The 60,948-nt window shown below is 37.0% G+C and overlaps 3 protein-coding genes and 1 non-coding gene across 7 annotated transcripts; 1 reads left to right on the forward strand and 3 right to left on the reverse strand.

The window, feature by feature from the left end:
- Nucleotides 1–141: 141 nt before the first annotated feature.
- On the forward strand, nucleotides 142–3,194 carry LOC113296001 (protein ECERIFERUM 1-like). 4 transcript variants are annotated; one of them, XM_026544326.1, is made up of 8 exons: nucleotides 142–350; nucleotides 436–958; nucleotides 1,092–1,314; nucleotides 1,414–1,792; nucleotides 1,867–1,974; nucleotides 2,125–2,481; nucleotides 2,564–2,752; nucleotides 2,829–3,194. In XM_026544326.1, the coding sequence occupies exons 1-8, from the start codon at nucleotides 288–290 to the stop codon at nucleotides 3,015–3,017; spliced, it is 2,031 nt and encodes a 676-aa protein (XP_026400111.1). In that variant the 5' UTR covers nucleotides 142–287; the 3' UTR covers nucleotides 3,018–3,194. The 4 variants fall into 4 exon arrangements, with proteins under 4 accessions (XP_026400111.1, XP_026400112.1, XP_026400113.1 ...); XM_026544327.1 differs by having other exon boundaries at nucleotides 2,850–3,194; XM_026544328.1 differs by having other exon boundaries at nucleotides 213–350; nucleotides 468–958.
- Nucleotides 3,195–44,003: 40,809 nt separating this feature from the next.
- LOC113294178 (F-box protein At3g07870-like) lies at nucleotides 44,004–44,687 on the reverse strand. The gene has a single exon (XM_026542592.1). It carries the CDS (start codon nucleotides 44,685–44,687, stop codon nucleotides 44,004–44,006), a length of 684 nt encoding a protein of 227 aa, XP_026398377.1.
- Nucleotides 44,688–45,389: 702 nt separating this feature from the next.
- Nucleotides 45,390–45,462, reverse strand: TRNAF-GAA. The gene has a single exon. It is a non-coding gene; the product is annotated as a tRNA-Phe (tRNA).
- A 2,550-nt stretch (nucleotides 45,463–48,012) lies between these two features.
- LOC113296009 (lysine-specific demethylase JMJ25-like) lies at nucleotides 48,013–54,670 on the reverse strand. The gene is made up of 13 exons (XM_026544338.1): nucleotides 53,875–54,670; nucleotides 53,660–53,778; nucleotides 52,929–53,028; nucleotides 52,691–52,826; nucleotides 52,051–52,114; nucleotides 51,162–51,966; nucleotides 50,730–51,059; nucleotides 49,773–50,105; nucleotides 49,460–49,532; nucleotides 49,274–49,359; nucleotides 48,915–49,034; nucleotides 48,703–48,767; nucleotides 48,013–48,503 (listed from the first exon to the last, which is right to left on the reverse strand). Exons 1-13 carry the CDS (start codon nucleotides 54,358–54,360, stop codon nucleotides 48,290–48,292), a joined length of 2,931 nt encoding a protein of 976 aa, XP_026400123.1. The 5' UTR covers nucleotides 54,361–54,670; the 3' UTR covers nucleotides 48,013–48,289.
- Nucleotides 54,671–60,948: the final 6,278 nt, after the last annotated feature.

Raw genomic sequence — 60,948 nt, forward strand, 5'->3', positions numbered from 1 at the left:
ATAAGTAGGAGTATATTTTTGTAGTAGACTGGTAGTTAATATGACCTGCATCCTTGACGAGCATATGACCTAATATCTGCACGTACCCAAGTATAAAAAAGCACCTACAGGGAGAATAATGGCACTACACGATATAAAGTAAGTAACCCCATTGTCTACTGGTTACTTTTATTCGTCATTTTGAGGCCTGATTTGATCAAATCAAAACGTCCCTAATCCCTTATACACGTACACGCCAAAGACACCGGAACATAAGAAATCTGGTTGCAGTACGCTCGCAGCAGCAAATGGCTAGTAAACCAGGCATCCTCACTGACTGGCCATGGAAACATCTTGGAAATAGGCTCAAGGTACTTTACATATTGATGCCTTTCTGTTAACTCAATTTCCTATAACATATCTGTTCATAAAATTTTTGTTTGATGATTATGAAAGTACTTAGTTTTGGCACCGTGGGTGGTGGATAGCATGTATACTGCGTTGAAAATGATGATCAAATCAATATTTACAAAAGCAGAGGGATTAAGAGGCAGCAACAACAACAGCAGGGATTATGGCACTAGGATATACTGGAACGTATTCCCGTTTCTGTTGTGGAGGATAATTCATGCCCAGATTTGGATAAGCTATTCTCGTTTTAGAACTACCAAAGCCAAGAACAGGATAGTCGACAAGCCCATTGAATTTGAACAAGTTGACAGAGAAAGTAACTGGGATGACAATATCATATTCACTGCAGTTATATTCTACTCGACTTATAAATGGCTACTAGCTGCATCTAAGGTGAATTCACCAATTCCATTTTGGAAAGCAGATGGTGTAGTTATGACAATTCTACTTCACATGGGTCCAGTTGAATTCCTATACTATTGGTTTCACCGAGCTTTACATCATCATTTTCTTTACTCTCACTACCATTCTCACCATCACTCTTCCATTGTCACTGAGCCCGTCACATGTAAGCTCACTAATCTCTCTATCAATAGCTCTTTTATATGGGAAAGGGGCCGTTTGCTCATGAGTTGATAATAAGCACTTGGTTTTCTAATTGATAATTTCGAAGTTTGTACTTTTTTTGATTTGTGATGCAGCTGTTACGCATCCATTTGCGGAGCATGTCATTTATTTCATACTCTTTGGAATACCAATTATAACAGTGATTTTAACCGGAACAGTATCTATAGTAGCTGTTGGTGGTTACATCACTTATATTGATTTCATGAACTACTTGGGTCACTGTAACTTTGAATTGGTCACAGTATCATATGTCTACAGCATCTTTCCCCTCCTCAAGTACCTCTTCTACACTCCATCGTAAGTGTCATTTTGCAGTAATTCGTCGACAGATGATTATTATCATGGCGCTGAATTTTTTCAGTATGATTTGTCAGTAAATATTTGCTCAACATGCAGGTTTCATTCCCTTCATCACACTCAGTTCCGTACAAATTACTCATTATTCATGCCAATCTATGATCTCATATATGGAACCATGGACACGTCTAGCGGTGAATTGTATAAAACCTCACTGAGCAGGACTGATGAGCAACCAGACATTGTTCATCTTACACATCTAACAACACTCGACTCAATCTATCAGCTACAGCCAGGACTCGGCTCCTTAGCATCGAAACCATATAATCCTAATACCAAATGGTATTTGATTTTTGCATGGCCATTGACATATTTGTGCTCATTCTTGTTTGGTTACATCAGTTCTTTTGTTGCTGAGAGGAACACTTTCAATGGACTAAACCTCCAGACATGGGTTGTACCAAAATATGCTTACCAAGTAAGTAACAAAAACAAGAATTTGATAAACTGCTCTGAAGCATCAATGTTGAGAATTATTTGGTGTTGTTTCAGTATAAGTTAACCTCTCAAAGGAAGAAGATCAATTTCTTGCTTGAGAAAGCCATACTAGAAGCTGAAAAGGCTGGTGTCAATGTCATCAGCTTAGGTCTCTTAAACCAGGCAAGTTACTCTCTTAAATTATATACTCTTAGTCCAAGCTTGGCCCTCATAATATGGCTCCTTAAAACCCAATGTGCCAAGTGCCAACATATAGTCCAGCCTCACAAATTTCAGCCATTCACCATATGTTAATGTTAATGTTGCATTCAGGATGAAGAACTGAACAAGAATGTTGAGGTGTATTTAGAAAAACACCCTCAGTTGAAGATTAGAGTTGTGGATGGAAGTAGCTTAACTGTTGCTCTGGTGATCAACAACATCACCAACATTATCCCCGATGGAGCCAGACAAGTGACAATGAGAGGGAAACTCACAAAAGTAGCATATACAGTTGCCTGCATTTTATGTCAAAAAGGTTACCAAGTAATTGTCACAAGTATGGATGAATTTGAAAATCTCAACTTGAAGTTGAAGACCATGATGATGATGGATACGACAATGTCATTAACTTCGGACATTAGCAGTAATTTAATCCTTTCCACAACTACAATTGATGCTCATAATCAGGTACAAGTATGAAGCCACCAATTTGGCCGGTCCAAAACTCATAGTTTCGATTAAGTTGTCAAATAATGTATGTTCGTTGCAGATGTGGTTGGTTGGTGACGAATTTAATGACGACGATCAGAGAAATGCACCAACAGGGACGTTCTTCATCCCATTTTCGCAAATTCCACCATGGATTATGAGCTTTAAGAATATGCGTAAAGATTGTGTCTACTTTAATACGCCGGCAATGACAGTTCCACCCGCATTAGAAAACATTCATTCTTGCGAGGTAATTAAAGAAAACTTCTGTACGTATTTTACTCGAAGTTTGTAACGAATTGTGACATCGTCCAAATTAACAACAGTATGGAATGCATGTGTCACGGGACTGGTTGCCAAGAAGGGTCATGAGCACATCGCGCGTAGCAGGAATAGTTCACGCACTGGAAAATTGGGACGCGCACGAATGTGATAGAAACTCGATAATAACACTGGAGGACGTCGAGAAAGTATGGGTTGCTAGTTTGCGACATGGATTCCGCTGCCCTCCTTGATCGATCAAGATATATCTCATGTATATATGAGCATTAGAAGTAATTAATAATGTATATATCTCGATTACGAGATAAGTGAGTAAGATCATCTTTCTCCATGGTCTGGTACTCCCTAGAGTAAATGTGTAATATTCATATTCATCTATATATTTCATGATACAAATCACCTTATGTTCATCGTTCAGCTTGTCGTGTGCAAATCGAAATCCATGGATATACGGGAGACAATGATCACCTACCTGGGGTTACAAACTTGAAGTCAGAAATAAACCCAATTGCCATTAAATCGACTTTTACTAGAGTCCCAATAACAAGCTAAACCCCAATAACTCTGTTTTTGATTAATAAGGGAGATAAAGTGTAGGTATTATTATGTTATTTCTCTAAATAGTACAATCTCTTCTTCTCGTAAGAATCTTTAATGTAAATACGAGAATTGGCTTCTTTTGGGATTCAATAAAGTGATATTTGTTGAATTGTTTATCCATTGATTAAGTTAAACCATAACCTAGATAAACAACTGAATCTGATCAAAGATTTAACAGGGAGTCTGTGGAGAATCTATAGAAGTATGTCATAATGAATATCGCAAACAAGACGCCCCAACGTAGAAATACATGTGCGGGACGACCGTTCGATATCTTTCAACGAGGGATTTGTCGATTCCTCCCTCGCTTTCTACTTTCCACGGAGTTACAACTTGCTGTTAAAGAAGAAGAGAAAATAGTACTCCTAAGTAACAGAACATTAGGAATCCAAGAATAATCCTAACAGAGAAGAACAACCAAAGAAACTAACCACGTACAGCTAAATAACATCAGCTCACAAGAAACTTACCCGTGTTTGACGTTTCAACAGCTAGCATGGATATTCCCGTTTTCACATCTTTTTAACGTTTGGTGAGGTTATCAATCATTGTACGAAACTCATTATTCGTCTTTGTACAAAACGTGTTTAATAATTTGTTCTTCAACTGTTTTTGTTGCCATTGTAAGAAAACTTCCGCTAAACCTTTTAACCTGCTGTTGTGATGCTAAAATCCTGCAAGAAAAAGGACTTAAAAAAGTGTAAACTGGAAGAAAAGGGACTTAAAAAAGTGTAAACTAACCAGAATCGGTTTTAAAATCGAACTGAAAAGCTAGGGTTTTAATTATAAAACAAAATCAAATTTGAAAAAGAGAAGTAAAGAAATTAATAGTACCGATTATTGGTTCATATAAGTGAACCGTTATGGAAAGAGAGCAGAAATGAGGTGGTGGATAATGGTGATGGTGAGTGGTGATGGTGGTATGTGCTGAGAGTCAAGGAACAAGAAATTAAGACTGCCAGTTTTATTAGGGTATTATAATATGGGATGGATCGAGAGCTTAGGGTAGCCGGTTTCTTCCTGTTCAGCCGGTTTTCAAAACCAACTCAGCCAGGTGATCAAAACAAAAAAACCAACCCAGCCAATTTATCGACACTGTGAAAGTGATGTAATGCCAAATTATGGAGCATGCGACATGCCCATTCACCAAGGCGTAGTAGTATCCTTTTTTGTTCTGAGGCTTTACTGCCTAGTCCGTCATCTTCGAAGACTTAACACGTTTAACACTCTCACTCTGGCCCATCAACTCCCTCTCGGCTGACCTTTTGGCCCATTCACTTAAGTTGTGTTTGATTGGAATTAATTCCATGGAATTATTTATTTTTTCATGGAAACAACGTGTATTCTCGGTCGGTTGATCAAAAATTATTGAGATATATGTTTCAAAAATATTAATTAATTTCCAAATGTTATTCTCACAATTAAATGGTTTTAATGTGACCATTATTCCTTAAAGAATGAATTTATTTTGTTTTAATGCCAAAAACCGTTTTCAAATTGAGTGGGTTAATGAAGCTAATTAACATCTTAATAATGTCCTTCATTTACTCATATTTATTTCCTTGACTATTAAAATAAAATCAGAATTTTTTTTATGAAAAGTGTTAGAGGAGTTGTAGAACATTTTCTTATGAGAGAGTTTTTTCATTTACGTTTCGGTGTTCAAAAGAACTTGAAGAGTTCTTGAAACATTTTTTAGTGAGAGAGTTTTCTTTTATGTCCCTTGGGTTTTCAAAGAAAAATGAATTGTTTGTGAGAAAGAAAAAAACAAGTGTGTGATCATCCTTGAGATTTTCTAAAGAGTTCTGAGCAAGAATGAAGTGTAGAAGTTTCACATCCTCTCACCATGCAAGAGTGATTGTGTAAGAGATTGATCTTGGTTGTTTTATCCGGGAGACGACGCGCCATTAAAGAACTGCTTGCACAATCTTGGGCAGAGCCGCGAAACGTCTTAAAGAAAGTGACCTAGTTCGCGACTCAGCCATAACGTTATTTGTTTCGTGTTTGATTTAATTTGTTGTGCAGGAATAATTCGGCAATCATTCCAACAATTTTAACATGTTTATTCTAACGTGGAAATCAAAATAAAAACGATTGCTAAAACGCGATAAGTATTATTGTTTTGTTTTGTTTTGTTTTGTTTTATAGAATTATAACTGGTGTAATTTTAATTTAGCGATTGAACATGATGCTTGAGATTTTAGGTAACCCGGTACCTAAAGTTAATTTTATATCTAATTTTGATGGATTAGGATTATATTATGGATGATATTTTTCATCATGAAAACCTAACATAGAAAAATGTTATTGATGATAAACATATATTTTTGAACATGTTTTTGAGTTTTATTTTTATATCCTACATTAAATTGAATGGGGTCTAGAAATATTTACTAGATATACTAGACATCATGAGGATAATCCACGCCGAAATTCAGAATTTTTGAAGCACTAAAAGTATTTTAGAATACTAAACATCGTATCTGAAAAATTCTGCCGGGCAGAAATTTATTGCTAAATGAATTCGTTTTTGTTAATCTTTGTGTAGATATTTTGAAATAGCGTAACATGAAGCTCATAGATCAGGAATTAATCTTCAAAATCCAATTTGAAGTTTTTCATTTGAATTTTTAAATTGAGAGATGTGGTAATTTGAAAATCGTTGTGTATGTCTATCTAAAATAGGGGACATGATACTTGAGATTGGAGAAATGTAATAAATTACATTGAAAATATGTTTGGATTTTTATTTATTTATGCTCTTGTTTTGGTAATGAAAAACAAGATTATTGTTAGAAATCAAACTAATGCACCATATGTGTTTGATAATATGCATAGTAGAAAGTTATAAGTATATGTATGATGTTATGACTATATAACTTTAAATCTTTGTTTGAAATTTAAGAGAAACTTGAAGTGATATGTTTCATTTGATTTTTAAGTAATTATGTGAGTGAATACCTTACTTATTTTTTGGTTTCAAATGCTCACATGTACATGATTGTGACAGGTGAAAGTTCACTTATTTGAGCAAGTTTTTATTTTCCAGTGAAATAAAAATTGTGGGAGATTAATCGATGTGAGGATCAATGAGGTTGATGATTTCTTTATTGGTGCGCAAAGAATGGAAAATGGTTTATAACCAATTGAGCTTTAAAAGCAATTGAGGTATGTTTGATGAACTATTTGTAGTAATTGTAGTGATCAAATAATGGCATTCTAAATTGAATAAATTGATTATTCAATCTTAGAATAAATTTTAGGGAAACAAGATATTGAGAATTATTATGTATGACAATAAACATGTGACTCATATAAGTTTGGAACTTATGAGATGGAATTCTATACGAACCCAAAACCGAAATATTTTGAAACCTAGTCAAAACCAATGAGAATATCAACTCTCACCAAGAAATGAACATAATATTGATTATGAAATTATTTTCTATTGTTGCACGGTATTGCAAGGATATCAAATGTTATTAACAACGCTTTTCAAGCTAAGTTAATGCGAATTGTGGATACGGTGAGAGGTTGGTATATATTGGTGTTTTACACCATGTTTGTTTTGATAGGTTATGGTTCAAAATTTGAACCAAATTGTTTGAAAGAAAGCGGTGTTGAGATATACTCACATCACTAGGATTTTCGGTATTGGTATGGTTTCAATGTTTACTTCGGGTAGAACAATTTTATTAAAATGTTCATACTTCATAAATGAGAAACAATCTTCTTTCCTCCTAGATTGAGATTATAAATTTGTTGAATTTGATCATTGCAATACTACAAATGATATGTTGTAGATAAAATGTTTGAGCATAATAGTGCAATTTTATCATAACATAAATTGAATTTTCAATATTTGAAATATGAGATTTTGTCATGCTTTTTAAGAAATCAATGAGTTAGTGATGAATATGAGCATATTATATTTTCTTATAAACTTGGTGAATTATTTAAGTAACATGTATGTAATGTTACCTAACTCATAAAAGCACGTACACATTCAAATCTTTCGCAACTTGCAATTGGATGAAATAAAATATTTGAGAATTTTATAAAACATGTTTGCTGCTTCGAATATCTTGTGGTGATATGAAATATAATTGTTTGAGTAGTGAATTAGGAAATGTTGTCTTCAAGAGAATTATTTGAATTTTTATCCTTTATATTGTGTAAAACGTTTTGGATTTAGATCATACGTTCATTAGCTTTCATAATTTTTTGAACTTTGGATATTGTTTTGAAACTCTTGTTTGAGTCAAAAAATAGTGGGGGTTCCATACCTTGTGTTTTATAAAATTTGGTTTGAATTAGAGAACCTAGAAAAATGAAGGTGACAAGGAATTCATTAAGAATGAACCTAGAAAAGCATATTTATAGTGAGACTAAAATTTATTCATGAATATTATGTTGCTTATAATTAGAAAGATAACTTCTAATAGAAATTAACTTTGTTCTTCAAAAATTTATTCTTTAGATAAATAAATTCGTGAGCCTATTGTTTGTAGACAGGCATACAGAAATTGTTTTTTTTTTTGGTATCCGACTCGAAAAACAAAAGAAACTAATTATTGTCTACATCCCAGAGGCTGACAATTTTAGCAGGTAAGATAGAACTTGTCCACATATGCTGGACGTTGTGGGTAAGTGCATAGGTCGCCAAAGATTGAGCATCTGAATTAGCTATCTTTGGTACATGATTGTAAGAACTTGCACTGTTGAGAGAGTTCATTTTGTGAGTAATATCATCCTTCAATCTCCAGATTATCCAAGGAATGTTCCGTAACTCTCCCTTTAAGTTTTTCACCACCACCTGGTTATCACCTTCAATAATGATATCATTCATTTGTAGCCAAATTGCAAGGTATGCAGCTAAGCGAAAACCATCTGCTTTTGCGTAAACCACCGAGTCTGATCTTCCTAGACGAGTTCCGGCTCCGCAGCATATGCCTTCACTGTTTCTTGCCACTGCTGCACAAGCATAACGACCATCTTTCCAGGCAGCATCTACGTTTATCTTGATGAGAGGGTGATTGGGAGCAGTCCAGGTGTTTTGAGTAGAGGAATCTGCGTGACTGTTCAAACCTATTGTATGAGATTCATCATCTTCAGCAAAGTTGAAATAGAGATTATACCAGTACAATGATATTGTCAGGATTCCTTGCACATTGACAGTCTTTTTCTCGAACACTTTGTCATTTCGGGCTTTCTAATTTCCCAGCATATGGACATTCCCATGACCAGAGAAGCTTCATTGTCATTCCTATTGAGTGAGAGTTTAATTAAGCTGGAAGTGGGAATCTCATCACCTTGCAGTCTTAAGCCTAATGGAGAGGCAAACCAGACAGCTCGAGCCAGTTCACAGTGGACCAAGATATGGTCTACAGATTCTTCTTCCCTAGTGCAGATACTACACATTGTTGAAACTCCAGCAATATATTTTCCTACCCTTTTAGAGACAGCAAGGCCATTATGTAATGCTCTCCACATGAACATTTTTATTTTTGGGGCAACTCGTTTCACTGCCCATAACTTCTTCCAAGGAAAAATGTTCTCACAAATGATAGAGGACTCACCTTGTTGATCTTGGTACATCTTCTGAAAGGATTGGGGGGTGAAGTTTCCGTGAGTGGTGAACTTCCAAATGAGTCTATCAACTGCAGCAGTATTTGGTGCAATATGTAGGATTTGGCTGGAGATATAAGGGTCTTCAAAATGTTGGATTGCCTGAACATTCCATTGCACTGTAGTATTATCAATTAATTCACTTACTTTTGTAAACTCCATACTACCATCTTCCGATCTGAGCGTTGTTCCTCCTTGGATTGTGGGAATCCATGGGTCTATGAAGATATTAACTTTTTGTCCATTACCTACAAGCCATAGGCATCCCTTCTTCAGTTCGATTCTGCTATCGAGCATTGCTGACCAAGTGCTTGAACAATGTTGAATCTTCTTGGCTTCCCAGAAATAGGTCTCTCTCAAGTATTTGGCTCTCAGGATTTGGACCCAGAGAGAGTTATGTTCTTGTAAGAATCTCCAAGACAGCTTAGCAACAAGGGCTAAGTTCAGATCATGGAGAGATCTTAACCCTAATCCTCCTTTGTCTTTGGCCAGATTGAACCAGTCCCAGTTCAAGAAGTGCATCTTCCTTGTGTCTCTTGAGTCCCCCCACCAAAAATTTCTTATGATTTTTGTCAACTTATTAACTGACTTTGGGATCATATTGGTTGCCATGAAATAGACAGGAATGAGTGCTAGTACACATTGAATGAGCATTTTTCTACCTACATGGTGTTTGTACCATGTATAAAATACATGGAAGCCCCATTAATCAATCCCCCTAATCAAGCACGTAAAGAATTATTCTAGAAGTTTCCAGAAGTCTTGTTGCCAAAGTTGCTTGCATATCAAGTTTACATCAAAATTAGGGTTACATAACACTATAAATATATCTATTCTAAACCTTAAGAGATATGGAATATTAGGTTAGCTAACCCAGGGAAAATTATTATATCCTACAATCAATAAACTACTTCTATGTTCTTCGTGGATGTAGGCAACACTTGCCGAACCACGTTAAATTCTTGTGTCTCTTTATGTTTCTTCGATTTGTTTCATAACCCTAATTTATTTAATCATCATCAAATCAATCGTGTTTTGTGCATAGAATTTAATTTTGGGTACAAACATTGGCGCCGACTAAGGGGATTCGAGTGAAAGAATCGTGTTTTATCATTGAGATAGGTGCAGAAGAAATCTGCACGAAATTCCATGAAAAAATCAGCAGCACAAAAAAGAAAAAAAAAATATATTAGATTTCACAGCGAAACTGTTGCAAACTTGAAGAAAGCGTTGCGCACCAGTTACATAAACTGTTGCGAAAACCGTTGCAGAAGAGTTGCGAATCATAGATACTGTAACAGATATAGGTGTGGCAGAAAGCGTTACAAAGGCATCTATCCTGTACAGCCACATAGATCCAGCCTCAGATACGCCTCTTCATCTAGAAGATCCAATCCGTCAGATCTATCGAATCTGGACCATAAGATCTGTCCAGCCACGGTTCAGCTTCAGATTCACCACAGTTCGGTTCAGACCGAACCAGTTCAGTAACGGTTCAACAAGAACCATACCGATTTGGTCCAACCAGTTGAATGAACTCGCCACATCAGCATAACAGTCAACTCACCACGTCAGCGAAAAGTGCCACATCATCTGTCCACGTCAGCATTATTCACAACTTGTTTGCATGTCAGCAACTTAGGCCGGTCAGCAAGAGCCATGTCAGCATTCTACGTCCAGTCATCAATTCCACGTCATATCTTATCAGACATGTCAGCAAACTGTGCACGGTCAGTACTTCCACCTATGCAACAACACGCGCGCTTCATTCAAGTCTTGTTTCGTCAATAACTTCTTCGTTTTAAGTCCGAATTGAGTGATTTTGGCTCGTTGGAACGCCTTTAAATTCACTACAACATGGAAGCAAAACATCCAGTATTCAAGAAACTTTTATGTGCACTTAGAGCAACAACATGATCGAGTTCGAGGTTCGTGGATAGCGACATGATCCAGTTTGAGGTTCGCGGTGAGTGCGAGATGAGGATTGCTTAGACCCTTCAAAATTTAGCCTTGCATCACATCTCAAGCACCTAAAGACTCACCTTGCACGTGAGAACATAAGTCTTGCTTTTATCGCACGCATAAAATATCGCCTTGCACGCGAGTACAAAGACTTTCACCTTGGCAAGCACAAAGTCTCGTCTCGAACAAGATCCCAACGCCTAATGCTGGTAAAAAGTGTCGTAGAACCACGATCCCAATGCCCGATATTGGTACAAAGACTCGTACTCAACACAAGAAACAGCCAGCCTTCCCGAGCAGCGAGCGCTTCATCCTTGTTACGTTGCGAGCAAAAAGCCTTGCCCCATAAAGCCCAACGAGGACAAATATGGACTTGGAAAGCTGTGTATTTAGGAAGGAAAATCCAGGTATGTTTCGCGTTTTTTAAGAATGGTAAACTAACATGAGCATATTTTTCAGGGAAAACCATGTCGTATATGTACAACAGTGTTCCATGATTCATTTGTGCAGTTATGTACATGCGTCCGTCGTATGCATCCTTAATCTTCTAAACTTAAGACTCAAGCACGCACATTACATTTTACACAAGACTCGACTAGCTCTCGAGCATCATAATTCCACCACGTAGCAAAAAGTCTCTCTTAGCACGTGAGAAATTTTTTTGCAGGTGATTACAGTTGGGGGGGGTCTTTGTAATATCTCTACTCACGCTTGGAGGAGAGTTACGTCATCAATGGTCGACGCAGAAGGATAAATGAATTTCTTAACCCCCAACAAGTTGGAGGTTAAGAGGGGGTGATGTTTGTACCGTGTATAAAATACACGGAAGCCCCATTAATCAAGTCCGTTAATCAAGCCCGTAAAGAATTATTATAGAAGTTTCCAGAAGTCTTGTTGCCCAAGTTGCTTGCATATCAAGTTTACATCAAAATTAGGGTTACATAACACTATAAATATATCTATTCTAAACCCTAGGAGATATGGAATATTAGGTTAGCTAACCCAGGGAAAATTATTGTATCCTACAATCAATAAACTATTTCTATGTTCTCCATGGATGTAGGCAACACTTGCCAAACCATGTTAAATTCTTGTATCTCTTTATTTTTCTTCGATTTGTTTCATAACCCTAATTTATTTAATCATCATCAAATCAATCGTGTTTTGTGCGTAGAATTTAATTTTGGGTACAAACACATGGGGTTAGAGTATTCTTCTTTCTGCCTGACAAAGCTGCATCAAACTTCTCAATGAGATAGTTGAAGTTAGATACTCTTTTACCTTGTTGTAAAATCTTAACTCCTACATACTTCTCATCATTAGCCATTTTTTTAACTCCCAACTCCTGAATGATTTCTTCAGCATATGCGTCTGGAACATTTTTACTGAAGTAAATGGAAGATTTTGCATACTTAACATGCTGACCTGACAAAGTATAGTACTGTTGCAGCACTAAGGTAATAGAGTTTATGGTTCTGGTATTTGTGTTTCCATACAACATGATGTCATCTGCAAACATGGTGTGAGAAATGCTGGGAGCCCATATGTTGAGTTGATACCCACTATAAGATCCTTCCAGTTCCATTTTATTGATGATGCCTGAAAGATATTGAGCGCGGATGATAAACAGATATGGAAATAGGGGGAAGCCCTGTCTAATGCCTCTTTCCCCTCTGAAGAATCCTTCAGGTTAGCCATTAATGAGAATGGTGAAGGAAGGAGTTTTCACACAACTCATAATGAGATCATGAGCACTATCCATAATACCAATGTTCAAGAGAGCTTGACTCAAAAAATCCAAATCCACCCTGTCATATGCGTTGCTCATGTCAAGTTTCAGAGAAAATGAACCTTGAGTTGTGTTTTAATACTTCATGGAGTGAAATAACTCTTTAGCAATTACAATGTTGTCCAGTATCGGTCTTCCCAGTACAAATGCTGACTTGGTTCTTCTCTATGAGGTTGTCCAAGAAAGGACTGAGTCTGTTGGTGAGGATCTTGGTGAAAACTTTATGCAACACATTGCAGAGAGCAATCGGCCTTTAATCAACTGCAGCTTATGCGTTTTTCTTCTTTGGTATAAGGGCAAGGTAGGTATGGTTCATTCCAGGTGGAATTGTTGAATATCTGAAGCAGTCCTGTATCAGATGCACAACTTCTTGTCCTACTACCTCCCAACATTTTGTTGATAAACCAAAAATTGTTGGTAGGTATGGTTCATTCCAGGTAGCATACAGAAATTGTTGACACTTGCATTGATGTCACTAAATTAACTTACATGTTTGTTTTGTTGATGTTGGTTCTGCGATGTATGATTTGTTATAGTCATAATTAGAAATATATACTTTTGTGTAAGTTAAAAATGAGAATCTATGTAAACCAAGCATGGAAAACTGTGTAGTTTCTACAATAAAAGAAATCACATAAGTTAGATAAGTTATCATTTATATTCTGAAAAAAAACTTTAAAATAATTTATAAAATAAAAATTGTTTACTTGATTCATCTGAATGATTTCAGAATTAATGAAAGTGAAATGGACAATACTCTTTTTTTTGTATGCATAAGTGATTTGTTGAATTTGTGTTCTATGTTAAAGGATGAAAATGAAATTGAGAACATGCTTAGTTTAATATTTCACATGAAAGACTTGAGTGAGGATGCATATGTTTTTGAAATGAATTTTTCTTTCTTTGAAAACATTTCATTTCAATGGAAATATAGTTTTAAAAGAGATAGAAATATATATAGTTTGACTGTAAACTAGTTTTCACTCATTTAGTTTAGTTCTAATGCTTTTGGATTGTGTGTGATTGCACTAGACATGAGTAAGGTAGATGAGTATGTTTCTTTGCTACGTGATTGACTATATCTATATAAGTATTTTTTGTAGTGGGGGTTTATTATATTACCTTCGTGGTGCGGATTTTATATTCAGATTTACCAATCCTAGTATGGAAAATTGATAAAATTTTGAGAAGGTTATGAGGTGTTTCAAACACACCTTACACCTAGAAATACACTATCTAAATGGTTACTGCAATCATTTAAGGATGTTGTGAAGCTGATTGGACATCTTTTCAGTTCAATCCTTCAAGGGATGGGCTGATTCGATCCTCTATAATGGATAGAGGAAAAGACATATTAATCCAATGTGATGGTATCGCGGATATTGCAAGAATTAAGAACGTTATGATAACTACAAGAGATGATGTTATGAGAATGGATTATATAGTGTCTGGAAAGAGCTTTCATTAGTCCTTTGACGAAAGGATAAGAATATGTGAATGCATATTAGGGATGAGGTTGATGCCCATTGAGATTGAGTCATCTATGATGGATACCCAACCTAGAAATAGGTTCAAAGGGACTGTACGAAGTCATAAATGATATGGAGATGCGAGAATCATGCTTTTGAAGAATTCATCCCACAACATGACATCCTGAAGCGAGTAAAAGGTGGAGTTTCATTTTAATTTTAAAATTTTAAACTCTTGATGATGTTTATATCTCTATTTAGTGTGGGGTACTTTCAGAGTACTCTTGATAAACTCACCTATGTGAATGTGAAAGTGTGGCCGCTTTATATGAGAATATGGGCAGTTCTCTAGATCATTCATTAAACTGGGATACAAGCACGTGGCCATAATGTGCTGGCTTTAGACTTTACACTACTATAGTCGTGTGTGTTAAGTAATCTTTTATCTCCTAGAGTTCAAGACTTATGTTCACTCTATGGTCAGATTTAAGAGAGCCTATTAACACTATGTAAAGCTTCAAGTCGCGAGACACCTTTGCTTATGCACAATTGTATAATTTCTTTCTCAATGTTTTGAAAAATATAAGTGGAGGATTGTTGAAATATATGTTTTAAAAACATTAATTATTTCCAAATGTTATTCTCACAATTAAATGGTTTTAATGTGACCATTATTCCTTAAAGAATGAATTTATTTTGTTTTAATGCCAAAAGTCATTTTCAAATTGAGTGGGTTAATGAAGCTAATTAACATTTTAATAATGTCCTTCATTTACTCATATTTATTTCCTTGGCTATTAAAATAAAATCAGAATTCTTTTTATGAAAAGTGTTAGAGGAGTTGGAGAACATTTTCTTATGAGAGAGTTTTTTCATTTACGTTTCGGTGTTAAAAAGAACTTGAAGAGTTCTTGAAATATTTTTTAGTGAGAGAGTTTTCTTTTATGTCTCTTGGGTTTTCAAAGAAAAATGAATTGTTTGTAAGAAAAAAAAAACAAGTGTGTGATCATCCTTGGTTTTTTCTAAAGAGTTCTGAGCAAGAATGAAGAGTAGAAGTTTCACATCCTCTCACCATGCAAGAGTGATTGTGTAAGAGATTGATCTCGGTTGTTTTATCTTGGGGACGATGCGCCATTGAAGAACTGCTTGCACAATCTTGGGCAGAGCCGCGAAACGTCTTAAAGAAAGCGACCTAGTCCGCGACTCAGCGATAACGTTATTTGTTTCGTGTTTGCTTTTATTTGTTGTGTAGGCATAATTAGGCAATTATTCCAACAAAAATCTATTTCCACGGAATTATAATTGTAGGAAAAGGGAAGTCTAAAGCATATTCTAAACTTAATTATATGAAATTACTCGGAAAATCTTTCTTTGTCTTCCTAGAAAACTGATTCAAAGTATACACTTTCTTTTCTCTGAACATCCTTAAGATTTATGGGTAGGGTTTCTACACCGCAAGGGGCACTATTGGAGATACCCCATAAACATGTACATCTTCTTTGTGAAACACTAATAGTCATGAGTCGTCTATAACTCTATGTAGCTTGGTTATATGTTGTAATCGCTTAGCACCACCTTGGTTGAAATCATCGTGAAGTTTATTTTTACAATGATTATTTATGATTGATAAATTAATCTCGTGATTATTTTAAACGCATTATTTTACCAGGGAATTTATCAAAGATTTCACGAATAAGGTTGAATTTGGTTCAAATATTATAGAAGTGCAAACTTGGTGGAACTTAACCTGTTGCTATTTTAAAATTGGAACAACCATATTTCAAATAGAAATTTCAAACAAATGACTGTCGTACTTTTGGCCAGTAAGGGATCCATCATAGGAAATTACATATCTAGTATTATTAATTTATTTAAACCCTCTAACCTGCTGGATGATTATTTTGGTGCAGATATATCTTCCCGAACAGAAGATGAGGCTTTGATATTCTTTGATTCCTGTATTATATCGTCAAACGCCCGGATAAAAATTTCGTTCACAGTTTTATCAATCCTTCTTAGCGCGTAATCCCTGTTCTGATACAGAAATGTGAAACTGACTTCTTTTCCTTGCAAGAAGTTAGTTAACTGTATCTTATAAAGAAATGGCGGAGAAAGGACTAGAGGCGTTGGGAAGTAGATATAGTTTAGGCAACGGACCGAAAATTTAGGAAAATTTTTCTTTGATTCCATGATCTCAATCTGATAATATCTTCTTTGATTCTGTGACTTCAATCTGTTTTCATGCTCCCTATTATGTGTTTTCTGAATTACATCTTATAAAATCTAAAGATATTGTGGAATTATCTTTAGATTATCTTTCCCTCCTTTTAATTTTTCTTTTACTCAGTTTTTAAATTTTACTCACTTTATGGATGTGTGATTCTTTGTAGGTCTCAAGATAATCATTCAATGGGGATCCATTGGTGGAACTCAGTCTGCATCATGGTGCAGTTGAACGAATAGCAGCGGTGTTTTTAGCAGTGGTGCAAACCGTCTTCTTTTTGATGATGTTTCATATTAGTAGATCTATAGTCCTTCAAAATGTGGCAAATTACAACAAGGAAGAAACACAAATGGCTACCCGAATATACCAGCAGGCCTGTCAGCATCAAAGATCATTCAGGATTTTACAAGATGATGTTCTTCATCTGGAAGAAAGTCAACAACAAAATTTGAAAAAAAAAATTGGCTCTTGATCTCAAGTCAATCAGTCTGCGTATTCAATGCAGGAAATTAAGTTACATGCAAAGTTTTTGAAAAAGCGGGGTCTAACAACACCACCGAATATTTCGCTTAGCAATCTGTATGGACAAACTCGAAACAAGTTTGTCAACTCCAGCAGAATTTCTCGGGATGAGAAGTTCAGTAGTTCGCGGACTAAGTTCGCAGACTTGGAAACAAGCCATTCTTCCGGTTTCTCTTGATCAACAAAGTTCGCAAACTTTGGCTCAAGGGATAGGATGCACATATGTGTTTCCACAACAATACTTATGTCCATCATTTGTTATGTAATCTAAACTCTCATTCCAACCATTGAAACATTCTTGGAGGACGTTATATGGTTGTTACATGATAGACGCATTTATGTGTCTATTTTGTTCTCAATGTTCTGTATTGTTAGACTCGATTAAATATTTATTGTGTTATTTTATATTTTTGTAGATGTTTTTGGAAAAATAAGCTCTTGCGGCGAAATTGGCTCGAAAAATGGTGTCTTACACCCTAGGATAGAGTACTAAAAACACCCCAGAAATGCACCGGAGGAACCCAGAGAAAGTGTTGGAAACACCCCAGAAAAATTACTAAAGGCACCCCAAGGGACATGTGTTATTCGGACTCCGGAACTGGATAAGGGGGCGACCACTGGATAAGGGGTGACCTTCTTCACAAATTCAAAAAAATATTTTGACGGGAAAATATTTGCTCTTCACTGGCAGATTTTCTCGATTGCATTTGGACGTGATTTTGTGCGATTCAATCACTGAAGCTTTGTGGAAAGATGTAATATATCATAACAAAGCTGGTATGGGTGATTGTTTAGACTGAATTTGGCTGGATAATCACGTGGAAGAAATCAGGGCAACACGGGTTTGAAAATGATATTCACGGATTTTCAGCAAGTTTGATGTGTGTTGCTCGTGTTTGGATGACACTTAGTCATTGAAGATGCGTGTAGAAAAATAAGGGAGTATCAGAAGTTGTTTACGCGTGGAGAATTATTTCAGGGAATAAAATATTCGGAAAATATTTTTTTTTAACACCGAGTAATGGAGGATCATGGAGAGTTAATGAGCGTGATTTCTTGTCGATGTTGGGTATAAATGGGTTCCCTGGGTGTCCTAGAAGGGGTGTCGAGAGTTTGGGGTCGATAGGAGAGCTCAGGAGTGAGAAATCAAGAGTTGATGAAACTCTGTTTCTGCTCCTGCTGATGATGAAGAACACCAAGAACACGAAGAAAACACTCGCAGGGACAGTCGTTTATCAACAGTGAAACAGACTCAGAGGCGTGGGTCGTAGGGGTGGGTCTTAGAACCACAGCGACAATAGCACTTCTCTTTTATCGTTCTTTTGGGACGCTTCATGTGGGTCGCACATTAGTTGTTTACACCATTTTCTCTTCTTCTCTTCATTGTAAACACCATTTGAGCAATAAATAAATATTTTGAGCGTGTTTTTATCACGATGAGCTAAACCCAACACTGGGACGACGGAGGAGGGTGAATTTCACACACTGGTAAATTTATTTTATTCTTTTTTATGGCTTTTGCATTAATTTAAAATTGAAATATGATTTGAATTAATTGGTTGTTATTTAATTTGATGATGTATGCTTAGCTTAGGTTTTTTGATACATCATGCTTAGGACTTACAATCGATGTTTTGAGAATCTAACTTGGCAAAATCAGAGTCCATGTTAATTTTATTGAGTTTTAAATTGTCAAAGAATATATGAATGAACCCTGTGTAGTGAATTCGGCCAAATCCTTAGTCCCAGTACCTCTCGCCCATTGTTAATTTTTTTTGTATATATATTTTTTTTATTAAATCTAAAAATTTCATTTCCTTAACAAGTCTGAAACGAATCCTATTTACTACAACCCATCAAAAATCTTAATCATTTTGGCGCCGCCGACGCGGATTTGTGCTTAGGTAGAATTTTTAGGTTTTTTTTATTTCATTTGTTCTTTTTACGTTTCTTTGGGTGTGTCGTTGTATTACAGGTTTGAAGTTGGATACTAAAGACTTGGAATCAAAGCTTAAATCTAAAAGAGAAGGAAAAAGACAAAGCAAAAAAAAGAGCGAAAGAAAAAAATTAAAAAGAAAAAAGAGAGAGAGAGAATTTATTTATTTATTTATTTTTTATTTTTTTAGAGACCTTCTATTTTTTGTAATTATTATTTTTTTTTATTTTTTATTTTTTTCTTTTCTTTTGCACTTTATTTGGACTTTGGACTTGGACTTGGACAATTATTTTATTTTTTTAAACCCTAAGGAAGGGTACACTAAATATAAAATTGTTTGCAGGGAAGGACGACGATTACAATATCGTCTCGGCCCCTCGGGTTCGCACATGACATAGGAGTCGTGGCCCGAGTCGACTTCAGCGGTTCTGTGCCCGTCTGGTACGGGAGGTAAGCTTTCGAAACACCCGTGAATCTCCTGTCAGCGGGTTTATTGTATGCCTTAAGGTGAATATATGCTGAGGATTTGAATACGGTTGTTTTAATTTCCTAGTAAAGGGCAAGGCCTGGCCAAATTAAGATAAGGACTCGGATTTCATCACCGTTTCCTTCTTGCCCGCTTTAGGAAAACGAAACCAAACGCGAAACTAAGCTTAAAATTTTGACTAGAACGAGACCTATAGGGTAACGAGCTTAGTAGGAAAGTCGTTCGAAAAATATTGGTTACTCTTTTAGCATACTTCGAAGTTCATGATGGTTTCTGTGAGTTGAATGCGTGATTGCGCCGCCTTGTGATAGCGGTGAGGCCTTGGGTATCAAAGCTCCACTGAGCTTCCCTCGCCTCAATTCAACTTACTTTGACTCGGATTGATTCCAGAGGGGTGCTTAAATTGTAACGAATTCCCTTTCGAAGGATTAGAAGCTGGTCTAGAAACAATCTAAGTGGAGCCATCATGCTTGTTGTTTGCTAGATTTATAGGTTTGATTTGGTCGAGTCAGCCTTGTTTGTGATTGTGTAGAATTCCCTTGCAATTAAGAATGTCGAACTGGTATGATAGAAGCCAATACAATGATTATCGACCTGAATTTGAATATGGACATCATCCTTTCTATGACCATGTTGGGAATAGTGGTTGGGAACGCCATCCTTTTCAAGGTTATGGTTCATACCATAGTGAGCCCAATTACTATCCACACGCGAATTGGTCTTACGAGCAAGAAAATCAGGAACATTATAGTACTAGTTACGCGTTTTTGGAAAATTACTTAAAAACTAGTCCTGATTATGATATTTCTGAACCTGTTCCTTCTCTAGAAGAGACCCAACAACGGATTAAAAGGACGTATAAACGTTTAGTTGCAATGAATAGTTTAAAAAGAGTGTACACGGTATTCTGAGATGATAAACGAGAGTAGTGAACGTATAAGTGTTATGCTCAGTGAAATTCAGGCACGTCTAGAGGCAGAAAATGAACAGTTAGCTAATGCTGCTCGAAATGATCTAAATTTCCAAAATAGTGTTTCTAATTCTACCCTTGATATCAATAGTGAATATTTGCCTAATTTAGAGGACGAGGTTAGAATAAAAGACACTACTTATTTAGATAAGGTTCAATCATCTTCGTACTATTATGATGAGGATAGTAGTAATGAAGAATCTGAAATGTGTAGGCATAGTGATCAGGAATCTATTAATCCAATTGAGCTTTATAATGATTCTAGTTCAAATCCAAATAATTTTTATGATTATTCACCTATTCAAAAGGACGAGGATTTGATTAGGGATACCACCGTTTTAGACGATGTAGTTTTTCCTTTTGATTACGAAGCCGATAATGCTTTAGAGGAACGGGTTTATTCCGAAAATGTTTTTTAGAGTCTAGCGACTTAGAAACAATAGTCTTAGACGAAGAAAATGAACTCGTAGAGCTATTAAATATGAGTAAGGATGCGTCGCTTGAGTATAACCTCGAAGGAGCAATTGACTATTTTCAGGATTCCAATGATCTAGAAATTAAGGAAATTGTAGCTAGTCTATCTAGAGATACCCAAAAATCTAAGTTTGGGGGTGATTATCATTCTCCTTGTGCCATACCTTTAGCTCTTACAAAGATCCCTCATTTTGGACTTGATATCTCTGCCTCGACCATTTTACAAGATTACCTTCATACTCGTTTTCCCGAACCTAATGATGTCCAGGAAGAAGTTCAGTCATTAGAAACCCATCCTCTGGTTGATGTGGTTTGCCCAGGAAATAATACCAAGATTGAATTTGTTTTCCCACCAAATAGTTTGCTTCCAATTGTGGGAACGTATAAATTTCAAATGTGTCACTTATTAAGTTCTGAGACTAAGCCTAAGTACTTTAGGTTGATAGAATCGACACATTTTCTTAAGAATGACCACTACTCTCATTGTGGTCAGTTATGTAAGTCAAACCTGATTGACTTAGAGGATCCTCAATTATTTAGGTTATTGTTTTGTGCTTCTAAGTTCTTATTTGAGTTTTTCCAGACTCTAGGACCTAATGATTCGGATCCCACCTATGAAGAAACGCAACCAATGAAAATATTTTATTTAGACCCTTTCATAGAACCTGAACCTGAACCACAATTAGATATAAATATTTAATCAGGAAACTAGATAAGGGCATGCTATCCTTGTTCACTTTCTTGGGTTATTGTAGTTTCCTTTGGTCAGCTCTTTTTGGTTTTGAAGACCCACAATTATTTCGACTGTTACTTTTTGATTCTATGAGATGACTAATTCCTTCCGATGTTGGCTGAAGACTTTAAACTTAGCGCTTCTTGGGAGGTAACCCAATCTCATGCAACACGGTAATATCTTTCCTTAACTCTTTTGCTTCAAATAGTAACAATTTCTCTCCTTGTTCATGCTTTTAATTTTATCTTTAGAACATTGAGGACAATGTTAGATTTAAGTTTGGGGGTATGGGAGAAACTTTTCAGTTGCAGAATAAATAAATAAACTCCAGAGCCTAGAAATTTATGCTTATTAAGGTTGGCACTAACCAATCTAAGTGGATGGGAACATCTTGGTTATAGGAGTTGAGGAACCAATCTGATTAGATGGAAACATCGAAAGAGTCTATTCATAAAAGCACAGAGCTCAGGTGTTAGTAATAACATGATAGTTTCACCATATCTCGTTGAGTCCTTTTCACTTCTATTCTTATTTTGTTTTTTTTTAAACTATGTTTCTCTAAGAGAGTAGGTGGGGCCCACGATTCAAGTTGTTACCACTGCTAGGGTGGAATAGAGTGATTGAGATAAAAAAAAAACCATACCAATTAGACCAATCGGAATAAACATTAACACTTGGATAGCAATATGTGTGTGTTCTCCCTGTCTCCGTCGCCTAAGCAAGCGTGGAATGCAGGACCCGTGGGAACTATCATGTAATCTGCTGACAAGAAGCATGCGCTTGGATCCAAAAGATCTATTCATGCCGTTAATCAAAAAAAAAAATTTTCTATGTAGTCAATCACTGGTTCCCTTGTATATGCCAGTGTGTTGATATTAGTCAGACCGGTATCTCAGTCCATTAGGATAGGTTCATCCTAGTAGTGGCCTTCAGACAGATATGGGAAACACCGTTCACCTAGTAAACATCAAAAATCTATGTTTTTTATATCCATCTCATTATCTATCTATGTGATTAGTTTTGACTCCGGTTATGATGTCCATAGTGAAACTATCTGAGTAGAGCTCTGTCACTTATATATGAATTTTGGAATTTCGCATCAGGGTACTTCCTCCTATAGTCAATGTTTGTATGCCAACCAAGGATTCTTTAGTGCCTTCCAAGGTTCTGCGTAGATAGCTAGGTTTTGGAGTAAATGGTTTTTTGTGGGTACACCTCTGATAAACCCACCCGAGATTAACTCGGTCACTTTTCAAAAATAAATTTTGCTCGAGGACTAGCAAATAATAAGTTTGGGGGTATTTGATAGACGCATTTATGTGTCTATTTTGTTCTCAATGTTCTGTATTGTTAGACTCGATTAAATACTTATTGTGTTATTTTATATTTTTGTAGATGTTTTTGGAAAAATAAGCTCTTGCGGCGAAATTGGCTCGAAAAGTGGTGTTTTACACCCTAGGATAGAGTACTAAAACACCCCAGAAATGCACCGGAGGAACCCAGAAAAAGTGTTGGAAACACCCCAGAAAAATTACTAAAGGCACCCCAAGGGACATGTGTTATTCGGACTCCAGCAACGGATAAGGGGGCGACCACTGGATAAGGGGTGACCTTCTTCACAAATTCAAAAAAAATTTTGGCGGGAAAATATTTGCTCTTCACTGGCAATTTTCTCGATTGCATTTGGACGTGATTTTGTGCGATTCAATCGCTGAAACTTTGTGGAAAGATGTAATATATCATAACAGAGCTGGTATGGGTGATTGTTTCGACTGAATTTGGCTGGATAATCACGTGGAAGAAATCAGGGAACACGGGTTTGAAAATGATATTCACGGATTTTCAGCAAGTTTGATGTGTGCTGCTCGTGTTTGGATGACACTTAGTCATTGAAGATGCGTGTAGAAGCTAAATAAGGGAGTATCAGAAGCTGTTTACGCGTGGAGAATCATTTCAGGGAAGAAAATATTCGGAAAATATTTTCTTTTAACACCGAGTAATGGAGGATCATGGAGAGTTAATGAGCGTGATTTCTTGTCGCTGTTGGGTATAAATAGGTTCCCTGGGTGTCCTAGAAGGGGTGTCGAGAGTTTGGGGTCGATAGGAGAGCTCAGGAGCGAGAAATCAAGAGTTGATCAAACTCTGTTTCTGCTCCTGCTGATGATGAAGAACACCAAGAACACGAAGAAAAGACTCGCAGGGACAGTCGTTTATCAACAGTGAAACAGACTCACAGGCGTGGGTCGTAGGTGTGGGTCTTAGAACCACAGCGACAATAGCACTTCTCTTTTATCGTTCTTTTGTGACGCTTCCTGTGGGTCGCACATTAGTTGTTTACACCATTTTCTCTTCTTCTCTTCATTGTAAACACCATTTGAGCAATAAATAAATATTTTGAGCGTGTTTTTATCATGATGAGCTAAACCCAACACTGGGACGACGGAGGAGGGTGAATTTCATACACGGGTAAATTTATTTTATTCTTTTTTATGACTTTTGCATTAATTTAAAATTGAAATATGATTTGAATTAATTGGTTGTTATTTAATTTGATGATGTATGCTTAGCTTAGTTGTTTTGATACATCATGCTTAGGACTTACAATCGATGTTTTGAGAATCTATCTTGGCAAAATCAGAGTCCATGTTAATTTTATTGAGTTTTAAATTGTCAAAGAATATATGAATGAACCCTGTGTAGTGAATTCGGCCAAATCCTTAGTCCCAGTACCTCTCGCCCATTGTTAATTTTTTTTGTATATATATTTTTTTTATTAAATCTAAAAATTCCATTTCCTTCACAAGTCTGAAACGAATCCTATTTACTACAACCCCATCAAAAATCTTAATCATTACACCATTTCTCGTCAAAGCTATTTTCAAAGTGATCGAAACATATCATGAATTTCGTCACTAGGTAAAGATAAAGATGATCGAAGCGAAACGCTTACCAACACATATTTCGAGATATAGATAGGTGAGGTATACTCGGATCGAAATACCAAATGTATATAATGTAAGTCTATATATAGCATACTACTTTTTGTCTCAAGAAGTAGGAGATAGAGTAGATAAAATTTTGAGTTACAGATAAATTCAAGTCTTCACATGACTTTTTGTCGAGATGTTCCACCGGTTCCTTGAGTATTTCTTCTTCATGTATGATAAATCTCCATAAAAAAGTCCTTGATCTCAACTACACTTTCTATCCTAGTCCGAGACTTAGATATAGTAGACTAGAAATCAAGACTTATAGTTTTGATCACTAACATTGACAAACATGCTTGAGATAGCAACGCATGTGAGTTCGAACGAGCAATGCTCTAACAATCTCCCCCATTGTAAATTTTAGTGAAAAACTATCAATGCATATGGAATAAAAAAAAGATAGAGAAACTTTAGTACATCCTATTCCACATGTCTAATCTTCAACATTCCTCGAAATCTTCGTCACTTCCAAGTACTCCAATGATCCCAAAGGTTGTAAGTTTAGCATCACCGTTGTTGAAGATCTGTAGCTATAACAATGAGAAAGCATTGGTCTTGATCATTGTTATACAGTGTCATAGTATTATTACACAGTGTCAAAGTCCAATTGTATCACAACTTCAACAATAATACTATGATGATATGTATCACTTCCCCTTAGTCAATACTCCATCTCACATGGAAACCACTCCCCCTTACACAATGATCCGAAAACCATATGTATTTGTAGTGTGAACTACATATTAATTCTCCCCCTTTTTGTCAATAAAATTAGTAAAGGTACAAGAACGGGATCATAATGAAATTTCCGTAAGAGACATTTCATGACTAAAAGAAAAAATACATACCATCTAATTTAGATGCAATCATATAGCCGAAGCTAATAGCATTCATCAAGGAGTTTAAAGATACAAGATAACTCCTTTAAAATTCCACAGTCGTACATCCCTCAAGATATGACCATTAAGCACAAGTTCAAAAGAACTCTCCCCCATTAGATGTCATTCCCAAGGGAACAACAAGAGCGATATTAATTTCAAAAGAAAAAAAGGATTTTGATTGGACACCAAAAACCATGAGAATGATTTTCTATATCCAAAAACTCGATCAAAATAATCACAAGTAAACCAATGATTAATTTAATCGGAATACGCAATCAAATTAACACAAAAGTGATCAACTTAATTGATTATGCTCGACATAAGAGAACTTACGGAGCATACGACTAACATAACCATTAGAAAATGAATAGGATAGTCGTTCATATACTCAACATAAGAAGAATCTTACGAAGTATGAAAATACTCAACTAGATTAATTACAAGAGAACCCATAATTAATCTAATTGGAATACACAACCAAACTAATTACAAAAGTAACCAATTTAATTGTCATTTGTTTTGCTCGACATAAAAAAACTTATGGAGCAATAACTAAATAACCAAACAAGATGATTAATTTAGTTCAAGAATGCTAAACATAAAGTATCTTACGGAACAACCAACAAATCTAATCAAAAATTAATAAACTTGGTTGTATCGTGCTCAACATAAGATACATTACGGAGCTTTACAGTATTACATAAAATATGGATCAGTGAAGATCAATACTGTGGAATACACAAGGATTCATTCTATCTTCCATCATTATTTGCATAATGATATTTAATAGACATAATCCTTGAACACAAAAGATTTTAACCTATCTTCCATCAAAGAATTGACAATATAGGCTTAACTTTTGTATATGTCAAAAGTCTATTCATCCTTAACTCAATACATGAATACCGATCATGAACGACGTTACTTTTGACAAAATATGGGAAAACATAGTTCACAGACGTAACCACCAATATATCATAACAAATTGCAATATAACAAATCATAAAGATTAAATACTGCAAACCATCATCCTCCAAATATTTTTAGAATTTAAACCAATAAACCTAAAAAAAGAACAAGAAGATGAAAAATAATAGCTATGTGTAGTCACAATCATTGCTATTCAAGCACTAGTTATTCTTCCAATTAAACAAAAAAGAAGACATACTAGGCAAAAAATAAAACAAGCTAAAGGAAAACAGACTCCAATGCTATTCTGAACACGAACTAAGATCATATGGACGGTTCAGAATCCTCATGAGACAACTGGTCTTTGAGCTTGTGATAGACAACATCCATTGCATCATTGGAGAGGTGATTCTCTTTACGAAAATCATTGATGTGAGATTTTATGAGACCAAGGTCAAGGGTAACCTTTTCCAACTCAGTTTTCAGAGCATCAACACTTTTCAGAGTAGCAATGAGCTGTTGTTTTGCTTCCCCAGAGTACTTAAGAAAGTCATGAACAACTTCAGCAGAAATCATATCATCCTTTTCAGCATCCTCATGAACATAGGAAAAATAGCATGAAGCATTAGGATGATCTTCATCTACAAAGTTCTTTCTTCTTGGACTCAACAACACCTTTATCAAGGAATCCTCTTGAAAAACCACCATAGCAAGATGAAGAAGAAGACATTATTGACAACCCAGAAACCAACCTAGAATACGTAACTTTTGCAACTCAATAGGTTGAAATTTAAGGGTCTCTTAGGGAAGGGATTCTAGGGTTTTCTTAAACAGTTGACTCGTCTCAGAACATGGATATCCGTTCGAGTACAACCTGACCCCCAAAAATAAAGCCCAACAGGGATTTTTGCAACAAAAGCCTCGAAAAATTCCATCACTCAGGAAAGAAATATTGAGCAAAGTTGTAGCAAAAAAAAAATCAAAAAATCAAAAGACGACTTCCTAACGAAAATAAGAAGACACTTTAGACACAAACAATACTTTAAGCATAGTAAGTTCGCAATTAAAAAGCTTAGATATGGACGATAAGAAGATAGCTCAACTTAACAGATGCAAATGCCAAAAGTATACCTGAAAATTAACACATCTTACTCAACAGGGTTTTTATGAGTAAGCTCTTCAACCCTTGTGATTAATTAGCACAAGTATGAGCCACAATCTCATCAAGAGATTTGTGTTTATGGTCAAGCTTCTTTTTCCTCCTGAATCTAGAGAGGGACTCATTTTTATGTGAGAAATTATCATAAAACTTACTGTCATCAAAATACGAGACATAGTTTGAGTTCTTACCAGAAGATTTTTGGTTTGAGGAGGAAGACAACTTGTTGACAAATTTTTTATACCCTTCAATTATCTTTTTCAGATTATCTCTCATTTCATCAATTTTTGTTCTTTCTTCTGAACTTCCTTTCTCAGCAGGAGCGGGTTGTTTCCAGAGACCAGGACAAGATCTTCTTTTAGACGATGTTTATTAAGACGTCTGTTTTGTTCTTGAGTGTTCGAGGAACTCATCGAACTGACTTTCCTGGTAACATACATAGGGTAGGAACGAAAACCGATTGGTTTAGTCATACGAATGTCAGTTACACCTTTAAGAATTAAGTCTAAGGTGTGTTGAAGTTGAACCAAAGATTTTTTCTTCAACCTAGATGTTCCTTTTCGTTTAACAGTCTTTGTCTCACAGACAAGACATACTTTCTGATCATCAGAATGATTAGATGGTACAGTCTTAATATCATCGTTAGAAGATTCCTTCCCTCCATTTGATGTGCAACATCCTTGAGTGATGGTGACTTCAGACACATCCGTTTTACTAGAAGGGACTTTCGATTTTACTTCTGAGCATGAACCATCTTTAGTTGTGTCAGAAGTACTTGGAATATTAGATTTCTTTGAGCATCCTTGAATGGAGAGCTTACTCAGGCTATGTTAAATTTCCAAGGCATCTCTTCTAAGGCTAGCTTCAAGAGACGTACTGAAGAATGGACTTCAGTATTACCTTTGGACTTACAATCTCTTATTACACCAAGTAGAACATTGACATGGTGCTTCAACCGATTGAATCTATCAGCTTGGATTCTAACAAGATTTAGAATCAATTCACTCTCTTCATCCAAATTCCGTTCATTAATAGAGAGGCTCACATTTGAAGGGTAATCAAAAGTACATATGTCAGTGTTAGTCTGTCTCGTTAGTACAGAAGTTTCATCTATATTCGAGATCGTAGACCCTTCTCTTTAGTAGAGTTAGACGAGATAGAACTTTTATTTCTGGTAAAGCGTTTATCAGAGATAATACTCTTGTCCATAGAGTCAGATCGCTACAAACACAGACTTTTGAGGTCTTGAACGTGTTTTCCTGCTCTGATACCAATTGAAAAAGAAGGGGTCTAACAACACCACCTAAGATTTCGCTTAGAAATATGTATGGACAAACTCGAATATACTTTTAAGAGAATCAACAAGATTCAATCAATTAAAAGTACATCAACGAGTTTATATCTCTCTCTCTTGATTTTATTTCCTCAAACAAAAACTGCGAGTACTAATCAAATACAAGGAATAACTTGGATGGTACCAAAGACCAATATCCAAGGATCAATAAATGACAATCAACAACCAAAGGTTGGATTACTCTAATTGATGATCTAACGTACAACCTGTATTATATTAATTATAAAGATAAAACAATATAATGTGGAAACTGAAATAACACAGACACCATAAATTTTGTTAACGAGGAAACCGCAATTGCAGAAAAACCTCGGGACCTAGTCCATATTGAACACACACTGTATTAAGTCGCTATAGACACTAGCCTACTCCAAGCTAACTTCGGACTGGACTGTAGTTGAACCCCAATCATTCTCCCACTGATCCAAGGTACAGTTGTACTCCCTACGCCTCTGATCCCAGCAGGATACTGCGCACTTGATTCCCTTAGATGATTTCATTCACAACTAAGAGTTGCTACGACCCAAAATCGCAGGCTTTGACAATAAACAAATATGTCTCACACAGACAAGTCTATCAAAGGATCAATATGTCTCCCACAAAAACACCTTAAAGTTTTTGTTCCGTCTTTTGATAATAATCAAGGTGAACAAGAACCAATTGATAATTCGGTCTTATATTCCCGAAGAACAGCCTAGATAAATCAATCACCTCACAACGATCTTAATCGTATGGTAGCGAAACAAGATGTTACGGAATCACAAACAATGAGACAAAGATGTTTGTGACTACTTTTTATATATTGACTATCGGAGATATTAATCTCAAACTAATCAATCTGATTGTACTCGTACGATAGAAGATGCAAGATCAGATCACACAACTACGATAAAAGTAGTATCGGTCTGGCTTTACAATCCCAATGAAGTCTTTAAGTCGTTAACCTGGTTTTAGAAGAAGAAAACCAAAGGTTAAAGGAGAAACGACTCTAGCACGCAAACTAGTATCACACGTAAAGTGTGGGGATTAGTTTTGCACAATACTAGATGTCTCCTTTATATAGTCCTTCAAATAAGGGTTTCTCCTTGGGCACAAAGCAAACAATATCCACCGTTAGATGAAAACCTGATTTAGATTCAAGGTAATATTTCTCAACAGTTAGATTGAAAAGTTAGCTTCTTATACAAAAATGAAATGCACGCTTCTAGGTTTGTTAACCGTACCTAAACGTGTACATTTGTTGGTTCAACAATAGTTAACCAAAAGGTTATCCATATGAGGATTTCATACCAACCATATTTTTCTTCACCATAACTAGTTCAAATGACTTCAAATGAACTAGTTAGAGATTTGTTCAATTGCAAGGAAATATTATATAATACACAAGACACAATTGAAGAAAAGATGATTTGATTCACTTGAATCGGTTCATGAACTTTTATAGACACGGTTTGCAAACTACATTCCTTAGTATTTATAAGTTTAAGTTCAGAAATCATCTTCAGATATATAACCTTGTTAAGTTCGCACACTAGGTTCGCGGACTTAAGCAACCGGGCAGAGTTTACAAACTCCAGCATAAAATCTCGGCAAAGACTTTCCGCCGGTTCGCAAACTGGGTTCGCAGACTGGTACTCATGCAACAAGTTTGTCAACTCCATCATGATTTCTCGGAATGAGAAGTTCCGAAGTTCGCGGACTGAGTTCGCGGACTTGGCAACAAACCATTCTTCCGTTTTCTCTTGATCAACAAAGTTCTCAAACTTTGGTTCAAGGGATAGGACTTATGCACATATGTGTTTACACAACAATACTTATGTCCGTCATTAATTGTGTATTCTAAACTCTCATTCCAACCATTGAAATATTCCTAAGGGACGTTATATAGTTGTTACACCATTTCTCCTCAAAGCAATTTTCAAAGTGATTGAAATATATCATGACTTCGTCACTAGGTAAAGATAAGCATGATCGAAGCGAAACGCTTACCAGCACATATTTCGAGATATAGATAGGAGAGGTATACTCGGCTCGAAATACCAAATGTGTATAATCTAAGTCTATATATAGCATACGACTTTTTGTCTCAAGAAGTAGGAGATAGAGTAGATAGACTTTTGAGTGACAGATAAGTTCAAGTCTTCACATACCTTTTTGTCGAGAAGTTTCACCGGTTCTTTGAGTAGTTCTTCTTCTTGTATGATGAATTGCCATAAAAAAGTCCTTGAGCTCAACTGCACTTTTTATCCTAGTTGGAGACTTAGATATAGTATACTAGAAATCAAGACTTATAGTTTTGATCACTAAAATTGAAAAACATGCTTGAGATAGCAACGTATGCGAGTTCGAGCGAGCACCGATCTAACAATTATTGAATCCGTAGATTATGTAAGTGGAAGGAACCAGGTCTGAGTCGCGGTATCCCATGGTTCTAAACGCATGATAAAACAGTATATCGACGGAACTTCCAGTATCTACTGAAATATTGTTGATCGTCCAAGGATGCACTTTCTCTTCTGTATTTTCTTTCCACTTGGAATGTGGTTGCATAGTCATGGTGACTACCATAGGGTCTGAATGTGTTCCCGCCTCTGCTGGTACATCTTCCATCGTGAAAGAGATTGGTTGTTTCTGCCATTCTTCGAGTGCGCGACTTCGTGTCACCAGATGTATTTCCTCACCATTGTAATCTCTTTTATAAACTCTTCTCAAAATGTTATCACGGAAGTTATTATATTTTTGTTGCATGAATGATTGAGTTTATTTTCCTCGAGTTCTGTCCGAGCTCAATGCGGTGAATAACAGCTGGTTGAGGTCGTGGTTGATCCCTTGGTATTTCGCCTTCTTCAAGATATCGGTTCAACTTTCCTTGCTCAATCAACTCTAGTAGGTACTTTCGCACATTTCTACAATTCGCAGTGTTGTGACCATGAAACCGATGGTATATACAGAATTCGCCAGCTCTTGCTCCTTGTGGGGTTTCATGTCCTATGTTGAAAGGCGTTGGAATTTCTTGAGTTAGTATGACCTCCCCACATATCCTTTCTATTGGGTCGTTCATCCTGCGCAATTTTATATCCTCAAAGGGTGGGTAGTTTGGCCTTCGCTCAAACCTTGGATGGTGATTGTACCGAGCTCTTCGGTCATTGTTGAACCGCCCCCTTGATTTCCGTGCCTTCTCGCTGGGTAGTTGTATGAATGATTTCTATCTTCATACTCTCTTCGAAACCATTCTTCGTCTTTACCTGACAGAGCCACTTCTTTCGTAGTCTTTCCTGCGACTTGCTTCTCTTGTCCAACTCTAGGGGTATTCTCGACATTATTTAGTATTCTTGGTACGAGCGTCGCGCTTCCTCCCTTCGCATTTGTGATAGATGTCAAGCTGGTGTTCATTTCTCTTTTTTTAGATTCTAGCGTTATGAACTCTTCTTGGTAGTCTCTTAGCTCTTGCATTTATATGTCGTGTTTGATTCGGAATATTTCCACATATAGGAGATCAGTGCGATACAATGCGGTGACGAATGCAAGGATTAAATGTCGCTCGGATACTTCCTCGGCTGACTCGCTTTACATGGTTCTACATCGCGTAACTAAGCTTCAGAAACTTTCTCCATGCGCCTTTTTCAAGGTAAACGTGTTTTCGATCCTTGCCTTTGTATGACTACTTGTTATGTAATTCCCTAAGAATAATATTTGCAACTGTGCGAATGAAGTCATAGATCCTTCTTTCAAATTATCGAACCACAATGAAGCTTCTCCTGTTAGGATAGCAGGGAAATATTTACACAGCACCGCTTGATATTGGCCCATGGCATCAGTGTTAGGTTTTAGGCCTTCATATGCTGAGCTGTATTCCCGGTCCCATAAAAGATGCTGGAAAATGTTGGTAAGACGCATTTCGCGGGAATGGGGCCTTGCAAAATGTCACGCCAGAAAGGGGATCGTTCTGCCTCCTCAATTGCTTCATCAATTTCATTCTTCCTCCTCCTCGCCTACTATTATTTTTCATGGACACTTTGAGCTCTTCAAGATGCTGTAATATAGCTTGATTAACGTTTATGTGTTCTCGCTCTCTCTGCGCGACTGTTTGTAATGCCCTTTGTTCTGTCGCGCTTCTCTTTATGGCTATTCTAGTTTCCCTTTCCAAACTAGTTTCTCTTCTGTATCTTTGGGTTTCGCGCTCCGAGTTATTTCCTCTTTCCCCAATGTATGTCCGTATTCCCTATTCCAAGTTCTCTCTTCTCTCTTGGTTTCTTATTATTTTTCTTTCATTCCTGAGACCTTCTTTCCAGATCTCGTACGTTTTCTCTTTCGCGTTCTCTTTCACGCACCTCTCTTTCATTCAGCACAGTCGTTCCGTAATTCTCTTTCTCTACTGCGATGTCTCCTCCTTCTCCTTGGTGAGCTTCTGCTCGTTTGAATTTATGTTTCTCTAGTATGAGTTCGCGTCTGTATGTTCTCATTCAGTCTGCGATTTTCTTCCATCAACAGGGAGTTTTTTCTTGCCAAATTTTCCCGTTCTTCCGCCAACTCTGCATCTCTTGCTCTGCTTCTTTCGATCCCTTGAATTAATTCTCTCTCAACTCGCCTGTCTCGTTCAAGGCGTTCTCTCAATTGTCGGATGGTTAGCTGGTCCTCGTTGTTGGGATCCTCATCTTCTCCTCTTGTTACTCGTTCTTCTCCTCCATAGTATCAAGATCAGTCGTGTGTACATTTCCTTCTTCATATATAATTCTCTCTGAGTCGTTATTTTGTTGTGTTGGGTTTCAAGAGATAGTATCGTTGTTTTGATGTCCGGTTTCTACGATGGAACGCAGACTGCGATTTCGAGTCTGCTGCTCCATTCCTCGCATTTCTCTTTCAGCTGAAGTCTCAGCCTCGCCTCTGGCTCTTCTGCGGTTCGCTACTCTGTTGCTTCTTCGAATTGCGATATTGTGTGTTTCTCTTGATGCCATTCTTACCATCTTGTCAATCAGAGATGCTGGTGGTCAGGATTTCCGATGATCAGAGAAAATATGATGGTGTTTTGATTGCTGTTTCAACAGTCTTAAGAGGAGTAACTTGGCGGGACTTTCTTTTCAAGGTTCTGAGAAGCGAGTGATTCTTAATCAGCATCTTTTGAATCAATTGGTCGGTTTTCACCAGGACTTCATAATGATGAAAATTCACTAGGACTTCATAATGATGAAAATATTTCAAAGGTAGGGTTTTTTTGAGAAAGTAATCGACTTTTTTCAGAAATGGTAGTTTCTAGCTACTAGCTAGTAGGTGAGGATAATCCTCCCTGTTCCTAGCGCCAAAATGTAGTTGCGGAAAATCCCACAACTACACCCAATGGAGTGATAAGAACACTAAGTCTAAGTCGTGAAGATAAACTCAAACATTAATGATATTATACAACCCTTGACACTAGATATGATATTTACACAAGCTTTGTATGGATAATGTAATGTTCTTATTAATATCACAAAGGTTCATACATATAAGAAGAATGATGATAAGTAAAGCTAATTCTACTAGTTTCTTCTTCTTTCTCTCTTCTAATGGTGGTTTTAAACTCTTGTTATTGACCGAATTCCTTTCAACCTGCCTCTCTCTTCATTATTTGAATCCTTATATATCCAATTGTCATGGTATAAGACAACTAAGTTCACGTGCAAATCTCTGTTAGCTGATCTCTGCCTCTTTTGTCTTATTCGCCAGGCTTTGGGAAGACGTCGCTATCTCTCGCGTTGCTGCTTCATACTCTTATTGATGTGCTCATCGCGTGGGCGTTCTTCTGTTTGTCCCTTTTGTCGCGTTGTGTTTCTTCGTCTAATTTCTCTTTTCGTTTGTGCTAGTAGTTGTCTTAGTGAGGGCGAGACTATGGGTTAACTCCGTGCGATATTTCGCCCCTACAAACACATTATTTTCATCGAAAGAATTAGGAGAAGAAGACATAAGTAATGGAGTAGGCTAAAATTGAAGACATAGAAAGCCGTGATCGGACAAGAAAGCATCTAGCAAGATAATATCCCTGGATCCAGTTATTAACTGTTAATCTTTACTTCGCTTTTGAAGTAGTATTGTAAATCTTCTTATGGGTTTCAACTTGAGATTTTATAAAACTTTTGCATTATCACAGTGAGTATTATGTATAGCTCATTGCGTTTTCATGTCTTCAATCTCAACTTGACGCCATCCTTTTTTTACTTAGTTAACCTGTACTGCTTTGTCGATTTGCGATTTGTTGCTTACTCGATATAAATGTGATTGAATACTGTGATGCATGCTTTAGCAACATGTTTCGTGTGATTGTTAGATGATTTGGGAATCCAAAGTTGCACCTTCGCATGTTATGTTCAAGTAAAATCACATTCGTAAAATAAAATTGGAAGGCCAAATGGGAAACAACAATAGAGTCCTTCATCATTCATAGATAGTTGTTTGTCTTGAAATAATGTTGTGTTCCCATTTCCATTGGAAAGCTCATTTCTGGCGAAGTACCGGGATGCAGGAACTTTGGGCTGAAAAGATTTGCCATTCTTACGAACGGATGAGTTTTCTTATTGTAGTTATCCGCACATGTCATTCCTACTTCTGTACCTGTATCAGTTAGTTGGCATTGTTTCACCCTAAAGTTCAGTTTGATCCCAACTTGCATCACTTTTTGGCTTGAGAGCTGGTGGGATGTCATTGAGTTCGAAAGAAATGGCCTCACAGTAATTTTTCTTTGTTTTCCCCTTAAGAGGGTATCATTCAATATCTAATCTGTAATAGTTGGCACTAGGTTGTAGTTGTTTCGTCTGAAAGGACAAGAAATCAGATAGCAAGATCATGCACATGTATGTTTGACTGTATGTAAGGTTGGGAGTGTGTAATGATTTTCACAACCTAGTGTCCATTGCATTTTCTTTTCATGCAAAATATTGCTCAAAACTTAAAAAGTGTTGTCTGAGAACACTTGCAAAACTTATTGTCGGAGAAAATAAGTTTATTGTTTTGATTTTATGGTCTTAGTGAGAATGGAACTTAGAACCTTTGGGTCTCTAAGAACACTTACTCATTTTCTTATGAGTGAATGAAATAGAACCTTTAGTCCCACATGGGGTATAACTAAAGAGGAGTTCCACTATATAGCTATTCCTTTGTGGATAGTTAGTAAAACAATGTCGATGGAGGGGCGGGATATTTTTGACTTCACTAAGGCTTGAGCTTAGTGCTCAGGCTCGTGCTTCCACCATGGACAGGTCAACCAAGACTTATCTTTTTTGGACAAAATACTTTGATTTTGTTACCTAAACAATTTTGAAATTAAAATAAATTTTGTCATAATGTTGTGCATGTTTTGGGGGCCTCTGACCCGTGCAACATTATTTTGTTTCCAACTTTAAATTATGATGACATTGATTTCTTTCCAAAAATCAAAATATATTGACATAATTTCGAATTAATGTCATAGTTGCTTTATGTCCGTTTTATTCTTTATTGCCTTGCATGGCGCAAGGAATTGATTCTCCATCAACTGCATTTATCGCACCTCTCCCTTTTCTGCCATAAAAGATACTCGAAACTTTCATTTCAATTTGTGTCCAAAAGAACTACTATCCTCTTCTTTTCGTCTCCGTCCCTCTATGTGGTCTTTTATTTTCTTTTGTGCAATTGATGTTGAGTTCATAAGAGTGGGCAAGTATTGTAGTGCTAACAGTGTTTGTATCGGGCAGTTTTATCATGGATACGACTTGACCACTGGGTATAGGCATCACTCATTCTTGAGGTGTACCAGTCAACTATCGTGTTAAAGACAGCGTGTTTAACACGCGACTCTGTCCTCTGTTTTCTATCAATTGAGTGTTTATTTACCTTTCAGAAATTTATTTCTAACATCTTCACATCTTCTTTTAGTGTTTTATTGTTACAGTTGCAACAATCTTAACACAATAGTTTTTTCTGTCTGTAACAATGGGTAAGAACGATGTTGAAAGGCCTGCAAAATTTTCTGGGAAAGACTTAAAGAGGTGGCAGTCAAAAATGTTTTTTTTTCTGAGTTACCATGAGATGGATTCTTATGTACTGAAACCTTTTGATGAATCCTTGAATGATGTTGGTCGTGAGTCTGTTTTAGAAGAATGGAAGAGGAATAACTACATGGCTAAAAATCATGTTCTGAATTTTTTAGAAGATGCTTTGTATGAATTTTACAATGCGAAGGAGAACTTTTCTGCTTTTGATTTATGGGCTGCTTTGGAGGCAAAATACCAAGCTGATACTACTGGAAGTAAGAAATTCTTGGTAGCTAGGTTCATGGAATATAAAATGTCGAATGACAAATCTGTGGTTGGTCAATTCCTTGAATTCCAGCAAATTATCAATGAAATTCTTATGGAAGGTATGGTGATTGATGAAACTTTTCAAGTGTCTGCTGTCATTGAGAAATTGCCTTCTTCCTGGTCTGAGTACAAGAAGAAACCGAGGCATGAAACTGGTGAAGTCACTATGGTTGATTTGGGTAAGAAGCTTCAAGTAGAAGAATTGTTGTGCTCCAAGGACAGAAATGTTTCTTCTGCAAGGGACATGTCTAACAAAGCTCATGTGACTGAACACAAAGGTTCCAATGCTGAAAAAGGTGATAAGAAGCGAAACAACTCCAAGAAACCTCCGGGAAAGAAAGGTATGTTTCAGAAAATTAAATCTAGCATTAATAAAATTAAGGATAATTGCTATGCTTGTGGAGTTCCTGCCCATATGGAGGTTCATTGTAGAAACCGTAAGGACCTTAAAAATAAAAATAAAGCTAATTGGTTGAAAAAATAAAGATGAATTTTCTGGTATGGTGTCTGAAGTAAATTTGGTAACCAATGTGAGAGACTGGTGGGTAGACTCTGGGGCTACCAAACATGTATGTGGAAACAGAGATATGTTCACCTCCTATAATAAAGTAGGGGAAGGCAAGAAACTCTATATGGGTAACTCATCTGCAGCTTCGGTTGTAGGAAAAGGCAAAGTTGGGCTCAAGATCACTTCTGGCAAGACTCTCACATTGAATGAAGTTCTTCATGTTCCGGACATCTTCAAAAATCTTGTTTCTTGTGGTGTTTTATATGATAAGGGTTTTAAAATTGTAGTAGAATCTGGGAAATGTGTTGTAACTAAGGGTAAGGATTATGTGGGGAAGGGTTATAAGACTGAGGGTCTGTATAAGCTTAATGTAAACTCTGTTGTAATGAATAAGAATGATTCTTCTGCTTATTTTTGTGAGCCTTTGAATGTTTGGCATGGTATACTTGGACATGTAAATTATAAATCAATACATAAACTAGCTAATGTAGGCTGCATACCCAAATTTAGTTTGGAAAAGGAACACAAATGTGAAATATGCGTAGAATCAAAGTATGCTAGAAAACCTTTTAGCAAAAATATTCATAGAAATTTTAAACCCTTAGAATTAATTCACTCAGACCTAGTTGACATGAAATCGGTTCAAACTAGAGGTGGTAATAAATGATTTTTTACTTCTACAGACGACTGTACGAGGTATTGTCATATATATTTGCTTAGAGGTAATGATAATGCCTTAGAAGCCTTTAAGATGTATAAACTAGAAGTTGAAAATCAATTAAATACTACCATTAAAACCGTTAGGTTTGACCGTGGTGGTGAGTACAGAAAACCTATAGGATATTTCTATGTAAAGCATGGCATAATACACGAGGTTACCCCTCCTTATTCACCTCAGTCCAATGGTGTAGCTGAACGTAAGAACCGTACCCTTAAGAAGATGATGAATTCCATGTTAATTAGTTCAGGATTACCTTCGAACTTGTAGGGAGGTGTTGTCCTCTCAGCCTGCTATATCTTGAATAGAGTACCCTTTAAAGGATCAGATAAAACTACATATGAATTGTGGAAAGGTAGACAACCTTATTTTGCATACTTAAAAGTGCGGGGGTGATTGGCTAAGGTTCAGATCCTAAACCTAAAACAACCAAGATATGACCCAAAACTGTTGACTATGTCTTCATAGGGTATCCTGAGCATACTCCTGCATATAGATTTATGGTTGTGAGTTCTGAAATTTATGAAATTGGTGTTAATACTATTATGGAGTCTAGGGATGCTGTGTTTTTTGAAAATGTTTTTCCATTAAAATATGACTCTCGTAAGACAGGTATTGATCCCTTGGATGTCCCTTCAACCAGTCATACTTTACCTTTAGAGAAAGATGAAGTAGAAACCGAGCCTAGGAGAAGTAAAAGGGCTAGAACCAAAACCTCCTTTGGACTGACTTCGTAACACAGCAGAGTCTGATCCTCGGACCTATAGAGAATCCATGACTTCTCCTAAAGCTCCATGGTGGAAAGAGTCCAGTATTAGTGAAATGGAATCCATCAAAGAGAATGATACGTGGGACATAGTAGATTTACCTCCAGGGTATAAGGCCATAGGATGGAAATGGATCTTCAGGAGGAAATGTAACATAGATGGAACTGTTCAAAAATACAAGGCTAGGTTAATAGCTAAAGGCTATGAACAACAGGAAGGTAGATTTCTTTGATACTTACTCACCCGTTACGAGAATTACTTCCATTAGGATGTTAATTGCTATAGTTGCGGTTCATAACCTAGAGATACATCAAATGGATGTAAAGACAGCTTTTCTAAATGGTGAATTAGATGAAGAAATTTACATGGAACAACCTGAGGTCTTTATAGTGAAAGGTTGTGAAAAAAAAGTTTGTAAATTGAAAAATCTTTGTATGGATTGAAACAAGCACCTAAACAATAGCATGAAAAATTTGATCATGTAATGTTTTCTAGTGGTTTTAAAATCAATGAGTCTGACAACTGTGTCTACAATAAACTTGTGAATGATGCATGTGTGATTATATGCTTGTATGTTGATAATATGCTTATACTTGGTACAAACATGGATGTAATTAATTCCACTAAGAGCATGCTAAATGATAACTTTGACATGAAATACTTTGGCCCCGCAGATGTAATCTTAGGGTTGAAAATTAGAAGAAATTCTAACGGTTATAGTCTTAGTCAATCTCATTATGTTGAATCTCTGCTTAGAAAATTCAATAATTTTGATTCTAAACCTGCTCATACTTCGTATAAGCCTTGTTGTAGATTCAAAAAGAATAACGGTAATGGAGGGTCACAACTTGAATACTCACGAGTTATAGGAAGTCTGATGTATTTGATGAACTGTACTATGCCAGACATTGCTTGTTTTGTGAATAGGTTAAGTAGGTGTATTTGTAATCCAGGGCAGAAACACTGGGATGCATTTTTTAGAGTGTTGAGGTATTTGAAATACACTTTGTCCTTTTGTTTGAATTATGAAGGGTCCCCTTCCGTCCTTGAGGGATTTTGTGATGCAAACTGGATATCGGGCTCAGAGGAGTCTAAATCTACGAGTGGATATGTTTTCACTCTAGCAGGTGGGGTTGCTTCTTGGAAGAGTTCCAAATAGGCCTGCATAGCTCAATCCATGATGGAATCTGAGTTTATTGTGTTAGATAAAGCAGGAGAGGAAGCCGCTTGACTAAGATGCTTTTTAGAAGACATTTCTCTCTGGCATAGGCATGTGTCAGCTATATCTATACATTTTGATAATCAAGCTGCCATAGATAAAGCTAAAAACAGCTACTATAATGGGAAGTCTATACATATTCGTAGAAGGCACGATACCATGAAAGAACTAATCTCAAAAAGCGTTATTTCCATTAAATGGTTAAGGTCCAAGGAGAATATCGCGGACCCTTTGACGAAAGGTTTGTCCACGGAGATAGTTAGTAATGCATCGAGGGGGATGGGGCTTAGGCTCATTAAATAAACTTTCCATGAAGGATACTCAACCTTGCTAACTGGAAATCCCAAGATCAAGGTTTTGAATGAGACAACTAATTTGTGGTGGGTCAAGGTAAACACTATCAGAGAATTTCATTCTCTGCCCCTTCCCTATGGTGTAGACGTGATAGTGTGACTGCATGTGAAGGACGACTTTTAAACTAAGTCTTAATGAGTTCTATAGTTTCAATTTAAGATTGAAGTGGGGTGTAGCACTAAACACTCTTGATGAAACTCACATATCTGAATGTGGAAGTGGGCCACTTCCTATGAGAATAGAGTTGATTCTCTAGAGCATTCTGAGAATGTGATTTGTCCAGGGACAAAAAGGATACAACAGCACGAACTTGACAGCACCTAGAGAGATATCACGTGTGGTTATTATCGCGGATTACACCAAATGATGGCAGTTCAAGACATCGCGTTCACTTTCCATCAAGTAGTTCCGGCAATTTTTTACTAAGCAAAGGTTCAAGACCTCATGGACACCTCTTGCTAAGTGGTATTTTTTTCTTTCCGTTTTCTGATTTTTATCGGTATTTCATTCATGTGGGGGATTGTTGGAGAAAATGAGTTTATTTTTTAGGTTTTATGGTCTTGGTGAGAATGGAACTTAGAACCTTTGGGTCTCTAAGAGGACTTACTCATTTTCTTATGAGTGAATGAAATGGAACCTTTAGTCTCACACTGGGTATAACTAAAGAGGAGTTCCACTATATAGGTATTCCAATGTGGGTGGAACGGGTGGGGAGAAATATTTTTGACTTCACTAAGGCTTAAGCTTAAGCCTCAGGCTCGTGCTTCCGCCATGGACAGGTCAACCAAGACTTATCTTTTTTGGACAAAATACTTTGATTTTATTACCTAAACAATTTTGAAATTAAAATAAATTTTGGCATAATGTTGTGAATGTTTTGGGGCGTCTGACCCGTGCGACATTATTTTGTTGCCAACTTTAAATTATGATGACATTTATTCCTTTCCAAAAATCAAAATATATTGACATAATTTCGAGTTAATGTCGTAGTTGTTTTCTGTCCGTTTTATTCTTTATTGCCTTGCATGCCACAAGGAATTGATTATCCATCAATTGAATTTATCGCACCTCTCCCTTTTCTGCTATAAAAGATACTCGAAACTTTCATTTCAATTTGTTTCCAGAAGAGCTACTATCCTCTTCTTTTCGTTTCTCTCCATCTGTGTGGTCTTTTGTTTTCTTCTGTGCAATTGATGTTGAGTTCGTAACAGTAGGCAAGTACTGTAGTGCTAACAGTGCATGCATTGGGCAGTTTTATACTGGATACGACTTGACCACAGGGTATAGGCATCACTCATTCTTGAGGCGTACCGGTCAATTATCGTGTTAAGGACAGCGTGTTGAACACGTGACTCTGTCATCTGTTTGCTATTAATTGAGTGTTTATTTACCTTTCAGAAATTTATTTCTAACATCTTCACATCTTCTTTTAGTGTTTTATTGTTACAGTTGCAACACTTATGTCAACCCCTTCCAAGAATGACGCATCTCTTGCTTACTTCAGTTTTCACACACGGTTGGCATTCCAGGAAGAACCAGTTTTCAAGCCTGACTTTAAGGGAGCACTGGTCATTGCAGTCTTTGACTTACCAGTGCCAAGGAAACAGCTACAGAAAACTACGCCGTCCTGAGCTGCACCTAGCAATTCATCAGGGTGCGGCCAGGCATCAAGGCTTAAACATAGTGTGCGGGAACTATGTAGTCCATGGATTGCTAGTCTAAATGTTGCATGAGAGGCTTCAGAAACCAGTGAAGAAGTCCTCAACAACTAACAATACTGCAGCCGTTCAGAGCTATTTTTTTTCCTCTTACATTGTAGTTCACGGGTATATTAAGAGAGAAAAAGCACCCAGTTAATTAGAAGTGTTCATGCTCCAACACGATACGAATTTGAATCTAATGAACAAAAGATAAAGAGTGATTACAATTACTGCTACTTCACATTGGAAACTTCAAAAGAATGGATCACCACAACCTAAATTTTTGCACAGAAAGAGGCTCTGCATATAAAGACTCGACAAGAAACACAATCTTCATTCCCATTGTATGTATGCCGAAGTATCTGATTCTTCCATTTGTTCTTCTCCCACTGCGTAAGTTCCAGACTTTAGTGAAACTAAGCTTTCAAAGTAACACACCCCTTCGTACAGCTTTGTCAAACTAGAAATGTTGAGCTCTATAACCTTATCATCTCCAGGGAAATATAAGTATGGACCAGCAGCAGTACCCCAAATAGAATTTCACCGCTCTTGAAAGACCACATAAGCCTCGCATAAACAACGTTTAGTCCAAGATTTTGGAACTCCATAATTTTCCATCATCCATATTTCAACAGTACCATCGCAAAAATCCACAACAAACAAACAAAGACGTCCTTCCAAAACCCCCAAATTACGAAAATCACGGTAGTCATCCTCCGATTCGAAAGGTTTAAATGGAAGTTCCACTTCTTTGAATATCTCGCTACTGATATCTGGAGAGACTAAAACAACATCACAAGAGTGTTGCGTTTCGGCTAACCAATGAAAATTCCCATAAACACGCACCCCAGATGGAAGACCAGAGTGCTCCCTTAAAGTGTTGCGAAAGTTCCACTCCAAGATGATTTATTACGAAGAATGCAGTCTTCGTGCAAAATATTATACAAGCCAACAAAACTTTCGCAAAACAAATATTCCGGTTTGGAGAGACCGGAGTTATATAAGATACTGTAATCTATTTATGCAAAGTTGGAGGGTCTGCATTCTTCGTACATAAGCTAACTGGTGGCAAAGTTGCATGTAAACCTTTGCCTCCGAATTGTGAACCAAATCACCAAAATACAAGCCTTCAATAACTTGATAGGGAAGTGTCCCCATTGAAAGATAAGTACTTAACAAAAATAATTACATCGTATGGTGCAAAATCCTTCATGTGGAAAACCCTAATATTTCTCTCGATCCATAACGCCCACCAGATCACGTAAGGAAGATTGTTCCATATGAAGTTATGGGTTGCATTAGGGATTGTCATCAAAGCAAGACTTTGTAGAGAAATTACCTGACTTTCCCAAATCTCCAAATCCACTTTCCCAACATGGCCAAATTGAATTTGATGCCATAGGTAGATGCGTTTTCAATTTTCATGCTCTAAAACAAATACCAATCTAACAAACAAAATAAGACAGATAAGACTAACTATGATAGGGTAACTACTACTTCACATTAAAAACAAAATTGAAAGAGGTACTGCATATAAAGACTGGATACGAAACACAATCTTTATTCTAATTGTATATGTCCCGGAGTATCTGATTCTTCCATTTGTTCGTCACCCACTACATAAGTTCCAGACTTGAGTGAAACCAAGCTTTCGAAGTAGCACTCTTGTTCGTACAACTTTGTCAAACTAGAAATTTTGAGCTTTATAACCTTATCATCTTCAGGAGAATACAAGTTAGGGGAATATAAGTATAGATAAGCGGAAGTACCCCAAAATAGAATCTTGCCGCTCTTTAAAGAACACAAAAGCCTAATATACACATTTATACTTGTTTTATTGTTCACGGTATAACGTTTAGTCCAAGACTCTCGAACTCCATAATTTTCCATCACCCATACTTCATGAACGCCAGAATTCGCAGCGACCAAACAAAGACACCCTTTCAACACCCCCAACCTATGAAAATAAGGGTGGAAAATCTCCAAACGTTTAATCGGCAGTTCCACTTGTTTGAATATGTCCTTACAGATATCTTGAGAGACTAGATTAATATCGTAAGAGTGATTCGTTTCAGCTAACCAGTGAAGATCTCCACTAACAAGCACTATGGTATTCCATGAATTTGATTCCAGCGAACACACTTCAAACACACTATCGTCATAATGAAGTCGTAACTTGGGATCATCACAACCAGCTAGTAACTTGCAATCGTTATTTTTGTAATCATAACCAAATGCAACCATATCGACATGAGGTATATTTGATTTTGGTAATACCTTGTACTCCCTTGTGGATGGATTCCAAATACAAAAGCGACATTTATTCTGAAACCATAGGCAAACAAGGCCGCCGCAACAACCCATAAGTTCCACTCTATAACTTAGGGATGATTTGAATGCGTAATCAACTTCAACTGCGTAATCAAAGTTCCCCGTAGATAATAACTCTGATGAATCATGACCTATGGTAACTCTAACGACTTCCTTTGGACGGTAAGATTCAGGTGCGTCTTAACAAAATCAGAAAGTCTCCTCTGGAAGAAAGTCTGACATTCTTTGATATTTGATCAGAGGTAACTTTCAGTTATGTTCATGGCAACTAAAACCTTAGTAACTTGGACTCTAGGAAAACCTCAAATTGGAAGGACTAACAAACCTAAATTATACGTGCAAAACTTAACTATGGGTTACAAACGACATTTAAAACGGACTAACGAAAAAGTTATTTAAACCGACAAAACTTACGCAAAAAAAATTCTGGATTTGGAGAGACCGGAGTTATATATAAGATCATGATTCAAGTGAAGTTGAAGGCGCAATTCCGGAGGACCGGAGCAATTCCACGAACATCAAGTAAAGAAAGAATGAAAAAGAAAAAAGTTAATTTTGAATGGGATTGTCTTAAACATCAGCAAAAACATATTCAGGGAAATCAAAATTTTTGAATGCGGTGAGCGTGGATCGAACACGCGACCTTCAGATCTTCAGTCTGACGCTCTCCCAACTGAGCTATCCCCGCAGATGTGATTGAAGTGACAATCATCATCTTCATTCGACGTGTTTGCATGATGTTAGGTCTTTGGTTATACAGTTTGATGATGTTAGGTTTATACATAGGTACCGAGAAAGTAATGAGGCTATTGATGTTCTTGCCAAACGAGCAGCCTTATGTGGTGAATGGTTGGATCATCCTCCAGATTTTTTGTACTCTCTGTTACATGTGGATACTTGGAGAAGGGCTTTTCCCGGTTTTGTAAAGCCCACTTAGTTTTATTAATTCAGTCGTTACCGGAAAAAAAAAACAAACAACTTTTACCTGTTTTTAGGCATAAGTAACTAAAAAGATACAACATAAATAAAAGCCAATAACAAAATATTTAGTCTCCAAGCAAACCACGCCCATTATTGACAAGTAGGGTTTGGCTCAATTCATTAGTCTGAGCCGACCATTTTAGATCAATTGGAGTTGTTGTTGCTGAAGTGTTGGGATATTTCCAACCCAATTCTTGTTAGGAGGTAGCTTAACATTAGATCACGTGGTGAGTGGTAATTTTGTAATTTAACCAACTGGGTAATCAAAATCTCTTTTAGAATTACCATCATTTGCTCGGAAATTTCGTTTCTATGTAGACCAGTGCTCAATGGTTCAGCACCAACATATGTGACTGTGTTTCAGATCGGTCTCAAAAGAACCGCCTAATGAACATCTCAAAGGGGAAATCAGCTCGGTCTCAAAAACCCGCCAAGTGTACGTCTTAAAGGGGCTTATGCCCTCCCTCCACTCCATTCCCATTCCCATCGACAGAGGAAGCACCTATAAAACCCGGCGTTAATCCTTGAACCAACCCCCACTTGCTTTACTTGTTGTTACAGATAGAAATCCTTCTCAACATTCATTCATTCGCAGGTACTTGAAATGGGCAGACTGGGTTCTTGTTGTTTCTTGCACATCAACTTCTAAGTTGATCTTATCAGAGCCTAATTCATTTCTTGCAGTTTCTTGCACAGTTTCCCAAGAAAACATAGATCATCAAGATCATATAGCTACAAGATTATGACAACCATTAGAAAGCTCTGCCGCAATGATCTTCTTGACATAACCTATATGACAATGGGTGAACAGGAATGTGTAAGAATTTCTTTTACTTGAATCTTATTTTCATTTTTATCATGCCCAATCTCCTGAACATAAAATTATGCTGCTGTTGTAGATGGGACCTTTGTCACATTATATGTTGAACATGGCGGAATGCCCTAATTACTGTCTTGTTGCTGTAGCTCCTGGTAATCGAATTAAGGGTTACAGTAAGTGATTCTTTGGCCGGGTTCTTGATTAATGTGTGTGGTGGAGAGTTATGGTCGTTCTTGATCAACACGTTTCTTTTTTGTTCTAGTTACTGCACTCAGTGAAGGAAAGGGTAAAGAAAAGCGTTGCGAAATAAGTGAGATGAATTACATTAATCTGACAGAGGAAGTAAGTTGTTTTATCATCTTCTTTCTACTACCATTTTTGCATATATCCATGTTCGTTTAAGATCTGATGATGGAAAGAAATCTTGTTCTGAACAGGCATGATGTGAATTACTTGGAAGTAGATGTGTCCTCAGAGAGATGTTACCTCAAATTGTTTCAAGAAAGTAAGTGCATCTCTAAATCACAACTTTGATCAATTTCTGTTTGATTTAGATGGTACAAGATTAGGCGAAAGCTTATTAGTTATTGCTGATTCTTCTTCAGATTGGATATGCTTGCAATAAGGAATTTTTTGATGTCGTTGATGGAGAGCTAATAAATATGACAAGTGAGTCTCCTTAGTTACCTGAATTTCAAATTAGACAGTGTTAGCCAGCTATGATTTCGTAATCAAAACTAACACTTCCCTGTAAATAATCTAAAATTACTCTATGAATCTTTTGCCATACAGCACTCAGGAAAGACTTGTCAGGCAGAGACTTGCATCTCTTAGCAGAAGCTGCAGCAATCTAGTGCTGCAATAGTTTATGAAGAATAATGTGATTTGGGCTGTTCAGTTTAGGTGGATGAGGTCGACAGTCGAGACCGAGCTGTGGTGCACTTGTGCGAAGTATTAGGCCTTCCTTTTAGGTGTTCTGGAGCAGCATGATAACTGCTGTTACAGGCTTCTTGTGGTATTTTTGCAAGTGGCTTCCAATTCCAAGTTTTTTCTTTTTTGTCCACTTCTGCTATCAATCAGCTGGGCTTTAGCCCAAACAAAAAAAAATAAAGAAACAAGGCCAACAGGCATAAAAAAAATAAACAACAAAAAAGAAGACACTACACCTAAATAAACTTTCCTAATCTAATCCTCCAACAGAATCTGGTTAAACTCTGCAGAAAATTGCTCTTTTTCCCATCTGACAAACATCTGAGCAGGATGCTTACTAGCCAAAAGGTCAGCAGCCCGGTTTGTTTCTCTGAAACAGTGATTGTATTTAACTGAACTGAACATCCTGATTACACAGCTTTTGTTCATACATTGCGCAGACTGGAGAAATTTCATCTGTTACTGTTAATAAGAAGTTTCCCCTAAACTTATCAGATCAAACGAGTCTAGCAAAAGTTAAGATTTATAGAATGTAGCAAAAGATACCGATTAATATACAAGTAGACATTGTATGTTAACAGATGGACCAACACTATCAGGGAGCCTTGATTTTTCTGGCAGCAACAACAAAAAATTGGACAAACCGCAGCAAAAAATGAACTTCCCTGATGTCAATAACTTCACATGATAGCCGTAGAAAAAAAAGATGCCTGAGAAACAATGTAGAGAGATCAAGAACTACACATGATACAAGTCCTAATCACATTTAAGTTACGTGAAAACATCAAGGTTCGGCACCTTCTACCCCCTCTTCCTCGACAACCATTTCCATTGCAGCACCTTCTACAGCCTCTTCCTCAACAACCATTCCCATTGCAGGGTTTTCCTTTTCTGCTCTTCCTATCTCTTCTATTTCACCCTTGCTTCCTCTTTTGGACTGCCTTTTCCTGCCACCGGATTTGGAGTTTTTGTTGGTGCTCTCCTCCTTCTTTTCTTTCCTGAACAAACATAAAATGACATGGTTAAAGATATGCAATCCATTGAAACCCTCATCTCCCCAATCCCAAATGTTTTCAGTAATGAGCACATGCAACACAAGCCACTGATACTGGTTTGAGACTTAATCTATCAAATACAGTCAGCAAAAAATTTATAAATGTTAAATTGCAGTGGCTGAAAATACATATAAGGTCTTACTTATTTTGGCCAGCGTGCACGGTATCCACAGCGTTTTTGACAGCATAGAGGGTCATTTTCTTGACCTGTAATTGCAAACATTTAGTTTACATGTTTTCAGTAAAAAGAGCAAGCAGAAAACATCAAAACTAACTACAACAAACACCAATTATAGCAGACAAGGTTATTGGATGGAAGGAGGATCCTGTTGGAAGATGTGTTCGTTACTGTACCCCCAATTTATCTTCCTTAGCCCAATGGTTCCGAGGAAGCAAACGAAACTCCTTAGCTAACCGCATGCATTCCGGGACATTCTCAGGTGAAACAAAATCAACCGCCACTTTTATACACGACTGCAAAAAGTAATTAGTTTTATCAGCGAATTTTTTCATAAAGTGTCGGTTTAAGAATTTGAATGCATGATAGTAATGGTGACCATAACATTACTATCGGAAAAGGCTCAGATACTAGAGTTAACCATGCAGAAGGGGCTAGAGTTACTTATTCAAGCTGTACTTTTGAATATGAGAATTGGGACTTATACATTTTATGGTGACTATATGCATACAACTACTAAAAAAAAGGAAAATACCTTTAAGTTCCTCACTTGGTGAGGACAACCAGCTGGAATGAATACGGCCTCGTCAAGTTCTTGCACAAAGGTCCATGGTTCAATTCCTACAGCACAATGAAAGGCATAATTATATCCAAACCAAAAATTCCCAAGGCAGGATAATATGGGAAAGGGCGCTCTAAAAAGTCACTAAAGATTAACTACCATATTCCTCCTTGAGCTTCCTTTTCTGCTCAAACGTCAAGTAAAATGTCTGGTCGTGAATCGGGTGACTGACCTGTGTAACATACAGAGAAGGTTCAAGTTAAAATTGGCAATGCAAGTACCTCTAAATTTTGAATAGATGCAATCCAGAGTTGACAATAGTATAATAAGAAAATTAATGAATTACTACGACAAGAGGGAATACTCTACTACACGAATAATATATCAATTGTAATTAGATAAAAGTGAGGCCTCATTTTTTATGAGAATACTTTTAGACACAAACGGGAGCATGCATTGGAAATAGCATTACCTTCTCAACTCGAGAACAGTATACGTGTCGGAATTCCCGAGAATGCTTTCTAAGGTACTCCTGTAGCTTCGGAACATCTTCTCTGCGGAAGATATCCCAGAGAGCACCACCAGAACTTTTAGAGTAATTTTCAGACTCAAAAACATTACATTCTTTTCCCACTTCAGTACTGTTAACGCTGCAGTTCTCCTTCGTTAAGTCTGCATGATGAATCTTGGCATAGTCCTCATTTTCTTTCTTATCCTGGGCCATGTGCCTCTTTTTCGCTTCTTGTATCTTACCAAGCTGTGGATCCTTTAGAGATACCTCATGCATGTGAGCCAACACGTTCACCTAAGTGTATTGAAAGCAGAACCAACAAATTAGTGAAACTCCTTCAATTGTTAAAAATGACTAACACGACAATCATAATAATGCGAAGAGATATTAACTTATGCAACAGGCATATTCAAGGAAACAAATAACAAGCTTTTCAATGGAGAGGATGATAATACCGTAATCGAACTAGATAACTGTACTGGTGACACCACGAGGTAAAGGAGGCGTTAAAAAGGATGAAAGGGGGAAGGCACTGGAGCCAGATAACATCCCTATTGAGGTACGGAATTCCTTGGAGATGTAGGGATAAATTGGCTAACCAAGTTGTGCAACAGCATTTTCCGATAAAACAAGATCCCAAATGAATGGAGGAGAAGCATATTATCAGTGTCAAGAATAAAGGAGATATATTCAAAGTTGTAATATGCCAGGGCTGATTTAATATTTCAAGCGCAGACGCAGACAGATATTAAGTATCACTTTACGAGGAATTAAGGCCTGACACAGTACTGCCGTTCAGCACGAACATAATTAACTATTTAACTTTTTACCCAGACCATAGAATTTTAGCAATAGTGCAAGTAATGCACAGCGAAATGACAAACTTATGTGAAATAAAATTAATAAATCTATACATACCGCATCAGACATGTCACAGTGAAGTTTGGTAACAGAGTCACCTCGACCAAGCTCTTCTGCATGTCCATAGGCAATATACGTCTTTGGACCTAAATCTGGCTTCAACGAAGTTGGTGGCAGCTTGGTAGCAAGATTAAGAAATCCGCGCTTTGTGTGTGTGTACTGTTGATAGGGTAATGCACTGACAAATTCAACACAATGGCGTGGTAACCACTCCTCAAACATATCAGCAGGAGGCCAGTCTTTCAGTTTGAGCATCTCCGGCCACATGTTTGGGTGCATACGACCTTCGGAATAGCCTTTGAAAAACTCTTGTATCTTAATCTCAACCTGCAATTCATTAAAGAAAAAAAATGAGATACAGTAAGAACTGAGAGGGATAATTTATAAAGCTCTATTATAGGTAGCAAGTATTTGGGGAATGAAGCTAACCTCGCACCAATCCATACAGTTCATAGCTGTCACCTCCAAGTGACCTTCACCTTTCATCACCCTTGAATTAGATTTCTCGCGTAATGCTTTGCACATAACCAAGGGCGCCCAGCTTAAGCCAGAGGAGAGTTCATTAACCTCGCGAACAATCACTGGCTCGCCTTTGCACCAGTGCCTCCGGAAGTGATCCAGGTCTCCATGTTGAACGTCTCTTGCAGTTGGACAATATAAATAGTTGTCATCAGATTCTCGGGAAGCAGCTCTCCGTATGTTAACGTTGTTAATGTCTGCATCGCCAACTGGGTTGGAACAGGAGCATGTCTCTGTGGCAGTCACTGGACCATCAAAAATATTGTACTTTGTTGCTATTTCATCTGCACTTTTTTTCAATTTAGACACCCAATTTTCTGGAAGGATACATTTCAGTTCTAGAAGACCAGAACCACAAGAGGCACAAGGGATGCTACGATTTTCCATCACTTTCCACTCAGATATTAGCTTCACATTATCCTCAGGAACATCAGTAGGTTCAGGAATCATATCGCTATTTTCCGGGTTCTCATCAATTGATTTAACGCATTTTTCTGCTTCTGATTTTGCTCTTGACCTTGCTGTACATTTCAGAGATTCTTCAGATTCCGCATGCATGTACGAATTCCCTTTGTTGACAAACTTCACATTTACTTCCTCTCCACCCTCTTGGAAGGAACCATCACGAATCTCTCGGCAACAGGTAAGGCAAAGATCATAACTACAGTTTGAGCAGCTCCGGTGATAGTCAACTATAGAAGTTCGGCAGTTGTTGCTGTTCATAAGCCAAACGTCAAAGTCAGTAACCAAACAGCAAAAAAGGAGGCTAGCTAGAGAACCACTAAGCTGAAACACCTACCAGTACATGCGTTCATCATCATCACAATTTGCATTCTTTACCTTTACTTCTGATGGTGATAATCCTGCGCAACAGAGATGACCTTATGAGATGCGATAAGCTTAATTTTTCAGTGGTAACAGGTGGTTGATGAGGCGAAGGTGAACGCATATTAGAGCATCCACAGTCATTCAAATAGCATGGTGCATATACCATTTTGGGGCGGCAGTGGATATGGATTATGGAATAAAACTATAGTCAAGCAGGGACGAAATCTCTGCGCCCAGTTTTAAACCACATCCAAAAGTTAAGCGGTGTTTTATGCAGGGTAGGAGTTTTTAAACACCACCGCTGTAGAGGGTAAGCTATATTTAGCTTATACTTTCTATTCTAGTATCACCACTGTGGAAGCTCTTAGTAGGATAGTCTAAAACCTCTTAGAACAGAGGTCTAGACTGTAGAGTCGCCTAAGGAATATTATACGACTCAATAACTGAGACTAGAAAGGACTCAAAGGTACCTACCTTGGATCGGGTCAAGACTAGACAATCAAAGTACCAAGATACTATTAAACTAACTTCAATTATATATTGACTTCATGAGACAAGATTCAAGCAACGGTGATCATATTGATTGATGCACGAGGATATGCAGGGGGTACCTTGAATAGTAGCTTCAACCTGCTTTTCAGTTTCTTGTTCTTGGTTAATCTGTTTCAGCACCGGAAGAAGATGTTTCAACAAATATTTAGAGTACTGGACCTTTTCTTCAGGTCCTATCTTCCTTTCTGATTCCTCCTACACATGAATCACAAGACAGAGTCAAATAAGTCTTTGTAAAGTAAGTAAATCAAAGTGGCACCAAAGAAAGGAAATGCAAAGTAATGAAATAACACCTACCACTGATTTTAAGTACACGCGCAAGCAATTTTTGCAGTTGCATATTCCAGTGCAAACAGGGCAAGCCTGTGCAAGCGACTCTAGGGAGGCATCAGGATACCTGTATTAAATGATACGCCAGAGTCAGAACTATTGGAAACCAGTAGGTACCAGTGATGTCTTTTACCAGCAAATGTAGGATTTGATTTATTATTCATGTTTTCCCATTTATGACAGGGCAGTTCCATCTGTATGTGCCCTAAATTCCAAGTTCGAAGTTTCTCTGACTTGCAGTCTCTTAATTAGTTATTTGGTCACTGTAAGCTTTGCAAGAATATCCAATACTAGGAAAGCAGCTCGATCATATTTTCGATCGAAGCACACTATGGACAGATTTCGGAGTCCTTTCACTAGCCAAACAAGGTATTTTTGTACCTTCTCTTTCAGAACATTTCATTTTTGCTGCTTTTGAGAATTATAAATACTCAAAACTATCATTTGCATATAGATACAACACAGAGCATGAGCGAAAAGTAATTCCACACAGAACCAGATACGTCGACAAAGTAAATCGACAAAGAAAAGGCTGTGCCATCCTTTTGCAAAGTCCTCATACATAACAACTAGTACTTCAGGTTTTACCAAATCGGAAGATAAATTGTAAGCTAACAGAAACTAATTGAGCAACATTATAACTTTATTATCATGAGAAATCATAAACATGGACAGATAGTTATTAGAAAAAGGCTCACCATTTCTTTATACATGGCTGACAGAACCGCTTATTCGGACAAACTTTGCAGCGAATAACTTCTCCTGGTCGATCGTTCCGTTGGCACTGATGGCACATATTGGATTCTTTGACTTCTCCCTGTAATAATAATACACAAACATATCCATTAGAGCCCCCCAAAAAAAATTGTATCTTTTAGACATTTATACAAACACATTGGATGCATTAACTTACATCAATGATTGTAACACACTTCTTCTTATTCCCTTCTTTAATCCATATTTTTTTCCCATTGTGAGGAGTATTAGGTACTACTTCTTTGGGAACTTTCTTCTCTTTAGGAATTCTGGGAACTTTCTTCTCTTTAGGCAGTCTGGGAACTTTCTCCGCTTTAGGCAGACTGGTTATCTCCGTATAAGTCCCGGGCGGTTTAATACTCGAACGCCTAGATCTCCTTATCCCCTCCTTACCATCTATTTCCGTAGTCTCATTCATCCTCCTTTTCTTCTGCTGGCCAATTTCACCATCTTCTTCTTCTTCTTCCTTGTTTTCAAAACCCTTGATTTCACCATTACCTCCCAAATCCCCCTTCTCTTTCAGTTCAATCTCTTCCTCCTTATCACCTTCCAAACATTTAATCTTTCTTTTCGATTGGTAAACTAATGGAGATTTACTTCCGCCATTATCCTCAATTGAATCCACTTCATCTTCTTCTTTCATTGTTAACCTAATTATCTTTATCCCTCTCTGTCTCTTCTTTTTCTTTCTTTTTTTTTTTTCTCTCTCTTAGGGTTTATTTAAGAAATGAGTAGATTTTGAGATTCGCAATCAACTGATTTGGGTTTTTGAAATTTGAATTTCTAGTTTAGAGACAATTATCCCGCCTGATCCCGCTCTGATTTTTTTCTCCTTGGAATATTTTTTTTCTTTTCGGGAACTTAAATCTGAAAAAACTTAATGGGTTTGAAAGAAGTGTGTCGTGATATCGGATGAACCGGGTTATGGAAAACTAGTACGGCCCAGCGACGGAGAGAGAAGGAACCTTTTTGTTTTTTAAAGGGTGACCGTGCGTCAAAAGGGAAATCGAAACACCTTTATGGTGTGATTGAAGTTAGTCACATAGATAGAAAATTAGTCATCTATTTATAGGAATAGGGTGTTTTTCTTTGATCAAGAATCTATTTCCATGAAATTTAATAAAAAGTCTTGGGGCCGGAAGAGGATTTTAATATCTGCCTACCCTTATGAAAACATAAAACTCTTACACACACTCTCTTTCTCTTCTCAAAAACAAAACAAATGCTAGCCTAACTGGAAAAAAAAAAAAAAAATTTCTTCTCCATCGATCGTCTCCAAATTAAAGATGTGAAGATCAAGAATGACAAGATCAGTCTGACTGAATCCTGATTCTGAACTAGGACAAGTGGTTAATGTTCCCTTAAATGGAGATTTGGCGAAAGAATCTGTTCAAACACCAGCGAATCCTCCACAAATGGCTCATACTAGATAAAAATCGAAAAACCCACCAATTATTTTTACCATTAGATTAGAAAAAAAAAAGGATCAATCGATGATTTTAGGGTTTTAAAAAATGGGTTTATGAGACGTTCACGGTTAGGAGTTCTTATCGTCCTAGCCGTGATACATAACTTACGGTTGGGAGTTCAAGATCTCCCAACCGTGATTAACTCAAACAGTTGGGAAGTTTCTAAAGCCAAACCATGAATTCTACTATACTTATGGGCACATCATGTGTCAGTAAAAATTATTAAAGTGTTGAATGTTTCGGCTAGGAATTTCCTAATCGTAATTTTTTTTTCCCAACCGAGTTTTCAGTTTCCTAGCCGAAAGTTTTGTTTAGGTTAGAAAATCCAATATATTCCGGCCAATGTTTGCTTTTATGGATGGGTCGTGTGTTGTTTTTTAACCGTAAACCTATCATTTTTGTTTATTGCTTTTATCTTCTTATATATTTCTCGCCATTTTTAAAAATCAAGAAAGTGAAAAGAAGAAAGGATCACATGAACGGTCAATGTGTGATATTCCTATGATGATGACACGTGTGCTAACAATATCATTTTTAATTTTGTATAAGTTTTTCAAATTATGTTTAACTATTGATTGAAGGATGTAAATATAAAATGAAAATAGGTCGGGTGAGTCATAGGTGTTAAACACCTAGTTACTATCAATTGATATGTATTTTATGTTTGTTTTGAGCTTTTTTAAGTGCTTTGGAGTCGTATGGAACAAAAAATGAGATACTAGCCTTTTGGATCAAGAAGGGAAAATTTGGTCATTTTCCATACAAGTGATACGTGGAGCCTAGTCAAGGATAAGGGACAACAATTGGAGTGAATTCAGTTTGAGGGAAACATTTTTCTTTCTTCTCTTCAGCTGCACACAAATAGGGTAAGATTATATAGGGTTTACATGGAATTGACCGAGAATCGGAGGAATTAGGGATTGATGTTGACTTGTGTTATCGAGAATGAATGAATTATTCTGGATCCGAATTGAAGAAGAAATCTGAGAATGAGTTAACTGAGATGGGGGTTAATTAGGGTTTCAGTTAGATTCTTGTTAAGGGACATGGAAGAGTCTGAGATGTGAAGGAAATAAGAAAGAAACCAAACCAAAAAACTAGTTTCGTTAATTATAGATGGAAGAATGTGTGTTGCAGTTGCAGGATATTTCAAGCTAGAAATATATATGAGTTAGTGCTTGAACCGCAGAGTTTGAGGCCGACATTGATGGTCTGGAATGAATGAATCGAATGGGTTTGTTGAACGAAAAAAAAAATGGTTGCCACTATTGGAAAAGTGGTGATGTGGATGATTTTGGTGAACAAATGAGATGATGGTGGTAATTGACTTTATGATTACAGAGACAGAAAGAAAGAAGATGTTGTACCAGCAAACACAAGAGATCGATATGTGTTAGTGTAACTAAATGGTCAATTTGGATAAGGGGAAAAAGTGTCATTTCAAGACCACGGACAAAACTCAACTCTCACGGGAGAGATTAAGCCATTGTCCCTCAATACACCCATACCCACGATTTCCAGTATATATGTCCCGCGAGACACTATTGGTCATGCTGATGTGATTCCTAGGTTACATCCTCGACGAAATATTGTTGGTCGCGTAGGTTATAAAGAGCATGAAGACGTCCCCGGTGGACTTATGACCCAGAGCAGAGACATACATGTTTCTTGTAAGGACTTATCATATTTGAGACAACGACTGATTAGTAGTACATTATCGCGAGATACACTGGTCATGTATACTCTTGGCTCTGACTCGACTTACTGAGGATTTAGAATAATTCCAAGGACATCCCCGCGAGATATACTAGTTATTATTACCCTGGTACCATTTGACAGAATCCTAGAGCATCCTTTCGAGATACACTGGTCATGTCAGTTCCATAATACGAACACAATTGACTCGTAGCACATCTGTGCAAGATACATTGGTCAAACACAAGTGATCCAAAGTATCACAAAGACATTAGGCGTGCAAGCCTTCCTTTATCTCTAAAACATGACTCAGCTGACTCTGGAGGGACTCTGTCACATCATCCAAGTCTCAGACAAACTCAATCGCTTCGTCCAAGTCTCAGACAACCTCAATCGCGTCAGCCAAGTCTCGCGCATACTCAGTCGTGTCGTCCAAGCCTCAGACATCCTCAGTCGCGTCATCCAAGTCACAGACATCCTCAGTCGCGTCGACTAAATCTCAGACAACCTCAATTGCGTCGTCCAAACCTCTTTAAGCTTCAGTCACTCAGCCAAACCTCAGATGGCCTCATCCGAGTTGAGCCATCTCGTCTGAAGATTTTTATACAGGTATAAAACTCCGACACAAGCCTCACTTAAAGCTCAAGCCTATTTCACAGCGTCTCAAACACACCCACGCCTAGTAAATTGGGCTTGAACTGTACATCTCTATCCAAAAACGTGAATAAGCTCCCTTGAGCTCTACTTGCTCAATAAATGGATCCAAAATAATACGATCTTCACGTGACATATGTGACCATCCACGGAGAGGGGGAAATGAACCTCAGTTTCTCTCGATTTCTGAGGTAATCCATGTCTTTTCACGTGAATCATTCTAGTCATTATCAAAAATTAGAGAATATCTATCTATCTTGGCCAACTCGGCTAAAAAAAATATTTTTCTCTCAACGCATCTTCCCAAAGGATGACTCAGCTTCACATAAATGAGAGGATATCAATTTGGGTTTTTGTATGGCAGTCTACGACATGCGTGAGAAATACCTGACCTATTTCTTATTGCGGAAGAGAGTAAAGGTGGTGAAATAATTATATAAACTCAACCTAGTTTATCTTATATCTATTCCTAAAGAGACGGGAAAAGTGTTCCGCATGGAAAGCAACCATTATCTTCACCAACCTGAGATTAGAGGATTCAACTATAAATAGGTCCTCTATTTCTCCAAACTAACACACTGCTTTCTCATAACCTCTCAGAGAAATAACTTATTCTCTGATATCTCTCTTCATTTGCTTCCCTCACTAAGATCGTCCCTAAACCTCTCACGTGACTGAAGCATTCTTTGAACGACCACTGTGGGTAGTTTAGGATAAGGATGTTAGTGCTCAATCTCCCATAACTCACTTTCAAAACCCTAGAATCCCCACTTTTGTCCTCTTACTGATTTTAGGTATAACTACAGTTAGATTTCGGCAATAATTAAGGAAGATTAATGATGGTGTTGTTTTGCTGATGGACTGGTATTGTAGCTTTTGTGGATTGGAGATATGAAAGATCATGGTGCTATTGAATTGCAAACTGAAATGGGTTGGGTAGTGGTAATGGTAATGGTAATGGATTAAAGTTAAATGTGAAGATATAAAACAAAGAAATATTTGGTGACAAGTTGTTTCTGCAGAAGATGCAGAAAATGCTTATTAAGGAAGGTAATTTAGCAGGTGTCTAATAAAGTGTTGCTGCAGTGAAGTTTCTAGTTGTCAAGAAAGGGTGCTGGTTCCTGCATATTCTTTATGTGAATTATTTGGTTCAAGTTACAAGAATGGGTGTATGAATGAGTGTATTATATGTATGTTAGTTTGTGCTGGAAGGAGCTATGAAAGGCCAGAGTTTGGCCATAATCGGTTAGAAAACAACCATAACTCGGTGTGAATCTGATCCATCCAAGTTGACTTAATGATCCATATGACCTGACCAGATAACGACACCATTATTGACCGTCAAGAGATAATAGAATACTGTCATTTTACTCCGATGACCGACACATGCATCTCAAGTTACCGAAGATCATATTCCGGTCGACTTCTGATCAGGTTCCGACGATAAAATTTGCATAAAAAATTCCAAAGACTTATTCATCACACATGGGCTTGGAGATGGAGTTTTGAAGATTTTGAAGGCTTAACCTAATTTTGGAAAGAGTGTCCTTTTTGAGAAACAGATAAAAAAGAAGAGTTTCTCTAAATATATCCACCTCTCCTTTAGGGAGAATAATTTTTACTACTTTTGTTCTAGGCTTAGACATGAAAACCTTTTTTTTTCTTCTTGTTATGGACTCCATGAACATGAGCTAGATTTTTATTATTGGTTAAAGATTAGTTTGATTTCATAGTATATATTTCTTTGATTGATGAATTAGTTTTGTCTCATATTTATCGATTATGATTCACTGAATATATCGTCATGTAACGGCTATCATATACTTACATGGGAATCCCAAATCCGACACGTTGGGACAATTACATCTTATTCCCTTGGGAAATTTAGTCTTCTCCCATGCTTCCACATCCTTCATAATCCTCTTAATTGCTCATTGTGAAACAAATAAACTAATTCCTCGGAGCCAAGGGATATTCAAATAATCAACGAACTTTCTATATGGCTCTTTTCAAATTACTTTTTAATTCCATCGAGATCACGCTTGAAATACACGTTCATATCTTCAAAAACAACAACAAATCCACCCCTTTGGCTTACTTTTGAAACGATAGTGAGTCGACTACACCGTGCTCGTGGCTTGGTTGTTATAATGTTTTTTTTTTTACCATGCACTAACAAAATTTTCTTTGCAAGGATCCAATATTTCATTCTTCAAATACACTAAAATCCAGGTAGGTAGCCCATTTATCCAATACAAAACGCCCCCTTACAAAAAAAAAGCTTCTTCCATGAGTGACCACATTAATTCTTCCCAAACCAATTGAAATTCTGCCCGTTTGACCTTCCTTATTTTGTCATTGATATCTAATTTATCTTTCTCTTCTTGTTGTTTATCCAATGATAGTTTTTTAATCCTTTCCATCTCGGTTTTCCTTGTGGCCAAATATCCCTCTTGCAAATAGTTTGCACATTGTTCTATATATACAACATGCAAAGATGATGATGCACATCAGGAAAAACACGTGGTACGACCCACATAAACGCTTGCTCCTTATCCTTAATCAACACCTTAGTAGTATACCCTTCTTGATACAATGACTTCACCTTTTGCAATGCCCACATATAACTTTCCTTCGTCTCGTCTTTCAAGAAATAAAAAGCGATACTAAACGTCGACTTGGTAGCTGTTTTCCCAACAAACTTCAATATTGGCATGGTATACTTGTTCGTTTTATAAGTGTAATCCATAAAGAGAATTTGATGGAAGAATCTTATCAGTTGTACAAATTCCGGATGAGCGACGAAAAGATATTCCACTTGGTTTTCTTCATTCTTTTCATAGGCGGTAGATTAGTTTGCCCCCTTCAACAAAAACAATAATTGTTGCATACGTACTCTATCTTTCCATATCTCATTTCTAATTTTTTTTATCTTTCGTTATAGATGGTAGACAATGTAGATGAGTTTTGGTGGTTTAATACCTTCACACCCTTAAGGATATCAAGAGTCTCGTGCGTCTTTTACTCATCACGTGTACCATATTCTTTTATTTAAGAGTCGAGCCTTGCTGGATAAGGATAGTTGATCAAACTCTCCGGAATAAGATGATTATGAAAACCTGAGATGACTTTATTTATAAACCACACTTTCTTATGCTTGTTATATCTAAATTGATTCTTAAAATGGCATTCATGCATGTTTCTTCATATTATGAGATGCCTTCTTCCTTGTGGTTTTTGGTTTATTCTCCCAACCCTTTTTCCAATGACTTCCATACTTTCCTCTACATTCGCAAACCATTTGAAAGTGTGTGTTTCCAACTTGTTTCTTTTGGACTATTATGCACATATTTTCCATCCCTTGTTTACGAGCCCACTTCGTTACATCTTGTTTTTCTTTCCACTCAAATGTG

The sequence above is a fragment of the Papaver somniferum genome, chromosome 7 (assembly GCF_003573695.1).
Source record: "Papaver somniferum cultivar HN1 chromosome 7, ASM357369v1, whole genome shotgun sequence".
In the NCBI taxonomy this organism is placed as follows: Eukaryota; Viridiplantae; Streptophyta; class Magnoliopsida; order Ranunculales; family Papaveraceae; genus Papaver; species Papaver somniferum.

Coding starts and splice junctions, on each gene's coding strand:
- LOC113296001 (XM_026544326.1), top strand. CDS start 288: ATGGCTAGTAAACCAGGCATCCTCACTGACTGGCCATGGAAACATCTT. Junction 1,793..1,866: donor TACCAAAATATGCTTACCAA/GTAAGTAACAAA, acceptor GTGTTGTTTCAG/TATAAGTTAACCTCTCAAAG. Junction 1,975..2,124: donor GCTTAGGTCTCTTAAACCAG/GCAAGTTACTCT, acceptor TGTTGCATTCAG/GATGAAGAACTGAACAAGAA.
- LOC113294178 (XM_026542592.1), bottom strand. CDS start 44,687: ATGGTTGCATTTGGTTATGATTACAAAAATAACGATTGCAAGTTACTA.
- LOC113296009 (XM_026544338.1), bottom strand. CDS start 54,360: ATGAAAGAAGAAGATGAAGTGGATTCAATTGAGGATAATGGCGGAAGT. Junction 53,029..53,659: donor CAGCCATGTATAAAGAAATG/GTGAGCCTTTTT, acceptor CATTTAATACAG/GTATCCTGATGCCTCCCTAG. Junction 51,967..52,050: donor GATGATGAACGCATGTACTG/GTAGGTGTTTCA, acceptor GCTTATGAACAG/CAACAACTGCCGAACTTCTA.